Source organism: the organism of the source record quoted next, unplaced genomic scaffold (genome assembly GCF_019419815.1).
Source record: "Pyrus x bretschneideri cultivar Hongxiangsu unplaced genomic scaffold, Pyrus_bretschneideri_v1 Contig16, whole genome shotgun sequence".
In the NCBI taxonomy this organism is placed as follows: domain Eukaryota; kingdom Viridiplantae; phylum Streptophyta; class Magnoliopsida; order Rosales; family Rosaceae; genus Pyrus; species Pyrus x bretschneideri.
The window spans coordinates 6,807,456-6,878,315 of record NW_025999457.1 but is presented as its reverse complement, the minus strand read 5'-3'; the positions used below and the strand labels follow the sequence as shown (position 1 = coordinate 6,878,315).

Below are 70,860 nucleotides of genomic sequence, written 5' to 3'. Positions count from 1 at the left end.
GTGCTTCTTTGGGCTACTGTCACGCCCCGGACCCGAGATCGGTGAAAAAAAAGAACCTGCACTCAGTGTTCAAGTAAAAATAAAAAATAAAATAAATAAAACAAACTTCTCTTATTCAATAATCCGAAAACCCATATAAGGTGTAAAAAATAAATAAAAACCTTTAAATCCCTCATCTAACACAACCTCAGCTTATCTAATATCTATCTTGCCAAGTAACTCATCTTAAAAATAGAAGGGTGAGGGTGAGCAACAACTATCGTCACCCAGTGAGTAGAACATGTAATATGCCAATCAAGCGATATTGTTTTTCAAGTGATGTTGTTTTACTCTCTAGAAAATAGAGTACATATAAAATCATATATCACATAATTTCATATTACATCATCCCTTTACGTGTTCATTATCCTTCATAATATGTAGCTTACCACGTGACCCCCAATGGTCTTTCTACGCTAATGTCTCCGTGTGCAATTTACAGTTATCCCTCAGATTGATGCAACACTAAATTTCTCATGCTCCATGAACAATCTCAAGTAAAATCACATATTCTATTTATATCCCATCAAAGCATTTCACAAAAACAAGCATGCTTGACTTGAAAATAGAGAGATATTTGGAAATAGAAAACCCGTCAATAGCTTGTGGTTTTCGTTTATCAAAAAATAAGAATATTTTGAACACATTACATAAACCACTTACCTCGATAATTCTAACTTAGGCAAAACAACCCAATAACATCTTCACACACCTCAAACCCTAACTCTCTCTCTTTCTCTTTCTTTTGTCTCTTCTATTTATAAATATATATATATATATATATATATATATATATATATATAATCTACGTGAATTGCTTTCACAATGCATGCAACCTTTTGCATGATATAAAACAATGGGGCATGCCTATTTATAGGAGATAGGAGTCGGCTATCAAAGGGGGATGTGATCAAATGGCTGGAAAGGTAACTGTGACACCTAAGACGGTAAAGAACAGATTATCTTTAAATCTACTACGTGGTGGCCAAGTAAATGCATGCAAAAGGTGTCATGCAATATGGGAGACCAACTGCATGCCTTCTCCTTTTACAGGAAAAGTGCTCACAAGCACCTTAAACCTCAACGTAAAATATAAAAGGAGAGAGCTATAATCTATGGTTGACCACGTCAGAGTATAGCTTCCACCAGTAAGCAAACTAAACTAATGAAAGAGCACCTTGTGCTCTCATCCTAATATTAGGGTTCCATCTCCTGCTAAAAACTCTTAATAAACAATCTAAAGTGGCCACCTCATAGTCAACAACATATGGCTCATAATGGAGGTTAACTCTCAAACGAATAAGATGGGAAAATTCTAGAAGATAATACAAGGATAAATGAACATGAATTTGGTGGGTTACGGGGAAAATGAATGGTTGACATAAGGTAATTGTAATATAGGCCCCGTTTAAAAGCCAATTTGTTATAGTGGCTCTTGATGATGCTATAAACCACATAAACTTACTTATATAACAAAAAAAAATACGAGTTCTCACAGCTTTTTTCTTCCCGTCAACGAGAACAAAACTAGGAGTTCCCATAGTTTTTAGGATATGGCATGTGGAGGAGACTGACGCGTATGACGGTTCAGAATCATAATTTCAGTCTTCAGAGTTTCAGTGACATCTTCCTGGATGGCGAAGGATGTCCCTTCTCAGAATCCTTTCTTGTAGCAGCGGCTGACTCCTCTTGAAGGGCTGTCTACGCGCAATCATTTTCACTCATCTTGTTGCTTGGTTGCGGGATTGAGTTATTTAACTCCTTTACTGATACAAAAACCTTCTTTTGGACTTCTCCAAAGCATGAATAGCAGCAATAATGTCAAGCATGGCGTACTCTTTCAGGTTCTCTTGTCTTTGCTGTCGCTGCTCCTTGCGCTGGGATTTGTTCAGCCTGGAAACAGCCTCGCCTGCATCCTCCGAGGCGTTGCCACTTCTGGAGGTGTCTTCTGGATCTTGGAGTCATTAAATCAGAGTTGTGACCTGGTCCATAATGAAGTCGCCAATTTATGTAGAGGACATTTTGATCGAGTTGGGTTTGAGTCTTGGTGGAAACTCTTTGCCCCCTTGGTTCATTTCCAATACCAAGTCATGAGATACCTCGAAAGAGTTAATGTGCCTCAGGAAGTACCTCAGTTGAATCAATGGCTCAAAGATTGGATGATAATGTCAAGTTAGGGATTGCTTGTGTGAAGAGTGGCTTGGAAGCTAAAAGCTTACTGGTTTAGCGTGAGAGAAACTTGTGCATGCTTCCATGGTTTTGGGAATGGCCAACCTAGGGTTCTTAATGCTCTGGGAATATTCGTAGTGATTAAGGAATTTAAGGGAAGCTTGAGGAAAGTTCTTTCTTTAAGAATCAAGGTGTCCTGCGCTTAGAAAACTTGCTTTACCTGGTGCAATCTTGCCCTGATCCCTTCTCCCTCTATGTTGTCTCCGTTACCCTCCTTCATGCTGACTTCCATCCAATTTTATAGACGTAAGGCTCCTTTCCAACTTCCACTAAGGAATCCTTTGGTTTCCCCATTTCTTCTTATTTTTGCTGAGTCATTCTTTCTCATTTACAGGGGCGCAGCTATAGCTTTTCTTTATGGTCAATTTCCACATACTTCTCTTTTGGCAACGCTCCTCCTTGTTTTCCTTCCTTGTGTTCATGTGTGAACTTGGAAGTGAAAGATCCATTATCTCATCATTAATGAGGTGCACGACTCTTTGTTTTGAACGTGATCCTGTAGGCAGCTCCGCTTTGGGTTTTGGTTGTTTCCTAAGTATCCTAGCTGGTTTGCGAGGGAAAGGGAAACTTAGTATGTTCTCTCTCAGATTTACCCACATGAAACCAAAGATCATGGGCATGAACTTTTTGTGGTCCCAAGCAGCATCAAAGTCTTCCACAACCTTAGCTCCACATAAGCCCAATAAACTTCCATAACCATCCACACCACGATCCACTTGGTAAGCCCAATATGTGGCTTGGGCCCATTTTAGCATGTAGTGTGGTTGGCGTGATTTAATTGCAACATTAATGTCTTAACATGGCTTGGCATGATAAATGTGAATGACTTTGCATGGGCTTGGCATCATTATTCAAACGTCTAATTTATAAATTATTATTTTATTGACATGACGTGATCGTAAATCCACATAACCCTTGATTCAACACTTTTGCATGAATTTAAGCTTCGCTTGTTACGTTTTTAAGATGATTGGGCTTGTAGGTGAGATTTTTGGGCCTCAACAACTTGGAAGCTGGTAGATTTACCACCAGGTTGTAAAATTATAGGTGCAAATGGGTCGTTAGAAAGAAACTCAAACCAGATGGAAATATAAATAAATTTAAAGCCAGACTTGTTACAAAGGGCTTCAAACAAAAAGCTAATCTAGATATCTTTTATACTTTTTCTCCAGTTACTAGAGTAACATCCATTAGATTGCTAATTCTTGTTGCTTCTATTCTTGATTTGATTATTCATCAAATTAGATTGCTAATTCTTGTTGCTTCTATTCATGATTTGATTATTCATCAAATGGATGTGAAAACAATTTTTTTTAAGGGTGAACGACCAATTTAGTCCATGAATTATCATGAGTGAAAATTAGGTCCCTCAACTATTTTTTTAAGAAAAATCAGTCATTGAATTATAAAAATTTGCCAATTACAGCCCTAATATTATATTCAAATTAAGCTACTATATTCAATTTTCCGTCAATTTAAGTCACGTTACTTGCATATGATTCACATTGGATGGTAGATTGGTAGTTTTACATAAAGAAATAGTGTTTTGAGTTAACTTTGGGGGTAAATTAGACGTTAAATTTGCACCCTATATGAAATATTAAGGGCTTTTAGGCGACAAAATGACGGTATTACACTCTAAAGTGTGTCAAATGACTTAAGTTGACAAAAAATTGGATAAAATAGCTTTGAAAATAATAGTAGGGATGAAATTAGCAATTTTGAATGAATTTAGGGACTTATTTTACTGGGAAAACAATTCAAGGACCTAATTTTCACTGAGGTGATAGTTCAAGGACTAAATCGGCACTTCACCCTTTTTGTAATGGAGATTTAGATGAAGCAATTTACATGTACCAACCAACCAGAAGGTTTTGTTGAACCTGGCCAAGAGAACAAAGTATGTAAGTTGACCAACTCTATTTATCATTTAAAGCAGACACCTAAATAGGACTCAAAAATTTTTGATTACTGCATAATTAACAATGGTTATAAAAGTAATGAGAGTAACAAGTGCATATGTTATAAATCAGGGAAAGATTTATAACATGTTATAGCCTCATGGATGAGGTGATTATTGCTTCTCTCATTCTAGCTTGGTTTGTTGGCTCAACGTTTCAAATTGCAGATGTACTTACAAAGTCTCTTTCTGCATCAAGGTTTCAGTTTTTGAAAAGAAAAAAAAAATTATTTAATCCGTAAGTTGCATGATAACGTTGTATTGGACTGCCATTTACGATACCGGACCAGGCTAAGTAGGAAGCATTCGTGCTTGAAGAGGATACTTGGTTGGGAGAAACGTCCAACTAAAACAACTGGGATTTGGATTGAATAACCATTGAGTTTTTTAATTTGACGGAAGTCCTGAGCTTGGAGGTCTTTGTTTCTATGTATAGTACTAGGGAAGCTTCCTCGATCATGTTCATGAGCAGCGATTGAGGGTAGATCAATCTTCTGTGTGGCCATTAACTGCAATTGCAACAACACTTGTCTCTACAGTCCCCCGGCGTTCATGCGAAATCACGTCGCACAAAGCCTACATGGACGATGTGGCACTTAAAGGGTGTAAATATTTTATGATTGTTAGATATCTGATACACAATTTTACTGCTTTTTACAACTTAGTTTGAAAGGAGCCACTGTGTGTTTTTCTTAATGAATTTTTCGTGGACGATTCACAAAGTGTAATTAGTTTATGGAATACTTTAGATGCGGTCCCTAACTATCAATGTTCTTTGACTAAAACCTTTGTGACTTTTAATTTTTTATCGAAGTCCCTGATATTAATGTAATAATATATTTATTTGATTTTTAAACTAAAAATGAAATTTGTAGTTATTTATATTAATGAGATTTTAAATAAAACGTATAATTTATGAGATTAAAAATATTAAAGATAAATTATACTCTCTAATATATTATGTGTATACATGGGTACGTTCATAAAAAACTAACCAAAAAATTATTGTACCAAAACATCAGTACATTTTTCAAAAACACAAAAAAAAAAAAATATGATATTAGTCTTAATAATTATTAAGCATTTCTTCTATTAAACTTGACATGGATACATTCTTAAATCAACAAAATAGAATGTACCCATATAAGTTTAAAAAATGGATTAGAGAAAAGATTGAATGAATTTTATATAAAAATGGGTACATTTTATATTAAAAAAAGGGTAATTTTTCATATAACAAATTGGTATATTTAAGAATGGGTACATATAATTTTTTATATAAAAATTTAATGAGTACAAACTTATTCTAATTTTATTTTTTTATTTTTTGAAAATGTTAGAATTGAAATTAATTAGGAGTTTAATAAGGGTGTGAGTATTAAAACTCTAAATCAATTACTAATTTTTATTATAAAAATTATGTAACTTACATGTAATTCATTAATATATTAATGCTAGGGACTTTGATCAAAATTTAAAAACTAATAAGGTCTTAGTCAATGAACATTAGAAACTAGGGACCGGATACTAATTTTTCCTTAGTTTAATTAAGTTTTTGAAAATAATTTTGGAATAACAAATCTTTGATTGCGTGATGAGGGGCCGAGCCAGGCATTAGGACGTTAGTTCACCTTAAGTTCTCAAAATATTTTGTGGCTCGTCGAAACAAGTTCACCTTACGTTCTCAAAATATTCTGGAATGAACAAAAAGTTGATTGTAGGGAGGAGGAGCTGAGCTAAGCACTACCCTTAGTGCTAAGGGCCTTCGAGTGAGCGTTATAACTTATCAAATCAACTGTTATTTGCACTTTACCCATGGTGGATAGGGTTTGCCTCTAGGGCTCAGGGTCAAACTCAATCACCCCATATAACCAATCACTTTAATGCTCTGCTTAGTTACGAGTTTACGCTACTAGACTCGGCAATAAAAGAGCCTAGTGCAAGTCCTTATAAGTTTTATGTTATATTTCAGTGAGTTTGTGATGTGAGACTCTAGGTATGAGAGACGAAGATAACTTGTATATCTTAGAAGTAAAGAAAGGGATTGAATGCGAGTTGCGGGAATCAAACGCTTTGTTTCTACAGTACTAGTTCATAAATGGATTTTCTTTGGAGGTTGATGGTCTTCATTGCCGTTCGTCAATATAGTCCAAGACATGACATAAACTTTCTTTCATCAATTCCGAAACCCAATTAGCTCAACTTCCCCTGCAATGCCCTGCTTAGTTAGAAGCCCCTGATACGGAGATCGCTTAACCAAACATGGGCTCCATTGTTTATGATACTAGTTGAGTCTTCCTTGGCTTCATGTGGTGATGCAGGGGAGTTCTACCTCTTCTCAGCTCAGGTGACATTAGAGAGTTGCTTCTCATGCTGATTCCACAGATGAGAGCATACAGTTCACCATTCGACATGCACAGGCAAGTCGGGTAAAACGCATGTTCTGTAATTCCAAAGTAAGTTGAGGCCATCATTTTGAACCCGCACGGGTTCGTAATATGTACGAGGAGCCTGAAACTGCACTGAAAGACCTCCAATTGGGGTTTCTTTCTTGAGAAAAATAAGACAGCAAAGTAACAAACGAGGGAGCCGAAAGTAACAAGGATGAGAAGATGGGGCACCAAAAGATGAAGACCTCCGGTAACTTATTAACTTTGAGGAAATCTGTAATCCACTACTTTCTTACCCTAATTTTACTCCTTCGTCTGAGTAGCAGCCGGGGGTTTTATAGCAAACTTCAAAAGTGTACCAAAGTTCTTTCTCATACATACTATACCAGGCCCTTCTAGTTAACCCAAGCGGTGAAAGGCGGGCCGAAAAATTGGTTTAGGATTAAGTTAGTTCAAGAGTTCGTTTTTGTGGTTTTTATATTCCTGGAAAGTTGGAAACAGAATAAGAGACTGCTGAGTTGCAAACAAATCACGTCCAAGTAAATAGGGAACCCGGACATTGGCAGCCGATAAGTCGATAAAACTGTTTCTTGGCCATCAAACATTAGTACTGAACTACTACATTTAAACTAAAACGAGCCATCGACCAAAAAACAAAAAAATCTAAAACGAGCCAAACTTGAACACAATCCACCACGCCAAGATAAATCATGTGATCCCCAATTCTATTTTCTTATAAAAGTACAACACAGTGTTCATAGAAATTAAGAGACCTAAGTGATGGGCCTCTATCCATGTGACAAAGTGCCAAAGCGCCAAAGCATGCTCAAAAAGCAGAGAAGAAAAAAAGTTCGAAAGTATCCTAAATCACCTTAGAGCCACCTGAGTGTACGTGAAACTAAAGGATTCCCGATTACTACAAATGCAAAGCTTCAAGTATAGTCCTAATACCAGTTATTCATCTGTATTGAAACTCTACATCAACATGAACCTTCAAATCCTGCACCTGAAACACAACGTAAAGCTTCAGTCTCGCGAAATGTCTTAATTCGAGGAATAAGATAATCAAACTGTACAACTTAAGTTGGTTCAAACTTACATACAATTCCAACCGCATGCTATGTAAACCCATTTGAATTAGCAAGGTAGTATCGAGGTATAGTCAGGGTTAGAGAATAAAAGACTCATCAGCATAAACAAAAAACAAAATGTAACTTGCCTTCAAAACTAACAGCAGCATCGCCTAGATATAAAACTAGTGTCTGAGCTCTCTACTGAAAATTTGAGAGAGCCCTATACGGCCATTTTCATTTCTATCTTCTGATGAGGATCATAACCTATCAGTTTGAAATCAGCCGCCACAAAAGAATCTATATTCTTTTTCTCAGGATTGATCTTCAAAATCTGCATTGAAATAGAGGTAGTCAGTTGTAAATAAACAATATATATAACAGGTAGAAATGCAAGAGGGGGTAATAAAGTCTGCTTCTGAAACCAAAACAATCATTTATGAAACATTGTTAAACTTACTGGAAAAGGCTTGGGCAGCTTTTCAAGCTGCTCCTTCAAAGGCCTGATGTGAGTGCGGTAAACATGAGCATCCCCTAAGGCATGAATGAAATCACCTGGAACAAGACCTGCACGAGATAAAAGCATATTATGGACAGACTCTAAAGACACAATATCAGATGCAAGGTTCTTAAATCCATCAGATAGCCAACGAAGGCAAAGGTGCCGGCTAAAAGAGTGCAAAGGTGCCAGCTAAAAGAGTATTCTTTAGAATGCGTACCACAAACATGAGCAATCATGCATGTCAGAAGAGCATATGATGCAATGTTAAATGGAACACCAAGGCCGATGTCAGCAGAACGCTGATACATTTGACACGATAACTGTCCGTTGGCTACATAGAACTGCAAGGAGAAAGAAGGATTTAATAAAACAAAAGAGATGTGATAATAAAATAAAAGCCTAAACCACCTCAAGACAAACCTGAGCAAACATGTGACAAGGTGGGAGTGCCATCAATTTGAGATCAGAAGGATTCCATGCTGACAGTATAATCCGCCGATCATCTGGATTATTTTTAATCTTGTCAATAACATCTAGCAACTGATCAAATCCTTGACCGGTATAGTCAGCATGCATGTCAGTATACCTGAGTGATGGAACAGAAATAGGGAAACTTGAAGCTAGACTTCATTATGTAAACCAAAAATATAGAACTTAACCTAAACTGAAGTTCACAAACCTGGCACCAAAGTGTCGCCACTGGAACCCATATACTGGTCCCAAGTCGCCCTCTTCCTTGTCAGTTAAACCAACACTGAAGTGGCAGATACAAAAATCACTTAAAACTGCATGAAACTTAGAACTCCTCACACACATTTGGGCAGTCGAATACTTGCCTGTCAAGGTAGTCTTTAGATGCATTTCCATCCCATATGTGAATACCTTTCTCCTGAAGGACCTGCCAAGTAGTCAAACATCCGTATTAGACATACAAGGAAGAGCCTGCTTCTTTAAACTTCTCTTTGGGGATAAGCAAATCAATGGGAATTATGTCGCCAAACTTGCTTTTGACAAACTAGAAAGGCAAGCATTATCCGTACTCATGGAAAGCTAAAATAAAAAATAGAAATTATGAGAACATATTTTTTTAATGTAAGAAGCTTCAAATGATCCCCTTCAACTTCTGTAAATTCATATAAATTTTACACATTTTCAAAGCCTGAAAACATCAAAATCAGTCATCAGTTTTACCAATTTATGGTGGAGAAAACACACATTTTTCAGTATTCTCAACTTTGTACAGAAATCAACTTTCAACATGATTGAAAATCAACTCGCTCAATTGTAAGTACCCATATTATGTAATGACAATGAAACAAGGAAAACATACATATGATTCAAAAGGTAAACGTTCAACAAAATCATAATACCTTGGCATTTGTTGAACCACTGATGAACCACAGAAGTTCTTCAACAACCCCTCGCCAAAATACTTTCTATGGACCAAATAGTCATAAGGTGTGTCAGTTTATCAACTGAAATTGAAAAGAATCAAATACCTAATAATCTAACCACATGCCAAGAGAGTAAAATGGAATCTATTAAAGTTGAAGAAACCCTTATGTGGAAGAACAAATTTAGTAGCACATGGTAGGTTGAGAGAGAAACAGAAATCTTAAAAAGAAGAATATGCATGCCTTGGTTGTCAGAAGTGGAAAAGTTCTGCGCAGGTTAAACCGCATCTGTGGAGATACAGAGAAAATGAGTAAACATCACTTGTCCATTTTAATCAAGCGACTGTTAAATGAAGCACAACGGGACTTTCTCAAAAATCTTAGTTTGATATTACCTGGCAACCGAATTTTGACAAAGTACCAGTCCCTGTCCTGTCATCCTTAGAAGTGCCATCTGAGAGTATTTCTCGTACCAGCCTTAGATACATGTGCTCCTCGTGTTTCTCAAAAATCATCTTTGGCAGAAAAGAGAAATTCTTCACCTCACATTTAATGGAGCCTGACTTACTATTAGAGATCAGATCACTGTTTTCACAAAGGGATTCAACTGCAGAACTCCTTACGCGAACGTAAGTTGTGAAAGAATGACGAATGCTATTTTCAACCTTGGGAAAGGATGAATACCACGGCTGAAACACAGAGGAATCAATTGCAGGGATAAAAGTGTCACATTCAATGTTTGTCTCTATTTCTGTAATGTGAATGGCTTCACAGCCAGGCGCATTGAGAGCTTCCCTGGATACAGAAATGTTAATAAAAAGAAAGGATAGAAAGAAGAAACATGATTTGCAATACAGAACCAAACAACAATGTCACACCTTAATATCTGGCCACCTCCAATGAGAAACACTCTCTCAATTGACAGACAGTAAGGAGAAGCAGCTAACAATTCCAAAGCAGATGACATGCTTCCGCATATCACAACATTCTCTGCAGTAGCAATATCAAAACTCCCAGAACGAGTCAGAACAACATTAAGGCGGCCAGGTAGAGGTTGATGCTCAGATGGAATGCTCTCCCATGTTTTTCTACCCATTATAATTGCATTCTTTTTCGCAGGATCTGATGTGGTCACAGTGACGTCCTTAAAGAACTTGAGATCAGAGGGCAGTCTCCAAGGTAGTTTCCCATCCTTTCCAATACCCATTTCTCGGGTCGCAGCCACAACAACTTGGTAAGTCCTCTGTGGATTGGGCTGGGTGTTACCATTTCCATTCGCACTCACCAACAATTCACCAGCCATAGTTGAACCCTTAGACCAAAACAGCCTAAAAGGAGAGCTGCACGGCCAATTTTTGTGCAAGCGCAGTAAACCCTACAATGTAACATGAATACATTAAAAATTAACAAAGAAACAAAGTACAAAAGTGCAGACGCGAGCATACAACACCCGAATGAGAAAACAACACGACATATGAGATCGGAACAAGTGCAAAGGATTATCGGGTACATGGTATACGTTATCATCTCTTTCAAACAATTCGGCCATCAACATGTATAAATCAACATTTTGTTTAGCTATAAATCAAACATATAAACGATTAACAGAGACATGAGTGTTGCAACACAGTTACCACTGCTATTGCCGACTTCGACATCAATCTGTGCAAGTCAGGCGGCGAATTCAGTTAAGATTTTTGTGGATTTAAAGGAGTTTTTATGCTATAACTATAAATTAATTAATTAATTAATTAAAATTAAAATTAAAAACAGAAACCTTTGCAATTTTAACATAGGGTAAAACTTGCACGCAAATGTGAAAAACAATTAGAGAAATCCTGATCAGACCTAAGAAAATAATTAGTCCAAAAAAACACAAATGCCATCAATTTCAAGCAGTTCAAACCCTATGATGCTAAGAAAAATATGAGAAAATAAGTAAAGCGACACACAAACTTTAAGTTAATTATAAGAACAATAGATCACAAAAATCAAAACAAAAAATAAATAAAAAATAAAAATAAAAAACACACTAAATTAAATTAAATACGAAAACTAATAAGATAAAATGTCTCCTAAAAAAAAAAAAAAAAAAAAAGGAATGGAATGCGAGAAGCAACTAACCGATCCTAAAGCGAAGCGCGAAATCTTGCAGTGGTGGGAGCAGCCAAGAGCGGCGGCAATTTAGAGTTTGGGAGTGAAAGAAGGGAGTGAGAGAGCGAATTGGAGAGAAGGAAATAAACGAGGAGGCTTTAGGGCTGAAACCACTTTCTTCGCTTTCAATCCTTTTCTTTCTTTTGTCTCTCTTGGAATGTACAGTGACTGAGTGACAGGTTATACAAACACAGAAATCCAAAAGCGCACTTGACGCGGAGTTCCGCCAAAAGACTCTGGTTGTGGAGAGATTTTCAAACGTGGCGGATACGCGGCGGTACAGCAGGTTATTATACAAGTAGATGAAAGTTTTTGAAGTGTTTATCCACTCCTTAGAGCAAGTCCACCAGGACCTTTAGGCCGGCACCCAGCATCATTTTTGGCCCAGCACCCGGCCAATTCCCTCCAGCCCATGTGGATAGGACGGCAACCTAACTTAAGCTAGTCTCCAGGCCAGCTCAAAATGGACTGAGCTATGGGACGGCCTGCTTGACGTCATGCTGACGCCAGCGTGACGTCACAAGCCAGTTTAAATTTTTTTTGTGCTAGGTGTGTGCGAAACACACACACGTGACCGCGCATCCCGACAAGAAAACGTGGGGGTGGCCCTCCAGCACATGCACACTTAGGGATATGATGGGGGAGGCCACGTGTTTATTTCTAGGCTATTGGATTTCCAATGGCTAGTTTTCTGGACCATTGGATTTCCAACGGTCAAAAAATTTGGAATTTGTACATCCAAAAGCTAGTGACGTGGCTTAATCTGGACCGTTTGATTCAGAGATCAACGGTCCACATTTTTCTCCCAAAATTTAAAAAAAAAAAAAAAAAAAGCACAACGGTCAGGATTATGATCGTTGGCCACGTGTCAACGTATAGGCTGTTGGATTTGAATCTTTTTCAAATTCAACGGTCTAGATTAGTTAACTAAATTAAAATTTATAAAAAAAAATTCATTAAAAATGAGTAAAAATTGATCTTCCACCTTACACCACATTTCAATATTTTCAACACTTTCTATCAAAGCTTTCATATAATTTTTGAGAGAAAAAAATAACTATGTGGAAGCTCATCGAAGATGTTACGTTGTGTGAATGTTGGGTTCACACTACTCATGACCCGATTACGGGTAATGAGACGGATAAGTGAGAAATGTGGAGTAAAATTACGAAAGCGTTTTGCGATGTACATGGAAAAGACACCAAAAGTAGTCAAGGTCTTCAAGGTCGTTGGAAAAAAACTCAACGCATCCTTTACTTGTTGGAAAAACGATATCTCATGCTTCCGGTAATCTACATAGTAGGACAAGTTTAGCAGATCAGATGACAATATTTTTATTTATTTATATGTATTCCACCATCATCAATATTTTAATTTATTTATTTGTGTTACACCCGTATTTTATAATACTGTCTTATCCCACATTTATAGACACTACAAGCACAAGCATTCTACAATGCGAAGAACCACAACAAATCATTCAGCAAATGGGAATGTTGGCAAATTGTCAAAGATTGCCCCAGATACAGAACTGTGCCAACCAATCCAGAAGTTGTTATGCACGGCATGAGTCTACACAGTTCACCAGAAGCAGACATGGCCAAACATGAAGAAGACACGGCCGCACAGGAAGAAGACACATTTGAAGAAGTACCGGAAGAGACGCCCGAAGAAGTGTCGAAGACCCAGGCAACTCGTCGGTCCCTAAGGCCTCAAGGTAAGAAGGCGGCAAAGAAAAAAGGGAGTTCTTCCAAAAATGACTACACAAAATATATGGACAAACTTGCGTGCCAAGGTGAACTAAACATGGCGCAGGAAAAGGCTAAAGATGAGGAAAAAAATGCTGCTATGGTAGCAATATTAGCAGCTACTGAGAGACGTGATTCAGTGACTAAGAAACAATGAGAAATCGTTAATCGAGAAAACGAGATGATTAGAGAAGGACTTAATCAAGAAAACGAGATGCTTAGAGAAGAAATGATGGTTCAAGCAGATCGTGACACTATGAACAAGCATCTAGTAAGACAATCTTCGAATTCAAAATATTTTTGGACATCGAAAAAAAGAGATGTGGTGCGAATGAGGTGTGTAAGAGACGTGGAAACAAGTCGAGGGGATTCTAGCCACACAGATCCTAGCAACGAAGATCCTAGCGGTACATATCCTAGCTCCACAAACTTTGTATAATTTCGTATTTATTTTTAGTACTTTATTTAATTTCATCTTAATTTTTAGCACTTTATGTAATTTCATCTTTATTTAATCCTATCCGAAGTTAAAACTATTTTATTTATTTATTATTTTATAAAAATTTAATAATATTTAAATGGACTAGGTGCCAGCGCATTTTGTAGAGGTGGATATCGTTTGTGCCAGCGTATTTTTTAGGGGTGGAAATGCATTTGGCCTATCACTGTTCATTGAGGGCCTATCACTATTCACTAAGTGGATTAAATGGGCTAGGTGCTGGCGCATTTTTTTAAGGGTGGACTTGCTCTTATATATTGCGTATGTGCCCATGTTTTCGGCACTAAAAAATATCTTCGAGTTATGATGGCACTAGTGCACAACGCTCAACATTTGCACGTTAACAAATTAAAATAATAAATCTTTGGTAGGCTTGGGATATGGACAAAAATGGAATAGACTAAGAGATTTAAGTGGTTCACCATTCATAATTGGGTACATCCACTGTATTGCTCGAATTGTATTCATTTCAAGACTACAAGTAGCGCTCGGCAAATCACATGAGCTCTTCATTTTCCCAATTGTCAAACCCCCTTACAACAGATTCTTACCCTTTTATATATGCCTTCAACGAACCCCTATCCTTGGGTTTCCTCAATCCAGCATTAGTTGATGAGTGATACCTATGCTCGAGCAAGCACTTCAAACTAAGTCTTTCCTTACAAACCATCGTATTGCCATTTCCCTCGTAATACTTTCAGGGTGACCTTCATGTTCAACGTAGCAATCGAGTTGTTTAGCAACTGTTGGGGTCTGATGCAGGTGATCCTTCAAGCGTTCGTACAAACCACTCGATCATCACCTTGGTCTTCACTTTTACCACTAAAGCATAACATACCTTTGTCGACGCCTCATCACCTCTAATCATTCCTACCCTTGCAGTGGTTAGGAATTTCACTACCAACATCTTCTGGTTGATCGTCACATTCATTTCTGTAAGAAACGATCGTCTTAGTATCACGATGTAGGAGGAAAAGAAATCTACAATCATGGACCTTGTCGTCAAACTCGCCCTCTTATGATGGTTCCCGATTTACAATGTAAGACTCATTTCCCCAATTGGGTGTAGCATACTATCCCCGAATGTTATAAAGGTGCCACGTTCCTATACAAAAGATCCATGTTAATTCCTAACTGGTCAAATGTTGAGAGAAAGATTACATTCACCGAGCTACCATTGTCAATGAAATTCAAGTGACTTCACAGTTGGCTATCTCTCAGCTGAGATAACCAAGAGGTCATCATGGGTTGTAAGTTTCTAAACCCACATTCCTCGTTGAACACTACAGGCTCCTTTGAGGGTCTTCTTATCTTCGCAGGTAGGCCCACAGTCCCAAACGAGTAAGAATGTGACAATGCTTAACACAGCTCTTGAGCATAGACCTTTATCACTCTGTTAAAACCCCCCCTCCCCAACAAGGTAAACCCCCTAGACAAAGTATAAATTACCTTTATGATGTTCGGATCACAATTTGCATGGGCACCTGACGCTTGAAAAGCGCTCTATTGGGTCGCAGACCTGTTAGCTACATACTATGTGAGTTGCCCTTGCCAAACGAGCGCTTATATATCATCCTTAAGGTCTGTGAAGTTGTCGATAAAGCGGCCATGGCCTTGGTGATACCGGCACTACTTGGTATCATCATTCCTCCTTCAGAAACCAGTTGTACTAGTTGAGTGAAAGGGAGTTGGTGTTCCACTAGACGTAACATTTTCCCCTGGGATGTATATATATATATATATGAGCGTGTAGGATATATACCTATTATACCGCTTGGGATGACTCTTCATGAAGGGTTAATAAGTCTCATACTTCTTCTTCTTCGGCAAGCAGTCGTACCCAACTTCCTGTTTTGCCTTAGCTAGTGTGTTCAGGCGATTCGTCAAGGCAGGGATTTGCATCCTTGTCTTGTTTAGCTACTTGGATCGAGAGTAGCTAGTTGCTTCATGGAATCTCAAGTTAAATGGAAGTAAAAGTCTCATCCGACAAATCCCCATATGAAGGCATTGTACGCTGTTGCCTCGTCGTATCCTTTTCATCTGACATACTCATTATTTAATCAGTATTTGTAATCCTCAAGGATTAGTTTGGGCCTTGCTTCATTGAGGCGAGGTCAATCAACAGTGTATTGCCTCTTAGAGATGATCATATATGCATCAAGAAAAACCTGCATCAGCCTCGAGAAAGACGTAATGAACCTCATGGCAATCTGCTTAAACCAATCCTAAGCCATTTCTCTGAGGATGGTTGGAAATAGCCTACACTCGATGGCGTTGTTATTCACTCGGCCCTCGATAATGTAAATAAACCCGTCCATGTGGTCATACTAATCAGTAAGCCCTTTGTAACTTTGCATTTTGAGTGCTTGAGTATCTTTACTCATTGGCTTGTCGAGCATTTCATTAGAAAATGGCAAATGTAACAACCGTCCCTAATTTTACAATTTTATTAATTTTAAATGAGGGAATTGACAAAAATGCCTCTAGAGGCAAGGATTTTGACTTCTGTTGACCATCGTTTAGAGAGACCTATGACTCATTCTTTTAGTGTAATTGTGTAGTATGCAATAATACGAACGCGTGGGCACAAGCAAAATCAAATTTGGAGTTAAGATGGAGATTTTACAGATTTACGAACATGAAAGGCGATTTGGTAATTTCATGTTTAGAGATATTTTGTGGCTTGTTTTGTGAGCCATATGGGGCCCATACCCCACTCCTGCCATGTCCTGTGTCCTCTCTCTCCATAAATCTCGGTCCCTCTCTCCATAAATCTCGGTCCCTCTCTCTTTCAAACTCTTTTTTTTTTTTAACTCTTGGACCACTCTTGTTGACACCTCACTCCCTCTTACTAGGTTTATTATTTTAAAACTCTCTTTCTCTCCCATTATCTTCTTCTTCTTCTATGTTGATAGAGAGACCGAAAGGCCATACATCCAGCCACCACCTTCATTGCAAGGCACCCAATCTGCCACCACCATCCTCCAACGTGCTTCGTATGAACCACTAGGCTATCCACTTGCTGCAAACCTTGCAGCAAGTCACCACCAACTTGATACTCCCCCAACTATCCCTCAAACTCTCTTTGCGAACCATGCACGGATACTTCACTTTGGTCGCGTATTCTGTATCAGATACTTTTCGGATACGATATTTGCCGGATACTCTCGGATACCCGTCGGATACATATCATGGTCAATGGATACACTTTGACTTCATGGATACACGTATCCCACATTTGGAATACATGTATCATGCTTTTAGGATACGTTTACACCTTCAAATAAGAAATTAAAAGGAAAAAAATAATAAGAGACGAAGCTTTATTTGAAATATGATGAATATGAAGAGCTAACCTCTAATTGAAACTATGAACACAACTCTCACACTTCTTCTATATATATCAAGGGAATTAGATTTCCAACTTTTCTTCTCCAACAAATCAATGAACTTGAATTTGGATGATGAAATCGAATTCTTGTGCTATCAAAATATGTTCTAAATTATATATTTTTTATATTTGTATATTATTATATAATTTTAATTGTCGTATCTATCGCGTATCGTATCCTACTTTTTAGAGATTTTTCGTATCAATGTGTCGTGTCAAATCGTATCGCCGTATCCATATCTATGTCCATGTTTCATAGGTGCACAATAACATCGAACCACCACCACTCAACTGCTTCGGCAAGCTAGACCATCAGACCACCACCGTGCGTTGTCCTTACCTATCTTTGTCAAGCTTAGATCGTGATCATCAAACCCAGACGTGGAGCTTACACTGCACAGTGGCCATTGCCACAGTTCATCATCTTCTTCGACAAGTTCTCGTCAATTCCGACCAAGGTAGGCCTCGGGAACACTTTCTTTCCCTTTATTTTTGATGTTTGTGGAAGATCTGAGGGTTTTAAACTTGTTTTGGTAGGGTTTCGTGACTGAAAAGACAAAATGAAGTTTTTCTAGTTTTCTAGAATTTGAACCGTGGCCATCTGACCACTTTTCAGGCGAACTCCAATCATGACACGACTTCAAATAGGTATAGATCTATTCCCTGTATTCCTAACTTTATTTAGGTTTTCGAATCATGGATTTTGGTTGAGAAATGAGCTCGTTACAACCTGCAAAAGTTGTAGGTTTCATGAAGAAGGCGTGAGGGCGCGCGTGGGAAGCCATAGCGTGGTGGTGTGTGCAACGCGTGGCTGCAAGTGTAGCCACCTTATGGCAGCGCGTGCGGCAGCGTATAGAGGAACCAAATGTCCCTCCTTAGCTTTCTCGACGTGCCAAATCTGAATCCGCCATCCGTTTTTCAAAATTCGACAGTTTTAAAATAGTTCATTTATTAGCCATACTTTGTACGAAAACGCATAATTACGTTTGTATGTTATATTTACGTAAATGGTTTCATTTCTAGGTGAAACGCATCGCAATGATCTTCGACGCTCGTGAGGCGAGTTTGATTCGACGACAAGATATGTGAGTGAGACTTTTCTTTGATATATACATATATTTGTTTAGTTTCCATATATACATCTAAAAATGAATTTTCTATATGACTGTCGTAATTAAATTAACATTTATAGAAAATGACGTAGCGATGAGAATTGGGAAATCACTATAAATCTTACGGGATGCCTTAATTAAATTTACGGCTATGAATAATATTATGTTGACTAGAATTATTGAATCAATGTGGCATGACTATATTTATGTTATATGCTCATCGTTTGCTAGCACCGGTGTTAGTACTCACCTGGGTCAGAACTAGTCTTTCATGTGTATGTGCACATCACACCGTACAATCACTTTGGATCCATTGTAGGTGCCAGTCTTGTCCTATATTGCTCTAGGCAATTAGGACTCGTATGTAATGCGCATAGCACCAAACTTCACGTGATTGTAGTACTAGAGCATATATCATTGTTACACCCAGTCATGTTCACGTCAGAATACCTTTGCATGAACTCGTGTATCAGTATGTGTTGATGAGCACTCGATATGATATGTTTGTTTATGCGATATTATGTGATTACGGACGTCATGTGCTTACTTACGAAATATTGTGGCGTATTGAATTCTTGAGATTTTGCAGGTTACGGTAAGTATTTTCTTACTATACGTTATATGTATATTTTGGAAACTATACTTGTTTTACTGTGAGGGGTTTACAAAGCTTTGTTTTTAGGCCCACTCACCCTTGTTTTTCACCCCTCCAGGTTTTAGTGACAATGTTCGTGTCGACAAGGATTTCTGACAAATGCTGATATCAGAGACTATTCCCTATGGTATAAGTCTTATTCTAATTTTACTGTACTTTACTTATGCACTGACATCACGTGTGAAATGAGTTCATTCCCGCTCACATGCCCACTCTTGTATTTAGGCACTTTTAGGTTTAAATTTATTCACATTTTCTACATCACTATACTTTATGGCTTCGTCGCCCTCGTAGTGTTGGCCAGCACAGCTCGATTCGGAGTCCATGAGGACATTCCGAGTCGGTGTGTGTCAGCAAGGGAACTTCTTCCTCAGAGTAGTCGGGGTTTTTGGGCTTAGACACTCGTTCTATGTTGCCCATCCGACCTCACACACTTTTCATCCCTTCACCCATGACTTATGATACTGACAGTTCAAATCTGTGTAAGGGAAATGATTTATACTCTTTGTCTCGTATAGTATACCCATGTTTATTTTTGTTCTTTTATGGGGTTTTTTGAAATGAGTCCAAAGTAACTAAAAATTGGACCTATTTCAAAAGTTAAAAGTCACTAAAAATTGGACCTATTTCAAAAGGTAGTCTATAAAATTTGACCTATTTCAAATTTTCCCTTCTTTTATTTCTTATTTTTGTTTATTTGATCTAAATACCAAAAATAAACATGAATATAGTAGTAATATTGTGAAATGAAAACTTTCCAAATGACAACTATAATATATAACGAAATAAAAAAGGTTCCAAATCGAACTCTATTTTTTTGGGTAAAAAAACACTCAATCATGTGGCATTTCATTACATATAAATTATAACACATGTATTTAATTGTAACATATCATTATATGTCATCGGCTTATATTATAATTCATAGACTAATAACATCATGTGTGGCTTAACCGGACAAACACAAAATTATGTAAGATCTCATAAGGAATGTCGGAATCAAAGTGGATGAATTTGGTAGGCCATCACACCACTATGACATAAAAATTGACATAGAAGCTTCTCTAAGTGGAGGAACACGTCTCACGAGATTAGAGATGACACACAAAGAAGACAAATAATTGGGGCAGCAAACCCCAATTTCTCTGAATTTGAACTCGAGTTTAGTTTTGGTCCTAAACTCTGTTAATAGCTTATGGAGTCCCCCAACTTCACCTATTGTTGTATGGTTGGTCATTTTCGACTGTTCCTTAGTTAAATATAGTATTTTACATCAAAACATTAAATAAAAAGAAATAATGCACAGCCTACACGATTCATACACAAACAACAATGGCCATCGCTGTTACCTATCAAACCTTCAACTTCAAATTGATGTGTAACCTAACGTAGTTTAAACCACATATTGTTCAAGTAACAAGTGATCCATGTATCCGATACTGAAAGTCACAGAAAAGTTCCTCTCTTTCCGTCAACTAATGCACAACAATTCATTCTGACCCGAATTCTTGAATCTAAAAAAGAGAACTCATCAAGTAACAAACATATCAACGTCCACCCGCGAACACATAAGTTCCAGTGTTACAACAAACAACCAGGAATTAAGGGGAAATTCAGGCCTGTTTAGCTAGCGCTGACTACCAACCTCTTGCAATCAAAGACCCTCAAAGAATCGCATGTGGTCTTCAAATGTCTCTGCATGACGGATCTTGGCTACGGATCCATCTTCTTGGACCTGAAAGCATTGTAAAATCTCTTAGAAATAAGTTACTGGTAAAGAGCATAGATAGTGGTGTGGACGCGTAGAGGCTGTTTGCAGTAACAATTACATACCCAATACTCTGGAGGGCGCATTTTAAGATTGTAAGTTGAAGCCATGCTCATGCAATAAGCGCCTGCGTCGTGAACCACCAGACCAGCTCCCTGAAATGGGCAACTCTGGTTAGCAATCAAGCACCAAAATCCAAAAAGGAAACCTCCAGAACAGGATAACTCAGAAGAACATTGTTGTTTGATCTCCTAGTTATACAAGACAACAAATGATTATAGCCCTGACCCTCCAATAAACAGTTTACAATTACCTTAGGTGGAGTCGGAAGTTCTCTATCCTTCCCTAAGAAATCTGCAGACTCGCAGACAGGGCCCACCACATCAAAAGTTGAAATCTCAGCATCAGGTGCTGTAGGAGCAACTAGTTCTATATGCTGCAAGAAAGTTCCCACAAGTCAATTGAGATCTAAGACAAAAACAAAATGGTAAGTCTTAAAGGGCATTATGAATTCAATGATAAATTATCATGAGGCTGCCAATGATATTTCGAGTCTAACATTATAGCTAATCAGAAACAACAAAAATCTCAGATAAGGCCACTGAAATATACGATATTTGATTAAAGGTAAATGGTCTAACAGAAGCATGATCAGATACTTCAGTCATTTTTCAATGAAAAGGAGCTGATAGAAGTTTCCATGACAAGGTGACACGGGAACACAGCAAGCCACTAGAAATCACTCGCATGCATACAGTGCACACAAAAGATCCAAGAGTCTACGCCGTAGGCTATTTCTCAAATTGTCCATCATCTCCAGTTAACATTAATGAATTGACATTAAAAAAAAAACACTAGCAGTCGACTACACTTGAAAACTTACTTGGTAAGCATCGTAGAGACTGGGACGGATAAGTTCAGCCATGCTTCCATCGATCACAATAAAGTTTTTGGTGCCATTTGTTTTGACACCTGTTACTCGGTTGACCAAGCAGCAAGAATTTGCAATAAGTGATCTACCAGGTTCAATGATAAGATTCAAACCTTGTGATAGGACCACGTCACGAACCTACACCCTCAGCATCAACGTTGAGAAAATATTAGTGACATGATCTTCGTGAGCCAACTCCTTAAGAGGCTATACATTCTTGTAATAATTGTAGATGCCACTATCATACATGGACTCAAAATTCTAAAGACCCATCATAAAAACATCGAAGTTAACATCTGTAAGGTCCCAAGGATAGGATAAAGTCGGTAGTCTACAGTTCAGGTTTCAAAGAGCACCCTAACATGCATGTACGTACTGCAGTGTTAATAACTCCTTATTTGTAATACTACATTAAGGTGTTATCCACATCACTCATGCACACATGAATTGCATACTTAAGTTCGAAAACAAGATTCAAAAGATATCGTACTCACAGTGTTGATGAGATCTCTGGGTTTCGGAAGTACGGCACCAGAATGATAGTAATCTATCCCAAGTCCACCACCAATGTTCAAGTAATCAACTTGAAAACCTTGAGAACGGATTTCGTCAATGTACTTAACCATAAGAACAGCAGCATCCCGAAATATATCCACCTGGCAAAAGAAAAGGAGAGAGAGAGACTTAGATTTTGTAATAAGAGAAGTGGGTGCACCTGTCATAGAATATTGACAAACAATCAACATATACAGACAGCATAGCAGAAAACAAAAAAAACAAAGAATCATAAGTAAATCAACAGAAAAAAGAAAGAAAATTAGCTGATCAGCTTTAAAAAAATATTCTTTTTTTAAAGCTGTAACTCTATAATTATGAAGTATAAACCAGTTATTGCCAGCCAAAAAAAAAAAAAGTATAAACCAGTTGATTATGGTTTTTCTTAATGTGTTCCAGAATGACCACAAACAAACATGGTTGATAAATTTATCCTAGTTGGAAAAATTCTACTGATAATATAAAAGGATATGAACAAGTAATCAGCATACCTTGGTAATGGTAGATCCGAGATGACAATGGGCTCCAACAAGTTTTAGCTCATCAGGATGCGCCTTCACAGCATCCAAAAACCATTGCAGCTTCTCATTTCTAATACCAAATTTCGAATTCTTGTTTCCAGTGGCAACATAAGCATGAACCTATGAAAATAACACATATGTTAAAACAGTACATCAATGATTTAAAATCAATGGAAAGTTCAAATGCACAGTACAACTTTACAATAATATCCAAATATAGCAGAAATTTGATATTAAAGATGGAGGAACTGGTGTGTTAGGGGTGATTTGAGGAGGGATATCTGTATTATGGTACTTCCTAATTTTTCTAAAAAGCATACCGAACATCTCATATGTCTAACTAGTAATTTCCTCGCTGACATGATTCATGTGGTTCATGAATATCATCACATTGCAGTTTATGTATGCCATACCTGAGGATCTACATCCGGGTTGATCCGAAGTAGAACATTGACCTTCTTGCCAGCAATTCTCGCTGCGGCAACAATGTTTTCCAAGTCGAATTCACTATCAATATTGATAAAAACACCTTCTTGGGCAGCCAAAACCAAGTCCTCCAACAATTTTCCATTCCCATTAAAAATGCACCTGCACTCACAAAATTTTACAACCATGAATTCAAATACTCACACAAACAATTATATATATACACACACACACACACACACATATATACTGGGTTATGCAGAATTTTTACTTGGTGGGGTCGAACCCAGCTCGAAGAGCCAACCGGAGCTCATTCCCACTGACAAGAACAGCACCGCAACCCAATTGCCTCAAATGTTCCAAAATCTTGAGATTGTTGTTGGCTTTAATGGCGTATCCGATGACAGAGCTCAACCCCTCCAACGCGTCCTTGTAGGCCTCGACGTTTCGGGTGATCTGCGGCTTGCTGTAGAGGTAGAAAGGGCGCCGCTCGACCGAATCTAAGACGTCCTGGACCTTGAGGCCCTCGCAGTAGAGAAACCCATCGGAGAATTTGGAGAAGCAATGCTCGAACGGGGTCGTTTGGGAGTGGGATTTGGACGGGTTTTGGGAGACGACGGCGGCTCGGAGGACAAGGGGTTTTAGGGAGGTGGAGGGTCGGAGGGGCAGAATGGAGTTTTGGGAAAATGGGTTTCGGGTTATAGGGTTCTTCAGGGGTTTAAGGGAGAGGGATGATGAGGTCTGGAAAGGGAGCTGTGCAGCAGCCGCCATTGAAACCTGAAGGGGAAGAAGAACAAAGGAAGTGACTGCTACGAGAGACCTGGTTTTACTGACTGCGTTTTGTTCGTAGTGCTGCACTTTCGGTGTTTTATTTCTGACCGTTAGATGTTCATTATCTGATCTAACGGCCCATCCGAACTTTGGGAACAAAATTCCCATGGTAGTTTAGCGTCGAAATAGGGGGATGCCGTTTGTAGAAAAGTTGGTTAAATTAGAAATAATTAATTTAGAATCATCTCCGTAATTATCGAACTTATTCGCATGCTCTCTTTCTTTGCCAACGGAAATCCAAAAGTGGGCACACAGAAGAGACCATGTCAATGGAAAATGAAACAAAATCCTCATTGCTCCTCTCTGGCCGTTCAATTTCAGAGATTAATACGGGTCATATGTATGCCTAGCAATTTTATCTCTTACCCTCTACATCCCCCTTTTTTTTTTTTTTTGATACGAAGAAGGTCTAAGGCGGAAGAAGGGCGGAGGAGGGCGATAGTCGAACTCTGTCCGTGGATGTGGGGGTGTAGTGCTCAATCACTGAAGTTATTAGCCCCACTTAACCCCTACATTCTTGTCAAAAGGTATTAATTCTCTCATATTTTTGAATTCCTGCGTTCGATTAATCCAAAATCTTCAACCTCCATGGTCAGTTACCCATTTTTTCCGTCGTGATCATGTTAGTATCATTTTACATGATTTGAAAGCATGCTAATAACAAAATTGTTTGGATTTTTGTATTTTTCTTTATTTTATTTATGTGTTTGTTTTGGTGTACAATTGGGTTATCTGTAGAGGTATATCCCCGACGGTCTCTAGTTTTAGCACCTTTATCCAATTCCAACCCCTTATGTAATCGATGGTTATATATATATATATGTGTGTGTGTGATCTTCTGAATGTTGAATTACACAAAATAGTTCTGGATTTCTTAGAATTAGGGTTTCATCTTGTATATATTAGAGGTTTAAATATAAATACGCAAATAGTACATGTACATTACATAATTAGGTTTAGGGTTTATCTTGATGTTCTGGTCAAAGATTTAGTTGCCCGGAGCAGAAACGCAAAACTAGTAAACAGTACTAGAATGGCAAGAAGAGTGCAGAGAAGAAACTGTAATTTGTAATTTCTCACCTACCTAGTCTCTTTCTTAGGGTTAAATTAAGAGATAATATGCATGTTATTAATTTCTACCATTTTATTTTTAACATCACCTTCCTGAGCTTCCTCTCGGTAACTTTACCCAATACACCTCCCTTACTTAAATGTGCTTAATTATATAGGTTGCGTCGATAATAATGTTACTGGTGGTGAGTCCCAAAAAATCTTGTAGTGTCTTGCGTTTAACGTATTCATAGATGACGAGTTTGATACTAATTATTCTCTTATCAGGTAATGTAAATATTTTATTGTATCAAAATAAAATTGTTCTCAGTAAACATGCTAAAGTAAAGACTGATATCATATTGATGACATATTTAAGGTTAAATAAAGCATAATTATTAGGGTTTGGAATATAACTATTCCTCACAGGGCATACACCCTATACGAATCCTGGTCCTATCATCAACGCTTGCCTGAAATTCACATCTATTATAAATGTGACACAGATTTGTTAATATTCTCTAAGATTAGCTTTCTATCAAGTCTCATCTTAGGTATGCTAAGACAACACTATACGAATTCTTGTTCAATCATTAACGCTTGCCTAAAACTTGCATAGGACTACTATTATAGAGGTGACATAGAGTTGTCAACATTCTCTAAGATTAGCTTTCTATCGAGTCTCATCTAGTGTTTAAAATATCAGTATCGATAGAAATATCAATATGTTGCAGAAAGATCGATAGATACATCCGATATCAAATATCGATATTGGTTGCCTTCCATAGAAATGATGAAAATTTGATTAAAAAAAAACATGAAAGCATGAAATTATGGTTTAGGGAATGTAATATGAAGCCACAACACATGTATGAATTAAGAATTAATAATTAGATACTGTGTAAAAAACAAGTACGTGATATGTTAGAAGGAAAACTTCTTTCTAATGACAAGTATCAAAATAAAACATTTCACTAGAACGAATAAATTATACATAACTTAATTGAAACTTTCATCAAGTTTTATTGAATTAAACTAATACCATATAGAATGCATACGTTCATGGAGTTAAAATGATAGTCAATCTTCATCTTTCATTTTGATTAGGCCTTCCTACGTAGTACTTTCCAATTGCACCAATCTCCAAATATATGATAGATTTAAAACTAAATTCACATAATTATAATAAAAAAAAAAAAAAAAAAAAAAAAAGGAAACGAAGAAGGAAATGTGAAAAGAAACGAAGAAGAAAACTCAACCACTAGTCCATAAATTTCTTTCTAAAATTTCTGCAAGGATACATAAAATATTGAGAAAAATTGACTGATTTTCGAAAGTATCTGGGATATGCGGTGAAACGTACACTTTTCTCCCTCCATATTGTTCCTTGATTTTTTTTAATATTTTTGTGAAAATATCGAGCATATCCAGGATATTTCAGACATTGGTCTCATCTTAGAGTATATCTTAAGACAAAACATTTCATGTTATTTAAATGCTTATGGATTTGCCTCATTGAAGGTCTTGTACTTACTATTTTAGCACTTAGAACTTAGATTTTCCATCTTATTAGGGCTCGTTAGGTAATGCTTTTATCGAAAACACTACTTTACATAAAAAAAAGTTTTGTTAGAAGTGTTTTCCATTAGAAAGATGTTGAGTCTGTATATAAAAAAATCATAGTGCTTTTTGAAAAAGCACTTCAAGTGTCACTTAACATTCGCTTGTTCATAAAAAAGCTTATATGACAAAAAATACTTAAGTTTTACCATCAAATAAAACCACTTACACATTTAGCTGTCTAAAAGCGGTTTTAGGTATTCTAAAAGCGGTTTTAGGTATTCTAAAAGGAGTATGTTTCTCTATTATCTTATTCCTCTCCCCTGCCATCCTATTTCTCTTCTTTCACACTTTTCATTTTGTCTTTCTTTCTCAATAAAAAAATTAATACAAAATGTTGATTTAACTTAATAATAACTGTTCAAATAAAAGAAAGAGAAAAGAAGGAAAAAAAAAAGAAGAGAAAAAATCGTACTCCATTCTAAAAGCAGTCTCAGATTATCACATCCAAACAATGTATGACGTGTATTAAAAATACAATAAGGTGAAGAATATAACATTACAACTAGATCATAGCAAAAAACAAAAGAACTAAAAATAAAATAAAATAAAATAAAAAAACAACCAAGCGTTTACATCTCGATATATCCTTTCCACAAGAGATATTCGCCCGCTGCACTGGTTTCCAAAATAGAAAACACAAAAAGATTCCTATTTGGCGCGCGTGGGATTGTGTTACCGCTGCTGTGACATCGTCTCCATGCGCCGGGAGCGGCCTGTGAAATCCACGCGCCACCTTTGTGGCCTCCAGACCACCTCTAGTGGAGGAAAATGTGCCTCCCTCCATCTCTTAGTCTCCTTCTTGAGGCTGAGGAGGGGAGGAGTGCAGGCATGTTCTTCTCCACCATATAGTCAGGGCCCTTTGCCTTTGGGATCCGTCAACCATCATGTTTGGCGGTCATGGATTCAGAATTTTGCTTTCAGCCCCATACATTTTTTACAGAAGAATATCAAGATTTGATTTCCTTAATCAAAACTTAACACAGCCGGGTGAGTTGAAACTTGAAAGCCATTACTTTCTCTTCTTTATATATTTATAGAGAAAAATGTTCAAGAATATACCCATTACTTTACAAGTTGACATTTAGTAATTTCGAATTGAAATTGTTTTGGGTTACATTTATAATTTCGTAGTTTGAGTTTTGATTGATTTGGTTTGTCATAGAACATAACTGCATTGGGTTTCTCCCAAGTCATATGAATTTTGTGTTTTCTATGTGAATTGTTTTTGCATTTTGTTTGGACATCTGATAAAATTGCAGCGATACAGAGAAGATAAATGTGTAGGAGAAAATGGAAAAGAACAAGAGAGACATCTGTGTTTGTGGGTCAATTTTTTTTTATTACTCGTGTGTAGATGAGAACTCTGAGGATGAGAGGAAAACAAAGCTTGTGTCTTTCAAGAAGGCAGCAAACATGATTACAAACTCCTTCAGTAAGGGTCGAAGGAACAGTAAGGTTATGTCTTTCCCTATAGACGATGGCATTGATGCTGAGGAGCTCAAGGCAGCTCAGGAATTCCGGCAAACACTTGTATCCGAAGAACTACTTCCCTCGAAACATGACGATACTCATATGTTGCTAAGGTTACTTATTCTCTGTTTTGATTGGCAATAACAGTTTTTTATGCCTCAGTTGCGTTGCTACATGCTGTTATGAATAGGTTGTTTGTTATACTGTTGTATGATGGTGCAGATTTTTAAGGGCCCGGAAATTTGATGTTGAGAAAACAAAGCAAATGTGGTCTGACATGCTCCAGTGGAGGCAGGAATTTGGTGCTGACACTATTATGGAGGTAGTTTTTAATGCTTATGTTGAAGTTGGAATATAGTGGAGATGGTTTAGTTGGACTAGCTATTGTTTGTCTGAAGTTTCTCCTTTTGTTTTTTCACTAAGGACTTTGAGTTTAAGGAAGTCGATGAAGTCTTAAAATACTATCCACAAGGGCATCATGGAGTTGATAAGGATGGGCGGCCTGTCTACATTGAGAGACTGGGTCAAGTTGATTCTAATAAGCTGCTGCAAGTGACAACAATGGAACGGTATATAAAGTACCACGTACGGGAGTTTGAGAGGACCTTTATATGTAAATTCCCCGCCTGTTCCGTTGCAGCAAAGAAGCACATTGATCAGAGTACCACAATTCTGGATGTCCAAGGAGTGGTATGTGAAAACTCTCTTAATTCAGGACAATTGGAGATACCCAATTATTCTGTAGATAGACTGATACTTTAATTTGTTTATTAATTGGTGGAGATCTTCTGGTTAGATCTAACTAGCATGGTGTCAAACATGACATGTGGTATTTATGTGTGTACTTGATCCACAGGGGCTTACAAGTTTAAATAAATCTGCAAGAGAACTCATTCAGCGCCTTCAGAAGGTCGATGGTGACAATTATCCTGAGGTATCCTGTAAAAAGCTGTATGATTTCAAGTTTACGTGAATCAAGCTTCTTGGATTGCTTTCCTATCATGAAAGGTAGCTTTTGTATTCTGTGGTGCTAATTGAACTTTTTGTTTAACATAGACCCTGAACCGTATGTTCATCATCAATGCTGGTTCTGGATTTAGGCTCTTATGGAACACCGTCAAATCTTTCCTTGATCCCAAGACCACTGCAAAAATCAATGTAAGCTTTTGTCCTTTGTTCACTTTAAACTAGTCAATTGGTTTAAAATTTGATCTGTACTGTTGCTAAATGAGTTGATGATTATGAATTAGGTTCTGGGAAATCAATATCAGAGCAAGTTGCTTGAAATAATTGAAGCTACGTAAGTGTTGTTCTAGGAACATTTTAGTATATATCTAGTTCAATCTAAAGCTAATTAAACTTCCTGTTGTAACTTATAATACTCTTTTTTCTATTAAACCTGCAGTGAGCTACCAGAGTTTTTGGGTGGTAGTTGCACTTGTGCCGATAAGGGTAGCTGCATGATCTCTGATAAGGGCCCATGGAATGATCCAGAAATAATGAAGGTGATTTTGTACAGTTAGAATATGAAATAATTCTTGACGCGTAATGCAACAACTTAAGCTTTGGGAAATATGGTAAACCAACAGCCTTAGTCGAACGCCTGCATTTACCTCTCTATATTAGTGCTGGAGATAGTCTATACGTAACGGAGAGTATTGGAATATTAAATAAATGTTGTCCAACAATTTAACAGCTTTTCCTTTGGGGATAGTGGTAAACTACCTGACATTATCAGCAAGTAATTGAAATTTATTTGTTGTGATACCTTTTATCTATCCTAATTCATATTCTAATGTGAACAAAAGATCTCTAAATCTGTTGCTTTGTTGAGGCAGATGGTTCAGAGTATTCGTGAGGCCAAATGCACGAGTAACACGTCAGGCGATCTGGAGAAGAAAGAGGAGAAAGAGGAGAATCAGGAGAATCAGGAGAAACAGGAGAAGCAGGAGGAGAAAATCTCTGAGGAGAAGAAAATCTCTGAAGAGGAGAAGAAAATCTCTGCAGAGGAGAAGAAAGTCTCTGAAGAGGAGAAGTTAATCTCTGAAAATGAGAAGGCTTGCACAAACGTACTCAGACCTTGGCTCAAGTTTTCCTTTTCATTTTTGTGTGTTTATGGCCTTTTTCAAACCGTCTTGCCTCTGTTTTCATAAATGTTCAGTTTCCTGACTTTCCTTATGTTTCTATTTTCTCTTGGCATGCTACTACATGAAGAGAATGGATTCTTTCTGCTCAGATACGTTTTTAGAGGCTGAAATGCATGGGGACTATCTCTCTTCTGTGCCTGAAGAAGTAAGCACCGCCCTTTATCTTTTTTGCATACTTATCAATTAGTTAACACAAACTCTCTCTCTCTCTCTCTCAACATTTTAGTCTTATTATAGTTCAACTTTGCCTCCGTAGATATAAAATTCTGGACCTGGCACTTGCTGGGCTTTATTGTTTGATATGCGAATTTGCTTCATCTTGTTCAGCTTTCAATTCCGAGAATGTATCCGATGGGATATGACGATGTTGATCCAATGGTTAGCAAGGGAACTGAGCGAGAGGCAGAAAGGCTGAATGCTGCTCTCAATCGACTCGGTGCCTTGGAACAAGAGCTATCTTCAACCAAGCAAGTAGTCATCTGGACATTTTTGAATTCTGTTATTGAAGTTTATACCAGAAAAAGAAAGATCAAAATCAAGACAATAATAAACATAACAATATACATTTTCTTTTTGTGCGAATGGTTTTCAAGGTTGAGACGCAGAAAGAAGAAAAGCTAAAGGCTGCTCTTGACCGCGTCAATGCTTTGGAACAAGAGCTGACAGAAGCCAAGAAGGTAATGTCTTGATATTTTTCAATTCTATTATTACAGTTAAAATTGAAGCTAGGAAAAGAAAACTTACACGTTTTCTTTTGTTTCATTTTTTCAGGCACTTGAGGAAGCCCGCCATAAACAAGAGGAGCTTCTAGCCTCCGTCGACAAGGAAAAGAAATCTGTATGTAACTAATTACATAATAATTGCTTAGCCAGTTCAAGTTTATTTGTATATCAGATCTATTGCAAGTTTACGTTTTGACCTTCTTGTGTTTTGGACCTGTAATTGCAGGGCTTATTCTGTTGGTGACATGATCAATGTAAAAGCATTTATCTAGTGTGGTGGATTTAGTGGCTCCAGCTTGTGTGGTTCTCTGGAGGGATGAAATAGACATTTGTTATCTGTGTTTTACTATTTGGAATGACTGGAATTCTTCCTTGCCAATGTTTTATAACAGCAGGCATTGTCATTAGTTGAGGTGCTCCAAATTAGCAACGGAAAACCACCCTCCAGAATGTGCAGAGTACTCCTTCAAAAAAGTAAGAGCCTCCTCCTGAGTTGTTTTATAAGATCAAATGTATATAGATGCAGCTATCAAGGAAAGGGAAAACATGCACCTAGGGGTTGGAACAACTATTAGAGATTCATGCGGCGCAACATTGGCAGCTAACGAAAAACCATTAAAGGGGTATTTTTCAGCAAACAAAAAAAACTATAGAACCACTACAGGGCTACTTGGAAAGAATACAATACAATTTGCAGAGGATATTGCAGGATTTGGCCTGGTCGTGCAAAACACAGAAGATGAATCTATGGCTGCGAACGGGATTTAGTTTAATTTGGTTTGCACTTGTATGTGATTATGGGGAGAACATATGGATGGAGGAGGGTCCTTTGTGGATCTTTCCGTACATTGCAAGTAATTCTTCTGCAATTGTAATATCTTCATATAAACAGAACTTCAGTTTTGAGATAAAAGAAAATAGTAATTAGGGTCTAGTCCACAGTTTCAACTCTTGTAAAAAAAGCAAAAACTTGTACCAAATATTTGATTAGATGCGGTTTTTAGTTTCTCTACGCTCACGTTTTTGTTCTTGCTTGCTTGGTTTGACACGCTGTCTGTACGTACCCTCTTGATTCCTCTCTTCCCTAAACGCTTCTCTCTTCCTTGGTTGCCAAGAAAGTGAACCGGAATTGGCAGTGGAGCTTCTTAAGCGCTATGAACAAAATTGGGTGTCAAGTTCAGAGCCTCACCGCACCAGCTGCTAATCCTTCGCTGTTTCCGTGAATGATTCTGCACAAGTCTTTCTCAAGTTAAGTCATGAATAGTGAACTTTTGGAGCAATCTATGTGAATTCGAGAAAACTGGATATAAATGTTCTTCGGATGAAATTTGCATCCAATTAGCTCAAGTAGTAACCCAAGACACATGCTTGAGTAACTAGGGTTGCTTGCTGCCTCTTGCATCCTCGTCAAAATCTTTGCGATCAAATTTAATACTGCATTAAGTTCTGATCGAGTTATTGGCAAATGTTTCGGCAACCAGCAGGCAGCAGCGGGAAAGCAATTGTAGCAGTGCCTGGTTCAACAACATTTAATAGAAGAGAAAAACCAGCTAAAAGGCAATGCTGATCAAAGAAAGTATATGGTTGAGACCATTTTAAAGCAGAAGCTTTTATTTTCCCATACGATATATAGCCTCGTCCGGCTGAGCTCCAAAATCACTGCCATCAAATTCGTGTGAAGTATTGATAATGACAGCATAATCTGTGCCATCACGAAATAAATTGACGTTGCAAATGTGATGTTCCAAGGATGATTATTCCCGTCTGAAGATGATAATCAGCCGCTGCAATGACAAGCTAACAAGGAATTAAGGCCCCGTTTGTTTCACCTTCTAACATATATATCTTCCACTATCTCAATGGTTAGAGGTGGCTGGGCAGCAGGAAGTTGTCGGTACAGCGACTTTAACAATGCGACGCCAACTGCTAAGCCTGGGTGTGAAAACCTGCCTTGTAACTTGTTTTCATTAATTGAGTGAAAAGTAATTAGTACAAAGAGAGACTTATACAGATACATGGATCAATCAAGATCCTGAAATTAAGGCCTATACAAGCTATTACGTGACTTAGACTCCTAAGTAGATGAAAAGCAATCTGAGATGACTGTACAGTAATCAAGGAAATGGACTCCTTAAATCAAGGGACTCATGACAGACTTTGGTTTATAATGTTTCAGAAACATGAAACAATATATCACTCACACAGCCTGCAACCGCAAATACCAAAATAACAAAAACAAAAAACTTTCTCTTGATCCATGCCTGTTCATTTTGTTCCTTCAACATGTGGTCAAATATACGTATGAACGAATCCTATAGTTTGGAATTACATCAGAGGCTGCGAGGCATTTATGACATCTTCCTCTAGACCACGACTCACGAGCAGTTGTGACCAAGACATCCACCATACAGTGCTCCACCAAGTAACAAATTGTACCTCTAGCCCCAGACGATACCAAATCAGAACTGAAACCCACAAGAATTTGAGGACATGTTGAGATTGAATGTACATGTTGTATTTGTTTAACAAAATTAACGAAAATTGTATTTATCGTATATATGTCTGTATTTGTTGTCGAAATAAAGATTGGTGTTATTATTCAAAAAAGTAAATGAAAGTATCTTGACAAATAGTCAAATATAATGTGAAAATAAAACCAAATGTATGCAGATGCAGCTATTAAGGAAAGGAAAAACATGCACATCTACGGATTGGAATAACTATTAGAGCTTCATAGGGCGCAACAGCTATCGGAAAACCATTGCAGGGGTATTTGGAAGGACAGCAATACAATTGCAGAGGATATTGCAGAATTTAGCTCAGTCATGCGAAATACAGAAGATGAATCTACGGCTGCGGAACGGGATTTTAGTTTAGTTTGGTTTTCACCAGCATGCGATTATGGATGGAGGAGGGTCCTCTGTCGGTCTTTCCGTGCATTGCAAGTAATGCTTCTGCAATTATGATATATCTTCATATAATGAATATTCCACTTTTGAGATGAAGAAAAATAGTACGTACTTAAGCTCAAGTTCACAGTTTCAGATCTCGTGTCGCTTCTCTTTCCTTTGCTTGTTGCTTTTCTCCAACAAAATTCTTTTACCTTCCTCAGTTTTTTTTTTTTTTTTTCATTTTTTTTCCCCATCTTTTGATATATAGTCCTTCGTATCCAAATTCATATAATTTTTTCTAGTTGTGAAACAATATCTAGAGAAACTTTTTAATAATGTAGGTGAAATAATTTGCATATTAGAAATTTAGTAAGTTTCTACCATTGATGCTTGTGAGCACATAAGTACATCCATATTGAAAAATTGGCAAAAAAAAAGATCATTTTTCAATCTCCAATTACTTAAATAATCAGTTTTCCAATAGTGGTCGATATCTAATATTTATGTTGTCAATATTTTTTTTGGCGAACAAAAGCGTACATAAACTACTCTAATACATAAAGAGGGATTAAAACTTAGGTGTAAGAAAGCGAGTCACTATCCTAACCAACAAGTCTTAACTTGTAACCTTATATTTTTTGTAACATAGTGTCGTCAAAAATTGCCACAAGTCAACATGAAAGCATCTTATAGCATCACATCACATAGCTCAATATTTGACGTAAGTCCATGATTGGCACATGAACGCTTTAATTTCCTACCCTAATTAATTCAGCAGCGGGCAAACAATTGCAAACCACCACGATGAATGAAAACTTAGTGGAGAACCACACTTGACAACTGAGATGTATACTTGACTCTTTTTTTGGGGCCACAACTTCAAAATCTTATACGAAAGAAGAATAGTGGTTGACTTTCTCTTCCAAACTTCAACAACCAACTAATGACTACAAATAGAATAAACCCTAGAAGCAAATGACACAAATTAAACTACCTCCAAAAGAGCCAACATTTTCGTTTTCATGTATAATATGTAGGTCAAATTAATATGATTAGTCGTTAGAGATGCTTTATAATTAAAAAAACTAATGAAAAAGACTTTAAAAATTTGAATTTTAACTAAAAGTCATATAGTAACTTTATTTAATGATAAAGACAAATGAAGAGGGGGGGGAACAAAAACTCAACCAAAAGTGCATGCAAGACGCACGCCAACCTCAGTTCAGAAATAGTACTAGTATTCAATTTTAAAAATAGTCAATTTAAGAAATAGTTTAGTATCCAAGTTCATTTTAAGAAATAGTCAATGTTCATTTTAAAAATAGTGAGGGAGAGGAGAGAGAGAGAGAGAGAATGTGTGTGATGGGGCAAGGGGTCTTGCATGCCAGTTTTTTATTATTTTATGTTTTATTATATTAAACGTCCTTTCATTAAAGTTTAAGTCATTATCATTAAATTTTAAACCATTTTCATTAATTAAAAGTTTGAAGAAACCCTTTCTATTGAAGTTCCCTTATAATTATTGAGGAAAGTAGTTAAAAGGACATTTTTAACAACAATTTTAAGGGGTGATTGAGCAATGAGTGTGTATGCAAGTCTAGGGAACTAACTCATATATATCCCACCATTTGTTTCTTTAATCTGTATATTCATAATTGTTGTAGTCAATACTGTTTAAAAATGTGATTGTGTAATTTAAAAGTAGGATTTCAATATGATTTGAGATAAATCTAATATTTTATGACTTATATTACTTATGAGGCAAGTAAGCTCCACGTAACTAGTATAATAAAAGCATAAAACACCAAGGAGCATAAGCAAAAATATAACTGATGAGCTTCCTTCAATAGTAATAACATATCTTTCCATTTATATTGAAATGAAATTGTCACTTAGTACTACGATTTAGTAGCATTTCTCTTCACTTGTAAGTAAGAGGTTTTAGGTTCGATTATCACCAAATGCAAAGTTGAACCGCATTATTATGGCAAACCTATTGTAAGATTTAGCCCACTCACCCACCCCCTTAGTGTAAATACTATCATTTGTTCAAAAAAAAATCATTAATTAATTAGGTCTTAATTTATTGGTATTTTCTTTTCAATGATTCTCTGGAGTTTGAATTATTTCTTCTCCCCAGTGAGAAATGAAAATATTTCATCATCGCCTTTGCTTAATTGTCAATGGATTGCTAACACTAGCTTCAATACGAATATCGCAGAGTTTTCCTTCTTTTATATAATACCAAAGTACAAATACAATATTTCAGTTGCTAGTTTCTTCGTAAGGTTCCACAAAGATCCTCATAATTTCAAGGTGTCAGTTTTGACTCTAGCAATTTCAACGAGTTATTCTCCTTCTACTCTTTACTTAAAAAGGGGACATATTAGTGACTTGCCACGATAGTCTACATTTTAAGAGACCGGGAAGACTCACACATGTATTTTAGTGTTTTCTTGACCACCATCGTGTGATCTACCAGTGCCAAGAATCGAACCCAAAACGTGCCCAGTAGAATACAAACGTGAAATTCGTTGACAACCACTCGATCATCTCTTGGTGGTTATTATGCCTCTTATACAAAAATTTCACATTGAAAATATAACAGTATAAAATACGAGATAAAATCACATTCACTTTCACCAATGCTGCTATACCCACGTCTACACTTTTTCGTTTGATTAAATCAACATATCAAATTAAGTCATTATCCTAAAATCGCAACTCTATAATTTTTTTTTTATAAGATATATTATTAACCAAAAAAGTTGGTATATTGATATTCAAACAAAAATAGTAGTAGGTTTTGCGTGGAAAAAGAAGGATGACAGTTGGGAAAAGTTGGTTAACTTGTGCGGGAAAAGGAAAAGATATTGAACGGAGTGGCTTGCATTTCGCAGCCGCAGGCCACCAAAAACAGCAAAAACTGGTCAAGCAATGCAATGCACAGAGACGACCATGTCAATGGGGAAAAAATGAAAACAAAATCTCCCTTTTATTGGTGTCAATCTTTCTTTACTAAATAAGTCATGTCATCCTCTCTGTCTGTCTAGCCGTCCAATTCTAGAGATTAATTCGGGTCATATATATGCTTCACCACTTTCTCTCTTTCCTCCCTACATTTCTTGCCAAAAAGGTATTCTTCTTCTTCTTCGTTCTCTCAACCTCCCTCTCTTCTCTACACACCCAATCTCTTGTTTTTCCTCTTTTCTAATTTCTCAACCGTTAATTTCAATACTCTCGGTGCTTATGTTGTCAAACTGTAAATCTGAAACTCTAATCAGGCTGATTCTTTCACGATGCGGTCTAAATTTATAGTTTGGCAACATAAGTATTTGTATCGAACATAAGTACCCTTTAAATGCATGAGAACAAGATTAATTCAAGGTTTGGTGTTCTAACTTTGTTTTCATTTTTGGGTGAATTAAAGTTATTGGTGTAGGGTATATCCTCCGAGGGCCCTAGTTTGAGCAAGTTGTGATATATAAGTGCTTGACCCTCCTATCCTTTGGCTGTCTCAAAGCGGTAGAGCAACCTTGCAAGATATCAACCATGTGTGACCCTATGCCTGCATCCGTCGACCGACACCTTAAACCTGGTAAGTTATAATTAACAATCAAACATTTGTGCCTACATTTTCATTCTATCTCAATCTTTGTCTGCAATTATTCTCTGCAGTTCACGAAGAAACTTCCGAGGATGAGAGGAAAACAAGGCTTGGGACTCTTAAGAAGAAGGCAATCAATGCCTCCACCAAGTTTAGGCATTCCTTTACTAAGAAGGGACGAAGAAGCAGCAGGGTGATGTCCGTCCCAATAGAGGATAACATTGATGCTGAGGAGCTACAGGCAGTGGACGCATTTCGCCAAGCACTAATCTTGGAAGAACTACTGCCTGCAAAACACGACGATCATCATATGATGCTAAGGCAACTTATATTCCATCTTTTGGCTAGCATTAACGATTAGAGGTATCCAGTTTCTCTAAACGATTCTGACTAAATTGCTATTTTCTTGTATGGTGGAAAAGATTTTTAAGGGCCAGGAAATTTGACATTGAGAAGGCAAAGCAAATGTGGACTGATATGCTTCAGTGGAGAAAGGAATTTGGTGCTGACACCATCATGGAGGTATTTTAACGCTTCTTTTTTCGATTCTTTTTTCGAACTTACCTTATGCCTTTATTGACTACTGTCCAGATGCCCTAAATTTCTCCTTCGGTTATTTTGTTAGGACTTCGATTTCAAGGAAATTGATGAAGTCTTGAAGTACTATCCCCAAGGACATCACGGAGTTGATAAGGATGGACGACCTGTCTACATTGAGAGACTTGGTCAAGTTGATTCTAACAAGCTGATGCAAGTGACAACAATGGAGCGTTACTTGAAGTACCATGTTCGGGAGTTTGAGAGGACTTTTGTCTGTAAATTCCCTGCATGTTCCATTGCAGCAAAGAAGCATATTGATCAAAGCACCACTATTCTTGATGTCCAAGGAGTGGTTAGTAAACATAGCTAGATACTTTGATTTTTCTTTTTCCCTTGTTTTGATTGCAAAACAAGTAATCTTGAGTTCGTGTAATTGATGTGCAGGGGCTTAAAAATTTCAACAAATCTGCAAGGGACCTCATCCAGACCCTTCAGAACATTGATGGTGGCAACTATCCTGAGGTATCCTGTAAATGTCATTGCAATTCTTGTGCAATAAGCTTTCTTGGTTTGCCTAGCAAGAAAACCAGTTTTGTTGTTTTATGACGTGATCGAAAGCTTTCTTCATTGTAGAGCCTCAACCGTATGTTCATCATCAATGCTGGTTCCGGATTTAGACTCTTATGGAACACTGTGAAATCTTTCCTTGATCCAAAGACCACTGCAAAAATCAATGTACGCATTCATCTTTTGTTTACCGTAACCTAATGCTGATTTACGATTTTGATATGGTAATGGTGTTAAACGAGTTGATGATTACCCATCAGGTTCTCGGAAACAAATACCAGAGCAAGCTGCTTGAAATAATTGATGCCAGGTAAGTTTCCACTAGGGCAAGATATATTTCCTTGGAATTCGGTTCAATTTTTCTTACATCTCCAAGTCTATATTGTTAGCATTCCTGATTCACATTGTGCTGTAACATATTTGTTTGGTAACGTAACATCGTATTAGCTTCATATTCTGTCATAACGTGTTTTCGTTCCTGATTCACATTGTGCTGTACATATTTGCTTGGTAACGTAATATCGTATTAGCTTCATATTCTGTCATAAAGTGTTTTCATTAAAATCTGCAACAGTGAGCTGCCAGAGTTTCTAGGTGGCACTTGTACTTGTGCTGATAAGGGTGGTTGTATGCGCTCGGATAAGGGCCCATGGAATGATCCAGACATAATGAAGGTGATTTACTACTGTTTTGTTTCTGTTTGATTGTAGTATCTTCTATGTTAATATGAACAAAGGATTAAAATCAGTTGCTTCGATGAGCCAGATGGTTCATGATGGTGAGGCCAAATGCCCGAGGAAATCTTTATCCGGCATTGAGGAGAAGATAATTTCTGAAGATGAGAATGCCTCCTCAAAGGTACTCAGATCTTTGAACTTTGGTGTAATTATGGCCTCTCTTCAAACTGTCTTCTTTTGGTTATTTTTTTCAATGATCAATTGCCTAATATCTGTTTGATTTTTGTATGCTACAACCACATGAAGAGATATGATTCCTTCAAATCAAAAACTGTTCCAGATGTTGACGTGCATTTTCAAGTGGAGCATCGAAGACCCTCTCATCCGCTTAAAAAGGTAAGCTTAGCAGACCTTCATTACCATATCGATCTCCATGGACCATGTCGCGTTTATCTGTGGATGTTCTCATTTGCTTTGTATTTTGCAGGTTTCAATCGCAGACAAGGGCAATCAGGCCTATGAGTATGACAACTTTGCACCGATGGTTGACAAGACTGTTGATGCAAATTGGCCTAAGTCAGTTCATTATGATGAATTTCCTACAGAAGGATTCCCTGTGCATGATACTCGCAAGGTTCCTGATGGACTAACCAATCAGTTACTGTCTGGACTCATGGCCTTCATCATGGGAATTGTCGCCATGATTCAATTCACACGAAGCATGCCAAGAAAACTCACTGATGCTGCCCGGTATGGAACCCCTGTTTACTACAATGGAGTGGTGGTTAAAGGCCAACCGTTGCCTGCGCCTGCCATCTCCAGCACTGACTACAAGAACTTGATGAAGCGCATGGCCGAACTGGAGGAGAAGCTGTATGCTCTCAGCTCGAAACCAGCAGTCATGCCACCTGACAAAGAGGAGATTTTGAATGCTGCTCTCAACCGCGTCAACACCTTGGAACAAGAGCTGTCATCAACAAAGAAGGTAAATCGTCTTCACATTCATGTCTTTTGGCGTTGATGTTGGCATTTCCAAAAGAAAAATGAAACCGAAACAGGAAAATCTATATCAAGAGAAAACTAACTAAACGTGAACATGTACATTTTGTTTTTGTTTTGCTTTTTGCAGGCACTTGAGGACACCCTTGTTCGACAGGACGAGCTTATAGCGAACCTTGAGAAAAAGAAGAAGAAGAAGAAGAAGTTTGTAAGTGACCTAATTATTACCCTTCTAGTGCTTAACCAGCTCTACTTATGGCCTTTTGCACTCCTCACTTGCGTATAAAATATTCAGTTTGGAGTGCAGATGGTTGAAAAGAAGTACCGAAATCGATGCCCATTGCGTAAACATGTCACTACAAATATCAGACGTGGAAAAGTGTTTTGACATAGTTGTTTTTTGAACTGTGACTGCAGAACCCTTTCTCTTGGTAAGGCGGTGATCGCTCCGGCTATTGGATTTGAAGCTCTGGATGAACAGATGAACTAACGTTGAGGGTTAGCTGTTGGTGGCGGCGGTGGTTCGATTGTCAGCTCCCCTACGGATGCGTCGTGGAATGCATTCGGTTCTATGTTTGCTAGTTTGGTACTGTAACTTACAAAGCTTTTGTACATTACTGTGCAGTGTGCCTCTCTTTCAAAGTTTGTCTATATTTTGCGTAAACATGGCACCGCTTTAGCTTTACAATGTACAATTTATTTTGGAGAAATAAGTAAATCATGAATTTTATTTGGTTAAACAAATGCATAGAATTGCAATGTATAATATTTAAGAAAATAAAGAATACGGTGATAAATTAATAGGTTATTAATTTATCAATTCATTAATTTTCCATAATTTAATAGATTTTTCTTGATATTAAGGCTATTAATTTATATAGGTTAACTGTAATATATACCGATCTTTACGGATTGTCAATGCCCTATTAGTAATATAGTTTAATTTCAACGCATTGAATCATGCATTTTGTAATGAGTAGACGAGTTATCATAATTTACAACTAAATTATATAATAGCATGATTTTTTTTTTTTTTTTCACATTGTCTAACAACTCAAAGTAAATCATTTTTCACATTGTCATAATTTCATGTATTTTTTCGAAAGGTCCGTCAGTGCCAAAGACCTCAAACCAAAAATTCTTTCGAACGGTCCATCATTTATTTTTTCACATTCTTTATTTTTTTATTTTTTTATTTTGTGTGTCAAATGATAGCTTTCATTAGATTAGGTGTTAAATTAATCACCGATGAATTCGAACCCACAATATCATGTAAGGGCTCAACTCTTTTTCACCAGTAGTAAAGGGCCACTTGCTTAATTTTCTATCTATTGTAGATGAAACGTGCACAACATAAGTCATAATATGATAAAATCTGTGGTTAGTTAACTCACTCCCAACATTTCCAACATTTCCAACATTTCCCGGAAACGTTATCGGATTAAGCAAATAAAAACTGCACAAACTTCTTTCAAGAAAATAAACTCAACGGTCAGTTCCGTATGGTTCTCAGTAGACAGAATGGGCATCATTTCGGATGATATATTTGTCCCTCTTCAACAGCAACCACCTCTACCAGCAAAAAAACTTCTTTTTCTGATGACAAGGAGCAAGAAGATGTCTTAAAACTCTTGAACCGAACCCACGGAAACGAAAAAGAAGAAATACATTTTCATAGATAGACTGTATGGTTAACGTACCCGGAGCTTGGCGTCTTCTTCCCTGTCAATATAGGCCAGAAGCTCTTCTTGCCTCATTAAAGCCTCGTGCAGAGCCTGCTCCATAAGAAACACCGTCAATACATGCATCATTCTGAATTACCGAAACTAAGTCAAGTGACAACCAAGAAGCACTCATGCCGTCATGGGCGCCTTAACATAAATAGCACTATATGCACAATGAGATGCAAAATAAATGCAAGCAATCCCCTTAAATATGTCACGTGGAGAGATGCAAACATCAAAAAATTTAAAGAAAATAAATAACAAATCGAGTAGGGCACTCATGCAATAGTATCGACAAGGTGAAATTTTTCCAGGGCAGTAATATGATTTCACGGGTTGAAGGCACCCATTTTACCACAAATCAAATAAAGCTTCTATACCTTTTTAGTAGCAATTAACTCGGCTTCCAAGGCATCCACCCGACAAACAGCAGCATTCAGCAATTCCTCTTTCTCATAAGGCATCTCGGATGGCTTAGCTTCAAGCATGCCAACCTTCTCCTCAAGCTCCACCAGCTTTTTCAGTACAGTGGGGAGAAGATCTGTCCCTGTAATTGGTGCTGTTGGTGAAGGAGGATAACCCTCTTCCTTGTTTGCTTCATCAGAAGTGCTTTCCGGAATATTTCGATTGTGATTGACCAATGCATCAGGAAGCTTCCTAGTTACTTGGGAAGCCACTGAGCGGAAGAGAGTGAGGAAAGTCACGAAGAAGGCCATCAGTGCAACCAAAATCCGACCTTGGATTCCTTCTGGATTCTTCGGGGTGTCAGGTACTGGAAGTGTCCCTGAATGGGAAAGATAATTTCACTTTCTTGTTTTATATAAGGCCAAGTACCAAAACAATTAAAAGAAAAACAAGAAAATAACAGTTCAACCAAATATAGTAACAAGTGTTACAAGGCAGAAACTAAAATAAAATTTTAAGCAATATAGCGTACATCATCTGAAATTCGGCACAAGATATAACCATCAGTATAAAAGTAAATTAATGTAATGAAATTTCAACTATTATAAGGCTGTGAAGTCTTATCATAGTGGACTAGTTTGAGTTGCTACTATAACAATAGGATAAATTAAAAAATGTTGTATCTTGGCAGAAAAGACGAAGCTAGACATGCTGACCTTTGGAAGAATGAGTTCTCTGGAGGGCCACTTGCTTTTTCCAATTAGTATCAACGGCTTTGTCAACCATAGGAACATATTCATCATAACCAGAGAAATGACCTGCGCAGTTTGCCTTGCCAACGGCTTTAACCTGCATATTAATTATAGCACATTAAGGAATACATAATTGACACAAATGAATGTAGCCATCAATAGAAAGAGTAAAAAGTTACAGGCTATTCTTGCTGATTACATAATATTACACATCTTCAGTGCCCTTGGTGATCCAATAGCCCTTAACCAATTCAAGAGCAAACGAAACTATTTTTTACGCGTAGCTTTTTTTAGTTGAGTAGTTAGCATCTCCTAGCTAGATCAGTGAACAAGCAACCTGTATTGTTTCTTTGTTAGTGAACAAGCAATACATATTGTATTTTATTGTATTATATTGAAGGTTCAGCAGCCTGCATATACTAGCTAGACCAGTGAACAAGCAATACCCCAAAGGTCCAAACAAAACCTTCAACATCAAACTAGCAAACAGCTAACAATACATCCAACTAACACGGCATAGCAGCTAAAACAATCTCTAAGTAACACCAAGGAATAACGAATATGAAATTTCACAGGATTTAGGGAAACTGTGCAACAAAACAATTTAGCCACAAGCATAACACGTCCTTCCCATATTTTGTTTTTAACAAACCTCCTATTACACTAGAATTCCACAACTGTCAATTTTGTCCATCCACCCGAATCACAATTCTTTTTCAAACACCATCACAGTGCTTCACATGCTGGAAGTCGGAATCACCCACAAGAAAATAACTTTCCTATACAGCTTGTTGCAATGATTGAAAGCAAAAGAGCAATGAAGCAAATGGTCAATAATCTGTCTCCTTTCGTACACAGTACACTAAACATTAGAGTTTCTCCTTTGAATACTATTACAAGTATTAAGCTATCATGAGAAAACCCACGCAATAATTTACACTAGCAAGTTAATTTAACCTTCCGAATTATGGCAGAAGCTCTAAGAGGGAAGAGGTGACAACCAACCTACTGTAGTAAGAGTTCCATATCAAATTAAACTGTATAAAGGCCAATGCTCAAGTTCTATTTCTTCTATCCCATCTAGAAGATTGTTCTATCAAACAAAGCAAACAAGAATGCTCTCCTAACTTCTTCCAACAACTCTTAAAGAGACATATCAATTACCTGTACAAAATAAGCTCCTTTTTCTCCATGATTGGTCAATATAAATTCTAAGACTCCAAAAATGAATCAATTAATCATAGTAGTAACATTACATAATAAAAGGTTAAACCTACCTCTTCACGAACAGGAGTCAATCGAAGATGTGAATAATTCTTCAAAGCTTTTGGGGACGCAATATCTTCTGCTTCAGATCCTGACTCAGCAGTGGATGTATCACTTCCCTTTACCTGCTTCAAAAGAAAGCCCCTCATAAAATGTAAAAACTAATGCAAAAATAATCTCACTTTTTATTGTGCAGTATTGAAAACTATAGAAGTTTTACCATTGGATATTGTGGCTTAGCATAAGCAAGAACCTTCCCTTCACTGTTTAGAACTTTAACAACTTGCCTTGCACGTCGTGCTTCACCGTTTAGAACCATCTGTAACAAAGAGCACAAGCAAGCTCAATTCAGTAACCAAAATATGGCAATACACCTCGTAAAAGTAAAAAGAATATGCAGCAGAAAGGAAATCCAGAGGGCAAGATATAACCTTCAATATCTCCGGGTTTTTCCATGGCCCCTTATCAGATCGAAGGCAACCTCCCTGATCTGCACAGGTACAGTTACCGCCCAGAAATTCTGGCAACTCACTGCATACTTGGAAAAATCTTTGTAAGCATGGAGAGATGTGCAATTATAAATTTACCATAGGAAAGACAACTGTAACAATAGAATATAATAATAGAAATTACATGTACATACATACATATACATGCATATATATGTCATTGGGTATCTATTTTTACAGAGAGAGGTTACACTGTTGTATTGCCAGACTATCATTAACAACCACACATTCAACTATGATTCAACATGAACAACAATCTTGATTCAAATTGCATTTGGAGCAAGTACATTATACTGAACTTCTATGTGTGTTAAGATTGCAAAAATATAGCATTACGGATGACAGATACACTGCAGCCTGCTCACCTGGCATCGATTACCTCAAGCAATTTGTTCTGATATTTGTTTCCAAGAACCTGAAATGTTGTATACAATCAAACAAAGAAATATTGTAAATTCATGACATTCCCGTGAACCCCAAACGTTAAAAGTTCTGATACAAGGAATAAGTAATTTCTCCATACATGAATCTTTGACGTTGTTCTAGGATCGAGAAAAGTCTTCACAGTGTTCCACAGCAGCCTAAATCCAGGACCAGCATTAATGATGAACATTTGACACAGGGTCTGCACCAGTTATGAACAGATAAAAGGTCCAAAGGTGGTGTTAAAATTGACTTTACAATCCATATAAAAAAGTAGCTATAACATAAAGTTCTAAGCAAATACGATTGCATACCTCAGGGTAATTGTTATTATCAATGTTCTGCAACCGCGTAATTAAATCTCGTGCAGACTTTGTAAAATTCTTGAATCCCTTGAAACAATTAAAACAAACATACAATAATTAAATATTATGATTTTACTTAATATGAAAAGTAATTATAGATTACAGGTAACATACCACGCCTTGAACATCTAAAATTGTAGTGCTTGAATCTATGTGCCTCTTTGCAGCAATGGTGCAAGCTGGAAATTTTATTGCAAAGTTTTTCTCGAACTCCTGGACATGGTATTTCACATAACGATCCATAGTCGTAACCTGCATAACTTTATTGGGGTCTACTTTACCCAATCTTTCAATGTAAATGGGCCTTCCCTCCTTATCCACACCATGATGCCCATGAGGGTAGTGCTGTAGAACTTCATTCAACTCTTTGAATTCAAAATCCTGAAAAAAAAAACATCATGGTAAATAAAATGAGAAATAAAAAGTATGCATAATCAAACAAATTTTATCAGCCGCAGTTACCTCCATGATAGTGTCGGCACTATAGTCCTTTCTCCATTGAAGCATATCAGCCCACATATGCTTGGCTTTTTCAACATCAAACTTCCTTGCTTTCAAAAACCTGAAAGTATGTAACATCTAAAGGTTAATGTCTAAAATGGGAAACCATATTAATCATTATTACCAGAACTTCATCAAACTAAACAAAACAAAGATGTGAGAATGCATAAACAATTTTTGAAAGTATGGCAGCAACCAATTACACTTGAAGTGCTCATCCAAGCAGCATGGGCTTAAGATAAAGATAAGGGAATCACAATCCACGAAGGATGTTTACTTGATAAACCATCCACACTGACCAAGAACTGAGAACCAGCTAGTCACAAGAATAAATTATTTGCTAATCATGAGTACCAGATATTACAGAAGCCCTCCGGTACAATTCATTTACAAGCACATTTTTCTACAATGACGCTATATGATATGAATCATAACTATAACACATGTTATCCTCTTCTCTCTCCCACACTCCTAATACCATAGAAATATGTCCATCTGATCAGATAAACGCAAAAGTACCTACAATGATCCGCTCCCCTATCTTCAGGACATGTTCTCAAGTTTAAATCAGTGAATCCCCATCTCACAGTACTTATTAACCATATTTCAAGAAACTACTAGTTTATTACCTCCAAACGAATTTTTACAAAACCTTATATCTGATGAATGACATTTAAAGAGCACCTATTTCAATTAGGAAAATAACACTCGAGTGAGCTCATGCAAGCTAAAGTTCCAACAAGCAGAATCAGAAAGTAGAATAAGGACCACTGAAGAGACTTAATCCTCTACTTTTGTCATGGTACCGTACTATTCCCCAATTATTCCCCAGAAAATAAAAACTAAACCCAATCAATCTAAAGCATTGGTCCATTTATCTTAACAAAAAACTAGTATATCACTCAAAGACACAGTTTACTGCAGTCAAAATCTAATATCCTATCAAATTATGAACTTCCAGAAGTATTCGTGCGCATGATTATATATAATGGTGCAAGATGAACAACTGAGCACCTCAACATCATATGATAGTCGTCATGCTTTTCTGGGAGCAATTCATCCAAAATCAGTGCTTGTCGAAATGCATCAACAGCCTGCAGCTCTTCAATATCGCGAACATCTTCAATGGAAACAGAGCTGACTCGGCCATCACTCTTTCTCCTACTGCCCTTTTTCTTCAGAGAATGTTTGAATTTGGTAGATGCATTTATCGCCTTCTTCTTCAAAGTCCCAATTCTAGTCCTGCCGCTCATCCTCGGAATTCTCAAAATCAGACTTCCGCTCTCTCCTCTCATCACTACCATAAAACCCTTCAAAACCTGCATCACAACAACAACAGGATTGACATAAAAACCTCGCCAGAATTGTCCGTATTTGTAAAATCATTTGAGAACAAGTATAAGAATAGGGTTTGTGCAAAACATTCACAAATATAATACAACAAATTTGTAAAATTTGATGTCTTGACCTGAGAAATGGGCACCCATTTACTAAAACACAAATGAGAGGAAAAAGAAAGTCAAAATTTAAACTTTCTTCAGATTTCCTTTTCAGTTCGGCTGAATTTTCTCAGCAACCAAACAGAAACCCTAAGTTCAGCAAACAAAACTAAACCATCCAAAATCAGTCCCCTCAAGACCACACAAAAAGCCCTTACACATTCAACAGCAACAAGAACACAGCCGCACCGACAAAAATCTAGAGAGATAAAGAACTATAGAGCGAGAGGGAAGAGAGATGACTCACAAGGCCTGGCGAATCGATCTAGCGGGCCCGACATTCTCGACTCCGATTACTCACACGCATCCACGCAATGGACACTGCAAAAAACCTCGCATTTCCGTCAGAAATTCCAGAAACCGCGAATTTCGGAGCACGAACGAGAAATTGAGGAATGAAATGCAAGTGTATTTGTACCTTTTTTGCTTCGTAACGTCGGAAATCAGGAGGAGGAAGATCGATCGGACGGTCAGCAATGCTGGATCAGTCAGAGAAAGCTCCTGTTAGCCGATCTGCAGCTGGAGCGTGTTGTCGGTAACGGATTCACGGAAATTATCTCAAGATTCTTTCTTTCTTTCCTTCCTTTTGCTTCGCTTAAATAAATAAATAAATAAATAAAATCGCCGGTGAGCGACGGCGAAGAGAGAGAGAGGGAGAGGAGTTTGATTTGTACTTATAGTTGGACTTGGGAGCTACGGAAGGAGGTGGGACCCGGTGGTGGGGTGGCAGAGAGGGACACGTGGCGAGTGAAGGAGCGTTGAAGATGGAATTTGCCGGCGGTGGTTGAGGAGTGAAGTCGCGGGGTTGGAGATAATTAAATAATGATTTGGTCACCGGTTGAGGTTCGTATTTATGGTGTTTTCGTCTCTATACTTTTGCACGTGGTTGTGTTGGAAGCTTGGAAGGAACAAAACAATTGAACAACCCTACAATTTTGACACTCTTTTTTGTCTTTTATTTCGTTATTTTTTGGTAATTTTTATAAAAACTAATTAAAATTTTCAATAATTTTTTTAATCAAAGCCACTCAACAACTTGCAAGTATGTGCGTCAATGCTATCTGAACTTTTAATACCTAAACTCTCTTAACTATTAGAATCTACCATCTACATTACTTTCTATCCATGTTTCAGTTAAAATATGTCACACGCCCTTCACGTGGAGGAATATTTTTGCCAATTCACTTCCTAAGCTTGCTGGAGTCAATTTGTACAAAGACAAAAGACTTTTTTTTTAGCGACGTTGGAGTCAGGTCATAAAGAGAAAGAGATAAGTTGATTTTTGGGTTTAATTTAAGATTGTTAAAGAATTGAAATGAAATTATACAAAAATGTCTTTCACTTGCAATGAGTTTTTAATATTTTTAAAATATTAATCTTTTAACTCTTATGAAGGGAATTGACCAACTGGGGTTGTACAAACCCCTAATTTTGGCACAATATTTACTCAGGCAATATTATTGAGAAGCATATTTGATTTTAATCATTCCCATGAAGTTAATTGACGAAAATATTCATATAGATGACACGTTTTAATTGCAAAATAGTTGAAAAAGTACCGTATGTGGTACATTCTAACAGTAACGTCGATGTTTTGCATAAAACCTCACGTGGGCCCATGAGAATTATGATATGACACAAACCCATCTGGCCTGGGTCCCACGAGCATGCTCCCATCAGAAGAAAAACACAACAAAAATTTGAACAAAAGTTGGAACCTTGTTGTAGAATAGCAACAGCAGCCAATCCCCTTGGGTGATACGCCCAATTGGATTTGAATTCTCGTCGGATTCCGCCTTGGATCCTAGGGATCAACAAATACAAACCGTTGATTAAAAATCGTACGGCTATAATATTTTCATTTTTTTTTATTTTTCAAGCAAAACAATGGTATTTTACTTTTAAAAATATAAAAAGCATTTAATTGGGACCGCACGATTTTTTATCAACCGTCTGTGTTTGTTGATCCCTAGGATCCTCAGGAAGGGGATCCAACGAGGATCCAAATCCCGCCCAATTACCTTCCTAATAGTTTTCTTGCTTTTTTTTTTTTTTTTGTAAATAACAGCTTCATATGTTTTTTTTTTTCTCAATATATAATACGATATTTATTAATTACATACCAAAATTTACATATGTGATTGTTTCTTAATAAGTATTTTGAAAATAATAAATTGTTTACAAATTATTTCTCTATAAATATAAATATTATCGGAAAGAGTGATTGGATTTCATAAAATTTATAATTGTCTGTCAGTATTCACTATAAAACGGGCTCAATAATTTAGGATATGAGTGCCAACTAGAGAAAAATAAAGAGTTAATAAGAGCCTGTTTAGTATTGGATTTGAGTTCAAAGTTTTTAACTCAAAAATAATTTTTAAGTTTTAAGGTAAAAAAATCTGTTTGGTAGACCCATTTTGCAAAACTAGACTCAAAAAATTTTAAAAACAGCCCATTATAATTTGAAAACAACAAAAGTCAGGTTTTAGGGTTCTTTTTTTTTTTCTTTCATGAATTCATATCCTATGTCGCGATGGAGGTCTAAGTTGCGTCGCGCAGTCCACGAGTAGGCCTTGCGCCTCACCAACGACAAATGACCAAAAATAAAGATGAACATGTAATCCTTTTTTTCGAATTTCTGGGTATTTGAGACTGCAATTCCTCAATCCAATTCGAAGAGACCCTTTTCGCCTTGCGTATTTGTGACTCCAATTTCGGATTTAATTTTCAGTAACTCTATCTCTCTACTTTCTCTTTGTTGTTTTCTGTATTATCTGTTTGTGTTAAATTGCATGAATATTTGATTGTTTGTATAATTGGTCAATTATGTGTTTTTATTGGTGGTTTCGGAGATCTATTGCAACTAGGTTTATTGGGTTTCTTTATATTAGGTAACTATTGGGAAAATTGGGGGAAAATGTTACAAAATTTGTAAAAATTGGGAATTATTATCATATATTGTTATTGAAGGTTTTACTGATTGATTTGTGTGAAATTGGATTTCTGTTTCTAATATGAACGTGGTGTATAGCGTATAGGGGTGTCTCATTGAGATGACAAGATGCTTAATATACCTACTTTTTCGATTGTTAGATCAAAGAAGGAAGTTGAATTTATCAAGGATCAAGTTTTGGAGTAAGAGATGCCACGCCACCTTCGGTTCGAGGTATGGAAATCTCGAACTTGGAATAATTATGGGTTTATCTGGAATTTACTTTGGGGCCCCACAATTTTTTTTTCTCTTCAATTTTGTTAAAAAAAAAATGTAATGATATGATTTTTCTTGGTTTTCTAGGTAATTTGATTGGTTAATTCTTGGGTACACTAGTGGTTTCTCTGTTTGTTTCGTTAAAAGGTGTTTTTTGTTGGCATTGAACTTTTAACAACTTACAAAATGTAAATATATTCACTCGTGGTTTGAAGAAAACTACTTCCGTATAGTCTCCACCCGTTTGTCTTCTGTGGAATTGTAGTATCGAACTTGTTATGATCACTGTTACTATTAGTCATAATGACCATCTGCAAAATTGTAAGCTCTCAATATGTTGTTGCATGCTTGCTACTATAGTCAACATTGTATACATCTGCGTTTTGTTCATTAGAAATGCTGGTGTTGGTTTGACCTTTTATCGTTACCCTCACCATTCAAATTATTGCAATGTACTATATTGTTTTCAGTTTTTAGAACACCAAGTTTACATATGCAACGGAAACTGCAAAGAAAAAGAATTTCTTATATGTATGTATTATAATATTATTGTTGCAGTAGTAACCTAATTGTCCCCTAAAATTCTGATAGAGCGTCCATAGCCTTCGGTAGTTGATCCCCATCACCTGAAGTTGATGTATTGAGAAACTTGATGTATTGGCATAAGAAGAGGATGTTGTTTCTTTGACCTAGTAACACCAAATTTAGTGAACTTAATATTTATGCAGAAAGATTGGATATTGGTCTATTATCTTTAGTAATTGCCTGAATTTTAACATTAATAATCTATAATGCAGAAAATGCTAAAGAATTTCTTTTTAAGCAGGAAGTGTGTAAAAGTGAATATCAGTCTTTTGGTCTTAAAGACATTTTCTTGTGCCGTGCACAATTTCATTAGAATGCAATCAAGGAATTATACTTTGTTTCAACAATTTGAAGACAATGATATTGATGTGTTAGATGAAGAAAGCTCGGGGACGAATCAAGAAGGGGAAAACATGTATTTGAATGACGACAATGTTATGAATGATGTTAAAGACCACATAGCCGGATCAATATGGCTTGATTACGTCAATAACAATCAGTCTCAAAGTTTATTGGTTTTTTAGAATGTTTTAATGTAATATTTATTACCTAAGACTTGAAGTTTAATTTGATTATCAAGCATATATGTGTTGTATTAGCACATGGATATAAAAATGGTATGTTTAAGGTTTAATTTCATATGTTTTGTATATCTTAAAACAAATACATACTTAGGGCAAAAAAAAAAAAAAAAAAACTATTTTCAAGAGTTAAACCAAACAAGTTTTCAAATTTTTAGATTCAAAAATAGTTTTTAAGTTCAATGCCAAACACGTTTTTGAAACCTGAAAAAAAAAAAAAACTGTTTATAAGAAATGTTCTTAAAAGTTAGCTTTAAGAACAATTCAAAATTTTTAGTAGAATACCAAACATGTCCTAAACTTTTGGTTTGACCATAGTACTAAAAATGCTATCTGTATATCTCTTCTTCTTTTTTTTATTTTTTATTTTTATTCTATCATAAGCGAAAATACAATTTTTTTTATGGTAATTATTACATATATTTTCAATTAGGGAAGAGGGTTTGACCCCAAAACACTGATCAAACATAAACGTCTTATCTACCAAGACAATTTAAAAAGGAAAAAAGCACATTGTTACAAGAATCTAAAGAAAATCCTACATCTTGTCTATATGCTTAGGCTCCACATGTTGTCCGCTTCCTGTATGGAATTAAAAATAAATAAAAGAAGAAGATTAATACTAGTATATTGTTTATAAAAAAGACATTTGCTATTATTTGGATAAGGTGGAGAGTTCGAAATTAGTACAATAATTTAGGAGAGAGAGTTTTGAACACAAGACGCATGAGTACAAACCTAGTACCATATCCGCTAGGATATTAGACCACATGCAAGAAGATTAATATTAGTAGGCTTTTTAGCCAAAATGATCATTGAGATTTGCATAACTCTTCACTTTGGTCCTTGAGATTTAAAATCAATAGAACTAGTCCAAGTTTGTCCAACATCAATCATTTTGATCATTCCATGAACAATCTCCATTAAATTAAGCTAAAAGGACAAAAATACCCTCAATTTTTGTCAAATCATTTGGCCTATTGTTTATTAAAATGAGGGTATTTTTGTCAACTTGGTCCTTATTAAATATAATTCATGGAATACCAAAATGATTGATGATGAATAAATTCAGTAACTACTTCTATTGATTTCAAATTTTAGGGATCAAAGTGATGAGTTATGCAAATCTCATGGGCTATTTTGGCTGAAAAGCCATATTAGTATGTACCATAGTGATTTCACTTTGGATAAAGTAAAGGGAAATTTTATTTGAACCCATATAACCTCTTTCTACATCCAACTTAAATTTAAACGTTAATTGTCCTTTTTACCCTATTACATAATTACCATCAAGTCCCAAGATAAAATTAACAATGAAACTACAATTTATCAATAAACCCACACCCAATAATTAATCTCTACCATCATTTCTTATTTATCCTACATTCATTTCAGCTAAAACCCTAAGAGCTCTTATAGAGAAAAATAAGCTCTTTTTATCGATCGATAATGATTTTCAAGTTTTGAATCCTCAAACTAAGGTATGAAGCAATTTATGCAAATTTTGTTTACATTTGATTTCAATTTTTTTAAAGTTTAGAAGATAGGTTTTTGGTTCATAAACGTCAGTGAATTCGGTTCATATTAGCATAAGGTTTTGGTAGTCTAATCTTATATGTGTTTCTGAGAGAAGACATAATGTAATATGGCATATCTTTTGCTGCAAAAGTGAAGTTTCTTTGAAAATTTACGGGAACAAGTCTCTCTTTCTTACGCAGACCCAGTTTATTCGAAAACACAACCTTTGAAGTATCTTCTGCTGCTCAAGCAATTCCATTAATTCTTACACGCCATTGTGTTGTACTATATCAACTGTGGGCGTATTGTTGTAGTACATTAACGAAGGCACTAATGCAAATAAAATCACGGGGATAAAGATATTCAAGAAAACAAGAAATTGAAGAGTTAGATACATGGAAGATTCATAAACAAGTAGAAATTTCGCCAAATTATTCAACTTGTCCACAGAAGTTGAATTCCAAAAAGCTTTCATTCCCATAAACAATAGAAACTTCACCAAATTATTTAATTTGAGATTTATTTTCTAAATGGGTGTAAAGATAAATTTACATTTTGAATTGGGTTTGGGATGATAGTTTAGGCAGTAAATTTGGGTTTAAAGAGATACTAATTCTTTAATTAAAAATAATATGGGCATAGAGAGTAAGTTGGGTGTAAAAAGAGATTATATGAGTTCAAATAAAATTTCTCTAAATAAAATTGACTTGTTTTAAAGTAGGTTACGTTAAGTGAGGACTCGTGCACTTGGATGAAATGTTTATATCTTCAACAAGTTTTTAAGGACAGGAAGTGGCCCTTTACGTACCACAGTGATTAAAAGGTGTTAAGTCTTTGTATGATGGAATGAGTTTAAATCTCATTGTGGTTAATCTAATAAAATCTATCATTTGATAAAATAAAATAAAAAAGTTTTTAAGAAAAGAAAAATATAATAAAATAGACTTTCGTACATGAATGAAAACACAAAGAATCTGTAATATTAATTCTAATTTACTTGAATTAATTAGTTGGTGGCCTGGCCATCTCCACATAAACCTCTCCGTACGAATGACTTGAAAGGTGGACAAAGTAAAAGGATTTTATTTTATTTTTATTTGATTCTTCTCATTGGGTGATGGTGGGTGTAGTCGGACGGACTATACTGCAGTGGTGGAAAGGTGTTAAGTTTTTTCATGGCAGCGTGAATTCGAACCCGTCATTAGCTAATATAACATTTAATCTAATAAAATCTATTATTTGACAAAAAAGAAATAAAAATTAAGGGTTTATTTTTAATTTCTTATCATTCGTTCTTATTAGCTAGCTGTCTTTATTTAATTAGGTCATTTGGGCAAAATGTTGCCAGATTTTGGTAGCATTTTTCACAATTTCTTTTAATATTCTTTTCAATGATTTCAAGTTATTTATTTACTTTTATTCGTTGAAACATACTATCAGAATAACAATACGGATTTATAACAATTGGTCATGGCTGATTATCAATCGATCATTTTTAACCTTTTCTTTTTAAACAAAAGATTTTGACGTTCTTTGTGAGAATCGAATCCATGATCATTTTTAACTTTGAGATGTACTTAAATCTACAATGACCCTTATGTGAAATAAAGAGAGACATTTAGAAGAAAGAAATAATAAATTGTCAGTCATAAACTTTGGATTTCTATCAAAATCCAACGATGTCGCAAAATTGAAGGCTTTTAAAGTGGTCACAAACCGTACAATAAATTTATAATTGTCATATGGAAATCAGTGAACTTGGGTAAGAGAATATAATATAAATCATAATTTTCCAAATAATAATAATAATAATAATTTTCCAAGCTACCATTGAAAAAAAAAAAAGACGGTTCAATGATAGACCCATAAATCCACTGCCTTTTGGATAACAACAATGTTAACATGATAGAATAGAGAATAATCGTACAAATGTACTTGTGTCTATTTAAGTGATATTTTCAATATATTTGAAAGTTTGTATAAAAATTGACATTTTTGAAATTAAGAGCTAATATTTGACTATTTTTGATAAATACTCACCGTATACTCGGCCAGTAGGCGGACATGAAACCTCACATTTCAAAGCCGAGGGGTCTTGTGTGGACAAAGGAGGGAACTGCCACTGGAAATGGAAATCCGTGCAGTTCTACTTAGAAAGGCAATGCTGCTCAGAAAAGTAATGCTATTTGCATAAGTGGTTTCGTGGTGAGGGGTTCTCCAGGTTGTCAAGGTTCCAAGGGCACAAGACGGCCGTCACTGGTATTGCACATCCTGAAGGACATAACAAGCTTTATTCAGCCAGTCAAGGTGGAGCAGTCAGAGTTTGGGACTGCCATACTGGTCAGTGTGGCAGTGTGATTAATCTTGGTGGTGAAGCAGATTGCTTAATAACAGAGGGCCCCTGGGTTTTTGTTGGTGCACCAAATGTTGTTAAGGCTTGGAACATTCAAACGAATGTTGAATTCAACCTGGATGCAGCTACTGGCCAAGTACATGCTATGGTGGTTGGTAATGAAATGCTCTTTGCCGGCACACAGGATGGTGCTATATTAGTATGGAAAGGTAGTTCTGAAACTAATCCATTTCGTCCTGCTGCTGTTGTATGTTTAATTGTCGGAGGCAACCGGCTTTACTAGGGTTCTGTCGACCACACAATCAGGGTGTGGGAACTTGAAACCTTACAATGTGTCATGACACTCAACGAGCACTCTGATTTTGTGATGTCTCTTATCTGCTGGGACCTGTATTTAATATCATGCTCATTGGACTGGGCGATAAAGGTTTGGGCTGCTACTAAAGAAGGCAACTTGCAAGTTATCTACACTCACAGTGCAGAGCATGGTTTTCTTGATCTCTCTGGAATGACAGACTCAGAAGTCGAGCCTATCTTGCTTTACTCTTGCAGTGATAATTCTGTCCGGCTATACAAATTGCCTTCATTTACCGAAAGAGGCAGATTGTTTGCCAAACAAAGATGTTAGGACGGTTGAGGTAGGTCCTGGGGGACTATTCTTCACAGGGGATGCAGCTGGTCTCCTCTCTGCTTGGAAGTGGACAAACGACGCTGGCTTCAAAGTTAGTCTCCATGAGCCATTGCTATGGTGGGCGTCATGCAAGAAAGCACATTAACGGTATAAATTTGTATCTAAGTTTTGAGAGTCAAATAGTTAGTCCAATTAGGCCATCTCCAACCGATGGCTAGCCAGAGGGCTAAGGCCATCTCCAACCGAAGGGTCCAAAGGGCCAAAGGGCCGAAAATAGCTCGAAAACCGTCTTCAATCGAGCGCTAGGCCAGAGGGCTCTGGAATCTGAGAGGGCCCCACATAATCGGAGAAGGCTAGAGGGCTAGAGGGCTGGCCATTTTTTTTTTTTTTGCTTATGTTGAATTTCCTATCGGTTAGGCCATCTCCAACCAAAGGGTTCAGAGGGCTAGAAGGTCGAAAATAGCCCGAAAACCGTCTCCAACCGAGGGCTAGGCTAGAGGGCTCTAGAATCTGAAAGGGTCCCATGGAATCGGAGAGGGCTAGAGGGTTGGAGGGCTGGCTGCATCCAGCCAGCCAGCTAGCCCGGGGCTGGCCATTTTTTTTTTGCTTATGTTGGATTTCCTGTCAGTTATAACTGACAAGAATACATTGTATTATTAATATAAACATTTATACTAAATAATACAAATGTATTCCTGTCGGTTATAACCGACAGGAATTCTTTGAATATTTTTTTAACAGTTTTATTATCTTTTTTTATTTACAAAAATTTTCCTATAACTTCTATTTTTCATATTTTTTTTTTAAATTCTATTTTTTTTCCAATAACTTTTATTTTACAAATTTGTTTTTTTTTTTTTAATTTCATTTTTTCCTATAACTTCTATTTCACAAAATTTGTTTCATATTTTTTTTAATTCTATTTTTTTCTATAACCTCCTAAGCCATTATACAACATTAAATTAAATTAAGTAACATGAAACAACATTAAACAATATTAATAGCATTAACCAACATAAAAATTATACAACATAAAAAAAACATTTAACAACGTGAAACTTAAACAACATTTAAGTTGTAGTTTTTAAATAATAAATTATGTTTGGCCCTATGGCCATTTGGCCCTTGATTGGAGACGGTTTTTTGTAACAAGGCTAAAATGAGCCTTCTGGCCCTCGGTTGGAGACGGAGGCAAATATGACCATGTACTGTTCATTAAAATATTAATATCTTGGAGAATCTTGGAGGGTCAGAGGGCTAAAATGAGCCATCTAGCCAGCCATCGGTTAGAGATGGCCTTATAACCGATAGTAATACATTTATACTAAATAATACAAATGTGTTCCTGTCGGTTATAACTGACAGGAATTCTTTGAATATTTTTTTTAACAGTTTTATTATTATTTTTTATTTACAAAAATTTTCCTATAACTTCTATTTTTCACATATTTTTTTTTAAATTCTATTTTTTTTCCTATAACTTTTATTTTACAAATTTGTTTCATATTTTTTTTTTAAATTTCATTTTTTTCCTATAACTTCTATTACACAAAATTTGTTTCATTTTATTTTAAATTCTATTTTTTTTTTCCTATAACTTCTATTTCACAAAATTTGTTTCATATTTTTTTTCATTCTATTTTTTTCTATAACCTCCTAAGCCATTATACAACATTAAATTAAATTAAGTAACATGAAACAACATTAAGCAATATTAATAACATTAACCAACATAAAAAAAAAAAAACATTTAACAACATGAAACTTAAACAACATTTGTGATATCCCACATCGCCTAGGGGAGTGATCTTTATATGTATATTCCCATCTCTACCTAGCACGAGGCATTTTGGGAGTTCACTGGCTTCGGATTCTGTAGGAACTACGAAGTTAAGCGAGAAGCAGGCTAGAGCAATCCTATGATGGGTGACCCACTGGGAAGTTGCTCGTGAGTTTCCAAAAACAAAACCGTGAGGGAATGGTAAGCCGAAAGCGGACAATATCGTGCTACAATGGTAGAGCGGGCCTAGGAAGTGATCCGCCCCGGGCCAGGATGTGACAATTTGGTATCAGAGCCTAACCCTGGTCGCGTGTGTGCCGACGAGGACATCGGGCCCCTAAGGGGGTGGATTGTGATATCCCACATCGCCCAGGGGAGTGATCCTTATATGTATATTCTCATCCCTACCTAGCACAAGACCTTTTGGGAGCACACTGGCTTTGGGTTCCGTAGAAACTCTGAAATTAAGCGAGAAGGAGGCTAGAGCAATCCCATGATGGGTGACCCACTGGGAAGTTGCTCGTGAGTTCCCAAAACAAAACCGTGAGGGAATGGTAATATCGTGCTACGGTGGTGGAGTGGGCCCGGGAGGTGGTCCCCCCCAGGCTGGGATATGACAACATTTAAGTTGTAATTTTTAAATAATAAATTATGTTTGGCCCTATGGGCCTTTGGCCCTCGGTTAGAAACGGTTTTTTGTGACAGGGCTAAAACAAGCCCTCTGGCCCTCTGGCCCTCTGACCCTTAGTTGGAGACGGAGGAAAATATGGCCATGTACTATTCATTAAAATATTAATATCTTGGAGAATCTTGGAGGGCCAGAGGGCTAAAACGAGCCCTCTGACCAGCCTCCGGTTGGAGATGGCCTAAAACGTAGCCCTTTGGCCCTCCAAGATTCTCCAAGATATTAATATTTTAATAAACAGTACGAGGCCATATTTGCTTCTGTCTCCAACCGAGGGTCAAAGGGCCAGAGGGCTCGTTTTAGCCCTATCACAAAAAACCGTCTCCAACCGAGGGCCATAGAGCCAAACATAATTTATTATTTAAAAACTACAACTTAAATGTTGTTTAAGTTTCATGTTGTTAAATGTTTTTTTATGTAGTATAATTTTTATGTTGGTTAATGTTATTTAATGTTGTTTCATATTGTTTAATGTTGTTTCATGTTACTTAATTTAATTTAATGTTGTATAATGGCTTAGGAAGTTATAGGAAAAAAAAATAGAATTAAAAAAAAATATGAAACAAATTTTGTCAAATAGAAGTTATAGGAAAAAAATAGAATTTAAAATAAAATCAAAAAAAATTTGTGAAATAGAAGTTATAGGAAAAAATGGAATTTAAAAAAAATATGAAACAAATTTTGTAAAATAAAAGTTATAGGAAAAAAAAATGGAATTTAAAAAAAATATATAAAACAAATTTTGTAAAATAAAAGTTATAGGGAAAAAATAGAATCTAAAAAAAATATGAAAAGTAGAAGTTATAGGAAAAAAATTTTAAATAAAAAATAATAATAAAACGGTAAAAAAAAAAATAATCAAAGCATTCCTATCGGTTATAACCGACAAGATTTCCAGTTTTTTTGGCCAGCCCCAAGTGTCCTCTAGCCCTCTTCGATTTCATGGGGCCCTCTCAGATTCCACAGCCCTCTGGCCTAGCCCTCGGTTGGAGATGATTTTTAGACTATTTTCGATCCTCTGGCCCTCTGGACCCTTCGGTTGGAGAAAACCTTAGTTTCATTCAGTAGGGATTAACTTTTAGTATATGATCCCTCTAGGATGTTTGTTCCTAACAGTGGAGTGTATTGTGGGAATTTTCAATTGAAATTTATGTACTTTGATTATGTGCACAATAGGAGAGAGGATCCTCTTTGTGAGGATCACGTGAATCCTTCAATCATATTTGTTCATCGTATATCGTGTGGTCAGTTTTTATCATGTATTGTTTATATTCAATTTTAAATAAAAAAAATTTATAATAATTTCTGACCGCATAACATACAATGAACGGATGTGATTAAAGGATTTCCTGGGCACAATAGGACATAACTAAAAGAAATAACACTAGATGGATAAATAGTTTCTCTCTTTGTCGGATACCAATAGTTGGTGTGATGCTTCTTTGTATTTTTTTTATTTTTTGGTAAACGATGCTCGCGTTTATTTTGCAGTACCCAATAATATTACAATTTTGTGTGCTTAGTCTGGAACAATAATTTTATTTAAGAAACCATATTCCAACATTTTCAAACGTTTAAAATAATGAAATTAAATAAAAAAAATAGTTTAATTCCCATCATTAGTAAAGTAGTCTATAGAAAAATGCATAATTATGAGTAGTTATCAAATATAGTTAAATATTAGTCTCCAATTTCAATAATGTCAGTTTTTATAAAAACTTTCAAATATATTTAAAATATCATTTAAATAGACATAAATACCCTTAATTCATACAAATAACTAGTTGTTGATTAAAAGATTTTTATAAAAACTGACATTTTTAAAATTAAAGGTTAATGTTTAGCTATATTTGATAAATACTCGCATACCACCTTAGTGGGTCTCCTCACTAGTCACTACCTTAGTGCCCATAGTATAAACACAAATTTTGCGACCACTGAGAAATAGCAAAGACAGAGCTTCCAAATTAATCACTGGTCATTGACAAATAATGGGCTCTAGGGCATCCGTTGACGGAAGGGTGAAAAACAAAACCCTAAAAAACAAAGTGATTGCATAAACGTGAATGAAGAAGAAGCAAACATGAAAAGTGAAATTGGTCGAAAGCTTTGAGATTTGAAGCGACTCGATTCAATTCGTCTATTAATTGAATTCGAAGCCCAGTCCATGAAAATCGAAGGACGACCACAGAGAGACGGAGACAGTTTTGGTTTGATTTGCAGTTGAAAAGCCGACAATATTTGATCGCAGAGACAAGCTAAAAACATTACCAAATTTTGAGTTTATCATTATATATAAAGCCAAGCCTAATGAATAGTGTTTTTTTTTGGTGTCACAAGCTTCACCAAAATAATTGGACAAAAATGCTTCTCAAATAAAAAAAACTTCAAAAGCAACTCAAAATAATGCATCAAATGTGGCAGGGGTATTTTTCTCATTTTAACAGTGATTTTTAATAATTAATTTTTTTGTACAATTTTTTAATAATGTGTTCAAATTAGTTGTTAAATGATTTTTTTTTAACAAAAAATATTATTGCCACGCCCTGAACTTGGGTCGGTAATAAAAATTCAAACCCAAATCCGAAACATGAGTTAAAACTAAATAATTAAAAGGAAATTGAAACGGGTTGGAAAATAAATTCCTTCTTATAAAAATAATTCATGATTCTTACACAAATCAAGAATTCTTTACAACCTACAGTAAATAGATCAATAAACTTTCTCTACTCCAATCTAATTTGATCTAATCCTGCCTACCCTATTGAATGTCTAATTCGTAAACCGGCATAACTCTGACATCCCACATCATCCAGGGGAGTGATCCTTAAATGTATATTCCCATCCCTACCTAGCACGAGGCATTTTGGGAGCTCATTGACTTCGGGTTCCATCGGAACTTCGAAGTTAAACGAGTAGCGCGAGAGAACTCTCGCATAATGGGTGACCCACTCAGAAGTTCTCGTGTGAGTTCCCAGAAACAAAACCGTGAGGGTGTGCTGGGGGTTCAAAGCGGACAATATCGTGCTACAGTGGAGTCGGGCCCTGGAAGTGGTCCCGCCCGGGCCGGGATGTGACAATAACAATAGAGGGATGAGCTTCAATAGCTCAGTAAGGACATAACCTTACCATAGTAAATTGACAATACTGAATTAGGTGCCATGAAATCATATAGCAAAATATCAAATCATTATTGATAACAACGCATGAATGCAATGCAACCTCTTCAGCTACCCCCGTTAATTTATATAATAAAACACGCGGACCTGCATGTCCTATACCATGCATTTAACAATTGCAGTGGTGGTTGAAATGTTCTATTATAGAAACTAACCCCCATACAATATCACAAGTTCATAAACCTTTTTGCTAGTATAGGATTTGATAGAAGACGAAAAATGAAAAGTAGACATCTTAAAATAATTAGTTTGCCGTTGGATTCAAATTTCAAATCAAGGGGTCGTTACCGGCAAAATGCAGTAAACATTTGTTATAATTTTACATGGGTCCTAAACTTTATTCCATATTTAGCTTCGTCCCTCAACTTTCACATTAGTTTTTCCCTTCTTCCAATTTAAGTCTGAGTTGCATGAGTGATCCTTCCATTCATTATGCTTTCTTTTCCGTCAATTTTAAGGGTATAGTGATCTTTTCATATAGAAAAAATATCTAATTTATTTAAAAATGAGAAGAGCTTGGCTCCTTAAGGTTAAGGAGGAGTTCATTCTCAAAATACTTCATGGTCTATTCACAGAATATCGTACTTATGATCGGAACGTTCATATTATAAATTATTATGTAAAGGTTATTTCTGTGGAGCAAAAAATAATCAAAAAAATTATCGAGGCGACACGTGGACTTTTGGGTTAAAAAGATAAAGTTACCCTTGAGGTACATGGGGATTTCCACGCGCATGCAACAGACAATAACGGCTCAATCGAGGTCAAAGGTGATCAAAATGGTATTTATTCGTAACCCTTTCATTACTCCTCATCAAATCATCACCCACAAGGTAACTCCCAATTATTCTTTTCAAATTGGGATTAATTACCAAATTAATTGCAAGAACTGTGCATTCCATTGAGGTCCTGGTCACACAACTGACGACTATTACACTTGGAAAAACTACCTAAAAAAACTCGTGAAAGAAGGCAAGGTCGACAGATACTTGGACAAGCCAATTGCACAGCCTAGAAGGAACGTAAACTCCAACAAAGAGCCGCCAACTAAGACAATTCAGATTAATGGTATCTTTGCCAAATCTGAGCACTTGGGGGCAACCAATAGTTATAAGAAGAGGAAGATCTAGCAGGCTCTATTAATCTCACAAGTCGAGGTAGTCAACATCGAACCTGGACCCATCGTTGGCTTCATTGAGCAGGATGTTGAAGGCATCGATTTCCCACACAACGATGCACTAATAGTATTTGTCTAGCTGGCCCATGCCATAGTCAACACGATGATGGTTGACAATGGAAGTGCGATCAACCTACTTCAGCTCTCAGTAATTTAGAAGATGAGCTTGGAAAACACAATCATACGCTAAGTGGAGGTACTCACCGGATTCAACGGACACACCTCGATTGCCATCGGCAACATCACATTTGAAGTGAGAACATAGCCAATTGTCTCAAACCAAACGTTCACGATAGTAAGCAACCCATCTCCCTACAATGGGATTCTACGGTGACCTCTAGACACCATAACCTCCGTCAAGTATCAAAAAATCTGATTTCGCATCCCAGGAGGATGAGTCGAAGAAATCAAGTTTGACCAGGCCGCATCTCAACGATGTACTATGCAAGTACTGAATGACTTAAGAAAGAAGACTTTTACCCCCGTAGAGGCTATCGTGGTCCAAAGGGATGATGAAGCCACCAAATAGTAATCACAGTAGACGGATAAAAAAGAAGGTGTCCAAATCAACAAGTCAGTAGACAAAACGAGATGGAAACCCAAAAAAGGATGCCGAACACATCATTCTTGATCCCCAACACCTGGAGAAGACTGCTAAAATCGACTCACGTCTGAGCCCGAAAGAAAATGAGGAACTCATGGTTTTCCTTAGGAAAAATCATGACGTCTTCGCATGGTCACCTTTTAACATGCTCAGCAGCGACCTCAAGATAACTTGCCATAAGCTGCACGTCGACTCCGCTGCCAAACCGGTAATCCAAAAAAGAAGACATTTTACACCAGAACGAGTGGCGATCATTGAAGCGGAAATCGACAAGCTATTAGAGGCCAGATTCATAGAAGAGGTAGCACACTTAGCATAGTTTGTCAACGTCGTGCTAGTAATGAAGAAAGAGAAGGGCAAATAGAAGGTTTGCATATACTACACCAATCACAAGGCATGCCTAAAAGATCCTTATCTAGTTCATCGAATTGATCTACTAGTAGATTCAACTTCTGGGAACCAACTGCTCAGTTTCTTGGATGCATACTTCAGCTACAACCAAATAACCATGCATGAACCCAACGAGGTATCGAAGCACATCTCAAGTAGATCCAAGCAATCCTAGAGATGAAATCTCCAACTTCCTTGAATGAGATGCAAAGCTTGATCAGACGAGTAGCCGCGCTTAACCACTTTCTCTCGCAATTTACCAATCGGTGTAAGCCTTTTTTCAAGGTTATCAAGAAGGCACAACAAGACAAATGGGATGATAAGTGCAAAAGAGCTTTCCAATACCTGAAGAAGTATAACACATCACCTCTCTTACTATTTATGCCAGAAACAGCAGAGGACTTGTACATTTACTTGGTAGTCTCGAAAGTAGCAGTAAGCTTTGCCCTCATATGAAAAGAGTTGGGGGCCCAACAGCTTGTATTCTACACTTCTAAAGCTCTTCTTTGCTAAAACTAGATATCCGAAGATCGAGAAATTAATTTTGGCGCTAATTGTTGTGGCTCGGAAGCTCAGACCATATTTGCAAGCTCATACAATCATTGTCATGACTCAGTATCCTCCATGATTAATCCTACATGGTTCGGACACTTCTTAACAAGTAATGAAATGGGCGTTGGAACTTGGCCAATATGACTTGGTTTTCCAACCCCGCATGGCGATAAAAGCCCAAGCCTTGGTAGACCTCATAACAGAATTCACACCTAGCCTAAGCGACACAACAGAGCGGCCCAACAACACCCCGGAGGCGGCCGAGCATGCCCTAGCCACGACTACTCCACCTGATAGAGACTTCTAGTATTTGCATGTCTACGACGCATCTAACTACAAGGGTTCATGAGCAGGCATGGCCCTTGTCACCCTAGACGGTTCAATGCTCAAGTAGGCAATCACTCTAGGCTTCAAAGCATCCAATAACGAAGCAGAGTACAAAACCCTACTAGCAAGCCTTCTAATGGCAAAAAAATTAATAGTAAAAAAAGCTTATGATCCATTTTGATTCCTAGCTAATCACGAGCTAGACTACTACGGAGTACACAATAAAACATCCGAAAATGGCGTAATAATTAGAGAAGGTATGAAAGCAACTTAAGGCGTTTCAAACTTACACCCTCACTCAAGTTCCACGGGCAGATAACACATGTGAAAACACACTAGCCGGCCTAGGCTCCGCCCTCGATCACTAACTCAAGAACTTTATTTCGGTGGAGTATTTAGATAAACCAAGCATAGAGGTGGAACCAGTAGCCGAGGTGTCACAGGTTAATACAACTCCAAACTGGCAAGATTTCATTATAGATTACCTGGTCAATGACACACTCCCCACGGAAAGGTTGGAGTCTAGAAAGCTCCAAACGAAGGCAACACGTTGCTACATGTGGAACGACATTCTCGTTCGAATATCCTACAATAGACCACATCTCTGCTACCTAGCATCTCCCGATGACCTAAAAGTTCTAAGTTCAATCAACGAAGGTGTCTATGGAAATCACTTTGGAGGCTGATCCTTAGCACATAAGGCTCTTAACACATGCTACTGTAGGCCTACTATGCATCAAGGCGCTAAGCAATTAGTAAAAAAATACGACAACTGCCAACACTATAAGCCGGTACCAGTACTGCCTGCCAATGAATTACACATGCCGAAGAGTCATTGGCCATTTATGCAGTAGGCATTCAACTTGGTAGAGCCAATCCCGCTTGCTACTAGGGGCAGAGACATGATGATCATGGCGATCGACTATTTCACCAAATGGGTGGAAGCAGAACCCATGACAACCACAACACAGACGAATATAAAACACTTCATATGGAGGAACATCATTTGACGATTTGGCATATTTCAATCCATCGTCACGAACAATGGCTGGTACGAGAATTATACGCACACAAATTAAACCCTCTTTTTGACAATTGTAGTATAGATATAAGTAGGGATCGTTCTTAACCGGGGATTAGGAGGGATTGCTAAACACTTGGAAACTGACTTAAAAACTCAAAAACAAAGTTTAAAACACTAAACTTGACTCAAAGAATGCGAAACTAAACGCTTAGAACACTTAAACAAACCTAAAACCCAAAACAGCAACTAGAAGACTCAAAACTGCCTAAAAACCACTTTCTGGGCAGTTTTGAGCACCTACACTAATTTGGACGAAATTGGATGAAAACTTGAATCAAAACACTTATAAACACAAATCAAAACACTTTCTAACTAATTTGAACAATACAAAGACTCAAAGGACTCAAAACAAGTTCAAAAGACTCAAAACTGCCTAAAAACACTAACTAGGCAGTTTCTGACCTTAAACCCAAATTTGGACGAAATTAAGTTGTAACTTGACTCAAGACTCTTAAAAACACAAACTAAATTGATTTCTAACTAATTTGGACATTAAAGTAAGGGGGGATTGAGTTTTGGACGAAATTAAACTAATTGCACAGATTCTAATTAAAAACAGAATGTAAATATGAATGTGATGGATTTGAATGGATGGGATGACTAGCTAAGGGGTTCATCTCCACACATGTTACACTTGCATAATAAAAAGATTTCCAATTACATTTCAATAAACCATGAATTCTCAACGCCCCGGGTTAATTAGGTCCGCTTAAATTAACCGTCAAGTTTTCCTTAAGTTAATGAATTGGATGATTGCATACGACAACCCAAAGCATTCCTCACAAGTTCCCTACATGAATTGCATAATAGAGATACAAGCAAGAATCATTAAGCAACATGAAAACTATAAGTGTTGACGAGGCATTCGTTACTATGATTGCATGAAACTTATGCCAAGAATATGTTTAACGCGATTGTTTATAAGCAACCTCCACTACTTGTGAATATAAGTTCATAACTATTACGTGAAACTCACTTATATTCTAGCGTCAAATTCATGCCTGAAAATTAAGCGTGAACTCTCAATAAGCATACATAAATAGGTTATCAATCAAATAGTTAAACAAATTGAATTCACAACTTATGAAACGCAATTAGAAGTAATCAAATCAAAATGCAAGCATAAACATATATTTCAAATCCCCCCCTAACCAGGGGGGTTTTAGTTCCTCATGATACAAAACAAAGAGAATCAAAGAAACGCCTAAACATTCCAACAACTCAAACTTGAATTGTATGAACGTTTAGGCCCTCTTCTCTTCCATTCCTCATTCGTACAAAACAAAGGGTATTGAACTTAAACATTGAAATCAAAGAAACACCTAAACATTCCAACAACTCAAACTTGAATTGTATGAACGTTTAGGCACTCTTCTCTTCCTCTTTATTGTGGCACAAGGTCTAAGGATAGTTTGATGGTGTGAATGGTTTGGGGAGTGGTGGAAATGGAAGGATGGTGTGTTTGAATGAATGAATTTCTGAATTGGAAGAGTGTGTGTTTTGTGGCTGCAATGGATGCTTATTTATAGGTGAAAAAGAGGGAATATGACAGCTAGGTTATGATGATGAATGCATGTGCAAAGTTGGTTGAATGATTATGATTGCATGTGGCTGATTTATGAAGGGAATGCATGTGGATTAAAGTGGAATGACATCTAGGTTATGATGATGAATGCATGTGCAAAGTTGGTTGAATGATTATGAAGCATGTGGGTGGAAATGCATGTGGAATGGCTGATTTATTTGTTGGGAAAGCATGTGAATTAAAGCTAGGGTGAATGATGATGATGGGAGAGCATGTGGGTGCAGCTATGGTGGGAATTTTGGGCAGAAAATATCCTAAGGCTTTATTACTTAGTTTAGGAAAGGATGTAACTCATTTGATTAGGAATCCTCTTCAATTTCGTCCATTCCTTTTGCTCCAAACGTAAGCTATCCATTCCAAGCCCAATTTTGCTCCAAAATGCTCCAAAATGCACATTTTTGCTTCCTTAGCCATATGAACCTAGAAACACACGAAAATGGCATAAAGGACTAAAATAACTAAAGAAACATAACGTAAATGCATGAGAACAAGCCATTTAAGTCGCATGAATATGCTCCTATCAAATACCCCCACACTTAGCTTTTGCTAGTCCTCGAGCAAAACAGAATAAAAACAAATAAACAAAACGACACTAAACACGTAAAACACAACCTAAACCTTCCAACAACCGTCTTAGGGATTTCCAATGCACATGACATGTTAAAAATCATCATTCTCACAGATTTTAGTCATCTTCACACTTAAGTACATTTTTAATCATAGTCACCACATACTAGTTCACAATTATGCATTTAAAACCATGATTTGAATGTAGTAACATGCCTTGGAGAATTTCCTCAATTCCTTACTAGAATGCACTCTATTTTCACACAGATTTTCTGACTACACACCCTACACTAGTTATATGTGAGAGATTGATGTAAACATGAAAGACTAGTACCTCACATATGTTATAACAAAGAAAGCATTTTCTGGATTTACGATAATGACATGAATATGATCTCATGAATGGAATGCTACTACTTAGAATGAGAACCAGTGATTCCATAAGCTCATATCAATTCCAAACTCCACATTTTGAAACACATAACACTCAAGATAGAAGTCAAAGGGTTGTAACGGGGCTAGGGTATTGGCTAACAATGAAAGGTGAAGGATAAACAAACATTCTTAAAGCAATAGTGAGCAAAGTATTGAATTAGGCACTTAGAATTCCCTTAAGAACGCAGAAGTCAACTTTGAACACCCAAGGGAAAGTCACACAAAACTTAGGGCCATATTCAACTTTTTGGACCCTTTCTTCAACCATCAACGCTCGTGAGTTCATTCTTACTTATTTTCACTTTTTTTTTTTTTTTTTTTTTTTTTTTTTTTTTTTCCTTCTTTTCTTCTTCTTTTCTTTTTTGAATCTCAAAACATACATATAAACGTAAGAACAAACTTTTACTCCCCCACACTCATTTTCTTGCATAATGTAACTCAAAAGGAATTCATTTAAGTCATGCTCACTATACTTTAAGAACAAGGGTATAGGAAAGTCCTACTCTAGGCTAGGTGAGGAAAATGTGGGTAAACAAAGAATAAAGGCTAAACAAGGCTCAACGGGGTTAAAACTTACAACATATACGAAATATGGGAAGTAAGGCTATTTGGCTATGGTGGTGGTTACACAACTTCATCTTGATATATGTTATGCAATTCAATGTCATGCTTTGAATGAAACGGATATAAGTTCTAGCATTTAGTTATATCATGATATAATTGCATTCTAAGTAGCAACCAAGCAAGGAATAATGAGATCATGCAACAACTTTAGAAAACAAAGAATCACAGATTATAACTCTCCAAAGAAGGTAATGGCTCGAGTCTCACAGGGTTGTAGCGTTTGTTTGAGTTCCTTCCTTCAAGCATGTTACAAAAACGAATTTTTCTTTTATGATTGCATGTGAAGTCATACATTATAACCATAACCAAGCATATACCAAGAGTAAATCAAACTTTTCTCTATGTTTATAACTCTTTTTAACAGTCATGCAATTACAAACCAAATCCTTATCATTGTGTTGGAAGGTATCCTAAGACACAAACACACAAAAACGACTCAAAACACTCTTTTTAGGCTTTTCAAAACATGTTTTTCAAATTTTTATGTGATTTTCGGAGTTATAAAACAAAACATACTAAAACACTCTAAAACATCTTAAAAACACCTTAAAACAGCAAGGAACAACATTTGAAGTTAGGGGTGATAAAATCCCACGAATTTGCATCAAATATACTTAGTTACCCCCCCCACACTTAAATCACACATTGTCCTCAATGTTTTAAGCATAGATTTACATAAAACATAAGTAAACACACAAACAGCATTTATACATACTAAACATGGCAGAATGTAACTAACAAAGAGAAGAGTTTAGGGACGCAAATCTGGAATTGGAGTGCTTTCTCGGTCTTCCTTTGTTGAATGGATGGGTTGATCTTTGGTGATTCCACAGGCTTACTCTTGAACTGGGCTGGAGGATTCTTTTTGGTCTCCTCCACTCGTTGATTTTCCTTTGTGCTACTCTTGAACTGAGCAGCAGGATTCTTTTGGTCTCCCCCGAAGGTCTGAGCTTCCTCCCTTTTTTCTGTTTCTTTGTTCAATCTCTCCAATTCGTATTGAAGAGGGTTAGAGGATAGCTCAGCATACGCAGTTGTAGCTTGTCTCCACATGCTTCAATGTATCATTTTCACTTGCCTTAC

The 70,860-nt window shown here is 36.7% G+C and overlaps 5 protein-coding genes and 1 pseudogene across 9 annotated transcripts; 3 read left to right on the top strand and 3 right to left on the bottom strand.

Annotated features, from left to right (window-relative positions):
- Positions 1-7,324: 7,324 nt before the first annotated feature.
- Positions 7,325-12,029, bottom strand: LOC103967122 (bifunctional dihydrofolate reductase-thymidylate synthase). Of its 3 annotated transcripts, none has more exons than XR_007257198.1 (12): positions 11,709-12,029; positions 10,463-10,959; positions 9,980-10,379; positions 9,828-9,872; positions 9,561-9,626; positions 9,027-9,088; positions 8,870-8,944; positions 8,611-8,776; positions 8,408-8,531; positions 8,149-8,255; positions 7,718-8,022; positions 7,325-7,624 (listed from the first exon to the last, which is right to left on the bottom strand). XR_007257198.1 is itself a non-coding variant. In XM_048581105.1 (11 exons), exons 2-11 carry the CDS (start codon positions 10,885-10,887, stop codon positions 7,912-7,914), a joined length of 1,581 nt encoding a protein of 526 aa, XP_048437062.1. In that variant the 5' UTR covers positions 10,888-10,959; positions 11,709-12,029; the 3' UTR covers positions 7,325-7,911. The 3 variants fall into 3 exon arrangements, 1 of the variants encoding a protein (XP_048437062.1); XR_007257197.1 differs by having other exon boundaries at positions 7,838-8,022; XM_048581105.1 differs by having other exon boundaries at positions 7,325-8,022.
- An 8,459-nt stretch (positions 12,030-20,488) lies between these two features.
- Positions 20,489-24,298, bottom strand: LOC103967123 (diaminopimelate decarboxylase 1, chloroplastic). The gene is made up of 8 exons (XM_009380376.3): positions 23,616-24,298; positions 23,332-23,506; positions 22,889-23,038; positions 22,337-22,498; positions 21,795-21,980; positions 21,225-21,347; positions 20,977-21,066; positions 20,489-20,878 (listed from the first exon to the last, which is right to left on the bottom strand). The coding sequence occupies exons 1-8, from the start codon at positions 24,281-24,283 to the stop codon at positions 20,798-20,800; spliced, it is 1,635 nt and encodes a 544-aa protein (XP_009378651.2). The 5' UTR covers positions 24,284-24,298; the 3' UTR covers positions 20,489-20,797.
- Positions 24,299-27,416: 3,118 nt separating this feature from the next.
- On the top strand, positions 27,417-32,199 carry LOC103967125 (phosphatidylinositol/phosphatidylcholine transfer protein SFH12). 2 transcript variants are annotated; one of them, XM_048581103.1, is made up of 14 exons: positions 27,417-27,835; positions 28,203-28,431; positions 28,541-28,640; positions 28,742-29,008; positions 29,175-29,252; positions 29,375-29,476; positions 29,569-29,618; positions 29,724-29,823; positions 30,157-30,387; positions 30,533-30,610; positions 30,793-30,936; positions 31,059-31,142; positions 31,237-31,302; positions 31,414-32,199. In XM_048581103.1, exons 1-14 carry the CDS (start codon positions 27,733-27,735, stop codon positions 31,429-31,431), a joined length of 1,650 nt encoding a protein of 549 aa, XP_048437060.1. In that variant the 5' UTR covers positions 27,417-27,732; the 3' UTR covers positions 31,432-32,199. The 2 variants fall into 2 exon arrangements, with proteins under 2 accessions (XP_048437060.1, XP_048437061.1); XM_048581104.1 differs by lacking the exon at positions 27,417-27,835 and having other exon boundaries at positions 28,301-28,431; positions 28,509-28,640.
- Positions 32,200-37,046: 4,847 nt separating this feature from the next.
- On the top strand, positions 37,047-41,208 carry LOC103967124 (phosphatidylinositol/phosphatidylcholine transfer protein SFH3). Of its 2 annotated transcripts, none has more exons than XM_009380377.3 (14): positions 37,047-37,214; positions 37,509-37,676; positions 37,757-38,006; positions 38,108-38,207; positions 38,311-38,577; positions 38,670-38,747; positions 38,859-38,960; positions 39,053-39,102; positions 39,367-39,466; positions 39,558-39,650; positions 39,776-39,865; positions 39,957-40,454; positions 40,599-40,676; positions 40,886-41,208. In XM_009380377.3, the coding sequence occupies exons 2-14, from the start codon at positions 37,631-37,633 to the stop codon at positions 40,901-40,903; spliced, it is 1,770 nt and encodes a 589-aa protein (XP_009378652.1). In that variant the 5' UTR covers positions 37,047-37,214; positions 37,509-37,630; the 3' UTR covers positions 40,904-41,208. The 2 variants fall into 2 exon arrangements, with proteins under 2 accessions (XP_009378652.1, XP_048437059.1); XM_048581102.1 differs by lacking the exon at positions 37,047-37,214 and adding an exon at positions 37,425-37,465 and having other exon boundaries at positions 37,602-37,676.
- Positions 41,209-41,813: 605 nt separating this feature from the next.
- Positions 41,814-48,717, bottom strand: LOC103967127 (phosphatidylinositol/phosphatidylcholine transfer protein SFH8). The gene is given in 16 exon segments (XM_009380380.3): positions 41,814-42,064; positions 42,169-42,243; positions 42,573-42,976; positions 43,314-43,446; positions 44,627-44,740; positions 44,836-44,934; positions 45,047-45,146; positions 45,490-45,539; positions 45,648-45,749; positions 45,862-45,939; positions 46,027-46,293; positions 46,375-46,474; positions 47,428-47,657; positions 47,659-47,732; positions 48,160-48,233; positions 48,331-48,717. Coding segments are annotated over 15 exon segments (1,884 nt in total). The 5' UTR covers positions 48,194-48,233; positions 48,331-48,717; the 3' UTR covers positions 41,814-42,040.
- A 7,154-nt stretch (positions 48,718-55,871) lies between these two features.
- On the top strand, positions 55,872-56,975 carry LOC103967144 (annotated as a pseudogene).
- Positions 56,976-70,860: the final 13,885 nt, after the last annotated feature.

What these genes read in the sequence shown, in the direction of transcription:
- LOC103967122 (XM_048581105.1), bottom strand. Translation starts at nt 10,887, where the DNA reads ATGGCTGGTGAATTGTTGGTGAGTGCGAATGGAAATGGTAACACCCAG. An exon ending in TTCCACTTCTGACAACCAAG is followed by an intron (nt 9,627 to 9,827) that starts GCATGCATATTC and finishes TTTGGTCCATAG; the next exon opens with AAAGTATTTTGGCGAGGGGT. An exon ending in CATGATTGCTCATGTTTGTG is followed by an intron (nt 8,256 to 8,407) that starts GTACGCATTCTA and finishes TATCTCGTGCAG; the next exon opens with GTCTTGTTCCAGGTGATTTC.
- LOC103967123 (XM_009380376.3), bottom strand. Translation starts at nt 24,283, where the DNA reads ATGGGAATTTTGTTCCCAAAGTTCGGATGGGCCGTTAGATCAGATAAT. An exon ending in GCTGGGTTCGACCCCACCAA is followed by an intron (nt 23,507 to 23,615) that starts GTAAAAATTCTG and finishes TTGTGAGTGCAG; the next exon opens with GTGCATTTTTAATGGGAATG. An exon ending in ACCCGGATGTAGATCCTCAG is followed by an intron (nt 23,039 to 23,331) that starts GTATGGCATACA and finishes TTATTTTCATAG; the next exon opens with GTTCATGCTTATGTTGCCAC.
- LOC103967125 (XM_048581103.1), top strand. Translation starts at nt 27,733, where the DNA reads ATGTTTGGCGGTCATGGATTCAGAATTTTGCTTTCAGCCCCATACATT. An exon ending in TCAAAACTTAACACAGCCGG is followed by an intron (nt 27,836 to 28,202) that starts GTGAGTTGAAAC and finishes ACTCGTGTGTAG; the next exon opens with ATGAGAACTCTGAGGATGAG. An exon ending in AGACCACTGCAAAAATCAAT is followed by an intron (nt 29,477 to 29,568) that starts GTAAGCTTTTGT and finishes ATTATGAATTAG; the next exon opens with GTTCTGGGAAATCAATATCA.
- LOC103967124 (XM_048581102.1), top strand. Translation starts at nt 37,444, where the DNA reads ATGAGAACAAGATTAATTCAAG. An exon ending in CTTGAAATAATTGATGCCAG is followed by an intron (nt 39,103 to 39,366) that starts GTAAGTTTCCAC and finishes AATCTGCAACAG; the next exon opens with TGAGCTGCCAGAGTTTCTAG. An exon ending in ATGAGAATGCCTCCTCAAAG is followed by an intron (nt 39,651 to 39,775) that starts GTACTCAGATCT and finishes AACCACATGAAG; the next exon opens with AGATATGATTCCTTCAAATC.